Here is a 70,861-nt window from a genome sequence, read left to right as displayed (position 1 = left end):
AGGCAGCCCATTGATGTTTCTCTCTCTCTAAAAAAGCAATAAAAGCATTTTAAATTTAAAAAATTAATTAATTAATTAACATGAACAAGATAATTCCAGGGGCTGTGATGGCAACGTGTTAGAGAGACAGAATGGAAGAGAGCACTCATTCAGACTGGTGGTCAAGGAGGGCCTCTTGGAGGAGGTGCCCTGAGCTGAGAACTAAGTAGTAAGAGGAGAGAATCTTGAGGAAATTGGGCAGATCTACGGACAGTTTCCTGAGCACGATTTTTGAAGTCTACACATACAGAACAACTTATGAAACATTCGAAGAAGAGAAGAAAGGCCACGGAGGTCAGAGCGTTGTAAGCAAGGGGGCAGGAGCTGGAGCCCCGAGTCGGAAAGCTGGGTCACCAGCCTCGGTCCGGCCAGGCTCCGGCAGGCACGCGGAGAGGCGCTGCGGTGAACGGAATATTTGGGCCGTTTCGAATCTGCATTTGGAAACAGGCTTCCCAGGTGCTTTTGCTGCACTGGGCATTGCGAGAACCATCGTTCTAGAGTGTTCACTTTATCCACAAGGCGTGGCAGTGAAGGGGCAGAGGTGGTCAATGACCCAATTCAGCGTCTTGCTACTCAGAGTGTGGTCCACGAACCGGCATTACCAGGCTCATCTGAGAACTTATTAGAAATGCAGACCCCTAGGCCTCTCCCCAGAGACACCGAGTCAGAACCCGCATTTCAGCCCCATTCCGGCAACCCGGACACAGGGGCAGTGTGGGAAGACCTGACGTAAGCTCCTACATTCTGTGTCACAGTCGTGCTTCTAGAGAGAAGAAAGTGGAGACTGTGATCTTGTAATGATAACACATTAGATAGCAAGGAAATACCTGATTAGACTATCCTTTTTCTCTGGTATTAGGGAGGCCTAGGACCAAGCTGAGTAAACCCAGTTCTAGGTTATGCCCATGGTAAGCCTCCTTGGAGTGAACCACAGTGTCTGAACTTGAACTTGTTGGCTTTACAAAGGTTCACTTAACAGAGCATTAAGACTTTCTTTCTTTCTTTCTTTCTTTCTTTCTTTCTTTCTTTCTTTCTTTCTTTCTTTCTTCCTTCCTTCCTTCCTTCCTTCCTTCCTTCCTTCCTTCCTTCCTTCCTTCCTTCCTTCCTTCTTTCTTTCTTTCTTTCTTTCTTTCTTTCTTTCTTTCTTTCTTTTTCCTTTTTGGGTACATGCCCCTAGCAGGAACCGAACCCAGGACTCTCTGGTCCACAGGCCGATGCTCCAACCACTGAGCCAAACTGGCCAGGGCTAGACTTTTTTTTTTTTATCCTCATCCGAGAACATTTTTCCATTTTTTGTTCAGAGTGGGAGGGAGAGAGAAGAGAGAGAGAGAGAAACATTGACGTGAAAGGGACACATTGAGTGGCTGCCTCCTGCACGACCCAACCAGGGCCGGGGACAAACTGCAGCTGTGGTACGTGCCCTTAGCGGGAGCCGAACCCGGGCCTCTCTGGCCTGCAGGCCGACGCTCTAACCGCTGAGCCAAACCGGCCAGGGCAGGGCTAGACTTTTTAAGGGGAGAAAACTTCTTCATTAAAGCAACTAAGCATAAATGTCTATTATGCTACACGACTATTTTATATTTCAAACACGTGCAAGACTTAAAAAAACACAAACTCGATCTTGTCAACAGAAACATCTGGCATTGACCCCTAACAACCGTGAATCGCAGGCACGGTCCCTCTTTCTCTTACCCAGGATGCTCTGCAGGACATCACACAGCTCACTGCTCCGCTAGCCCCCAGACCTTCCTCTACCCTGGACGTCTCTCTCCTCCAACGAGAGCGCGTTTGCTGCTACAGCGTTTGCTGGTTCTAACCCGGGTCTTGCTTCTTTTCCTTCGCTGGTCCTGTCTGAACCCACGGATCCTGAGCGAGTCCTGAAATGGTTCATGCCGTGGAGAACCTTCTTTGCTAGCTCCTCCGCTTTACCTTGATGGTGTCTGCTCTCTGTCGATCCACCCAACTTTCCTTCGCCGAATTAAGGGGAGGGGAGGTGGTCGCATCGCTCACAGACCCAGGCTCTCTGCCTCTCTCCTTCCCTTCCTCGGGTGCAGATGAGCCGATTGGACCACATCTGGGGAGAAACGTCAGACGTGAGCCGCGGCCAGCAGGCTGGTCGACGATGAGGTGGTTTGGGTGGGAGCTCAAGGGGACAAGGGGTCCGCTCCCTCCGAAGGGGACAGTCGCGCTTTGTGCCAGCCAACGGCTGACATGTGGGAAGGTGAGAACACTAGACCATCTGACATTCAAAAAAAAAAAAAAACAACCTGGAAATTTGAACTTTTATATGAGATCTCCTGACTTTCAAATGTTGGCAACACTTTCCAATTTGCTAAATGTGCCTTGTGAGCCAAATAAAACACGCCTGCCGGCCGGACTCAGCCTGCGAGTCTCGCCGTTGTGACCTGAGGCCTCTGGGCATCTTTTCAGCAGCGAGAGCCACGCTTTTCTGGGCTATGAGACCTGCTCGGGACACCCAAAGTCCTTCCACCCTTTCTTTTCCTCTCCGGTCCGCGTGTCTCACCTGCGTGACTGTGACAGCCTCCTCCCAACGCTCGCTTCTGCACATGTGACCTTATTGGGAAACAGGGTCTTTGAAAATATAATTGAGTTAAGATAAGGTCACTCAGTATGATGAGTGTCCTTGTAAGAAGAGACAGACATACAGAGGGCAGGTGACTTGAAGACACAAGGAACTCACCGTGTGACGACAGGCAGGGATCGGAGGGACCGTCCACCAGCCAAGGACTGCCGGCCACATCGGAAGCGAAGAGAAGGGCATGGGACAGACTCTCCCCCGGGGCCGCCAGAGGGGCCAGGGCTCTGCCAACACCTTGACTCGCGTCTTTAAGAGGATATGTTTCTGTCGTTTTATGTGTTACTGCAACCAGTATGCCGGCCAGATCAGAAACCCCGATCTTCCTCGTCCTTCTCTCCTGCCCTAGGGTACGTCCAGACCATGCAAGCCTGACCCTCTGCTCATATGTCCTCAACTTTTAAAAACTTCTCTGAACATTTCCTTGAGTTCCCAGGGATTTCCCAGCCTGGCTTTGGGTGCACAAGGGCATGTGAATCTCAGCGACCTGTTTGCTGGGAGACAGAAACGCACCAGCGGCTCAGGTCTGCAAACGACGTCTTCCCCGTGACCGTCCAGGTGCCTTCCTTCCTGTGGAGGACAGCGTGGCTTGCAGTCAGGGGAGAGGACAGGGGAAGCCAGATGATTCGTTTTTGTGTGAGAGAGGGAAGAGAGCGGGATAAAGCCCCCCCACTGCGGGGTGGACGGATCGTTCCCACTGTGGAAAAGATATAAAAATAATTTGATCTCCCAGCATTAACAAGGCCTTTGCGGGGCAGATAACAATGACCACGGGCAGGACGCGTCCATTCTCGCTGAAGGAAGGTGCTGGCCTGAGGGTGTGGATTCACAGTGCGTGTGGGTTGCTGCTACTTCTGTCTACACTGCATGCTGAGCACGAGGGACCCTGCTCAGGAGGGTTCTCCTGTCGGAGGGAGGTGGTTCGAGAGATCACTTGCCTGTGAATCCTGGAGGATTCTGCTCCTCTGGAGACCTATCAATAGAGTGGGGAAAGGGGAAGGGGCTGAGCTTCAGGAGTTCAGTACGGAGAACCTGGCTCCCCAGTCTTCCCAAGGTCAGGAAGAGCTGAGGACGGATGCTCCGGAGCCTGGGTACCAGGTATGTGTCCTTAGACATTTCACTTAACCTCTCTGTACCTTAGTTTCCTTATCCATAAAATGGGTGCAATGTCAGTACCCACCCCATGGGGCTCTTTCAGGGATTAACGAGTTCATTCTAGTGGAGCATCTGACACTTTGTAATTGCTGAATGCATCTTTCTGAAATGGTTGACTGTGGCCTCAGCGATGCTCAGTGAGGAATCACCTGCGAACTTAATGCCCTAAAGCAACACCCATCTGTTTCCCTCGGTCTGTGGGTCGGCTCTCCGTGCGGCTCGGACGGCTCCACTGGCCCGGGCTCGGCGGGTCTCAGTTGGCCGTGGCTGTGGTGGCCCTGCTCCTCGTGGCTTGTTTCTCCCCCAAGACCAGTGGCATGTTCTTCTCACGGTGATGGCCGAAGTCAAGGGCACCAGTAGACACACAGGCCTCTCGAGGCCAGGGCTTGGGACTGGCACATCATGGAACCTGTCTCCCTGTGTTTGGCCAAAGTCAGTCCTGTGTTCACACCCAAAAGGGCAGGAAGTACCCCCTGCCATGGGGGCGGCCGCAAGTTGCCAGGCAAAGACGACGAGGCTGAAGGACTGATTTCAATAACGGGAGCTACCAGAGCCGCTCTTGTGAAAACGTGCACACGAAGTCCTGGACCGTGAATCCAGGGGAGATGCGATGTCCTGATCCTCACCTGGCCAGCTGGCCTGGGGGCACCCAGATGGACAGGATACGTCCAAACGACTCGGACACCGCTCTCACACTAGCTTCTGTACTTCCCAAGAAGCTCCTTCCTGGCCGTCTGAGCTCTGGAGACCCAGGAGAGAGTGCGCGTGTGTGCGTGTGCATGTGCGTGTGCATGTTGGAATCTGACCTTGTTAAAGTCTGCAGACAACCTCTCTACCTGAGCTGCGTTTTTAGCAGGACGCTTCTAGGTGCGAGTACTCAGGAGGACCTACGATGAGGCCATGGTAAGCCCCAGAGTTAGCACGGTGAGTAAGGATGCTTAGAGAGGGCAGGATTTGGCAGGGATGTTATCTTACTTACCCAAGAGCCGGGGCCCAGTTACCCATGGGGAAGGGATCTTAAAGGGACAGTGCAGCTTGTTGCGGTAATTACACTTTCCTATTCAGTTTTTGTTTCCTCTTTGCACTCATGTGTGTGTTTCAGGAGAAGTCCCCTTTATGGCAAAATGCTATGGAACTCCCCTCTGTGGAATCAGCCGAAGGCAGAAGAGCTCGAGCCAGCGGCCGAGGCAGCCACTCGAAAACCTGCATAATGGATGAGTGACTGCAGAGGGCTGGGAAGCCGTGGGGGCCACCAGCCCCGTCTCCACTCTGCCCAGACCTGACTGCCAGCCCCGTCGGAGACCACGGGTTTCCTGAGGCCACCGAGAACCAGCAGGGAGCACCCTAGGTTTCAGGGCCTTTGTCCGTGGCTTTCAAACTTTGGGGGGTACCTCGTACTAAGAAGTGCATTTGTCACAGTGGCCTCGTGTACACGCGCGTGCACACACACAACCGTCACAAGCACCTCCTAAGACACCGCCAAGTCTTACTGAAGTGTGATGCACTCCGACAGTCTTTGTTCTGCTCCGTTTAAAAAACACCGGTGGCGCTGATCTACGAGACGGGTTTCACAGGCACCAGTGGGTCCTGACCCAGTTTGAAACACTTGGGGCGAGTTCCAAGGTGTTAGTTGACAAGCGGAGGAGCGGGGAAGGGATCAGGAAACAAAGCTCTGTGAGTCCCACAGACGTCACCCTTGTCTAAAGGCTGTGGCTCCGTGAAGCGGCAGGATGTGTTGGTGTTACTTTGACTTGGGCACAGCCCTGAACAGACGTAACTGTGAGGTGTCCCCCGCACAGGCACCCAGGGCCAGAAGGACTCCCAGAGAGAACCGAGCCAGCGTTTCCGATTCCTTCTAAAGTAAATACACTGCGTTTTCAAAAGGGAGCCACGGAGGTGAAATGAACTAATGAGTACAGGGTCTTGCCATCCAAAAGGAGAGAGTTCCTACGAGAGCTTTGATAAGCTGGAAGGCCCTAAATCGAAGAAGCAATTACTGTAGGATGCCTCTTGCTAACAGAGGCATAAAATAACTCGAGGTAAAGCGAGGTTGCTCACAGACACAGTTCCAAGGAAGGGGCTTGATGCCGGGGTGCTGAGTTTGGTTCCTGGGGAAGGAGCTTGGTGGGGCCACTCTCTGCTCAGGGAGCCGCTGCCTCTATCAGGGCAAAACAAAGGGTGGATGACATCTTTGCTTTTTGCTTTTTTTTGTAAAATAGCGAAAATCCTCTCCGGGCGTCTTCCCGTTCAGGCACTAACGGAGGCGTCTTGTGAAGTGGTGTAAAGCCAACTCCGGGAGGCGGGGGAGATCTGTCGTAGCGCAGGTGCTACTCCGAACCGTGGACATGGGAAGACTCTGATGGAAGCTACTAGCAAATGATGGACATCGGTCCTTTTGTGGTCCACATGGGGACATCGGCCCATGGACCAGGCAAGTTAGGATTCAGCCACACTGGGGGAGCTGGGCGGGGTTCCACCCTGGAGCTAACCAGGAGGGGTCGACTTGTGTGGCCTCCCGCACGGTGTCACTGTCCTCGAAGCCCCTGGAGGAATGTAAGTGAAGAGCTGGTCCTGGGACTGCCCTGTGAGGGGTGAGCAGCCCAGGGCCCCGCACAGAAGATGGCCTGTCCCTGGAGGTGTTTACAAAGGCTCGGCCGTGCATTCCCCACCCCCGCCGTCCGGCTTTGCAGAGGGCCAGAGCCGCAGGGACAGGCGGTCCCCGAGGCTTTGTTAAACCTGAGCTCAGATGGACGCGGAGACCCACGCCGAGCCAACTCGCATGTTTAAACAGTTAGGAGGAAGCCAGGCGGCGAGAAACGACGCCCTTGGATTTCGCCGGGGTGAACTTTCCTTCTCTGGGATTTCCTGTCCCTTCTCTGGATGTTTCTATCTATCAAATGTTCCCTGGCAGTTGGTGTAAGGCCCTCAACCCTTCGGTGAAAGAAAGCCTTGAACAGCCCTTTGGCTTAGCTGCTAAAATATCACGGCTGCCGAATGGTGGTGACCCACAGCCAGGCTTATACGACACCAACTCCCGCCTCCCCTCTGCCTATCAGTTCTTAGTGGAAAGAGCCCAGACCCCAAGACTGGGCTTAGGAACATCCACAACCATAGTGGCCAGCACACTACCCCAGCAACGGCCTGGGGGGCGGGGCAGCAGGACTGGGGGTGGCTCCTTGAGGGATGTAAAGTAAGTGAACCCAAAAGTCGACCTCCTGCAATGTTCTTAGACGGCAGTTAAAATTTAACAATTTTTTTTATGTAAATCATCTGGTATGCTCAATTGCATGGGGGTGGGGGGGTGCGCAGGAGGAGGAACAATAGGCTGGGATTAGATAATTTACTTAGTGCTAAAATTCCAGGAAGTTTGTGTTGATCTGGGCCTGGATCTTGTTACTTTTTAGCTCAAATCTAAATCTTTATCTTCCTAGTCTAGTTGAGAGAACATTTTTTCACTTAGTCATTTTTACAGTTGTAATTTTTACCCTCTTTCATCAAATAGAGCCGGTTAGATTAGTAGCTCTTAGCACAGAGATGAAAATATTGGGAGAGCCCAATGGGCCCTGTTTTGTTTATCCTAATGGAGCAGGCTTTGATCTAAACAGATTTCCTGGGGTCTGGAGGAGATGACCTAATTCCTGTCTTATCCGTCTCCACTTTCTGTGAATCTCAGATTGCGCTTTACTGTGGAGCCCTTTGAAATTCACTTTACATTTTTTCCCACTTTGTTACCCCTCTGACATTTGTTTCATTTGGGGTAGAGCATGTAACTCCTGGTAAAGACTCCAATGCTTTATTTTTCTAACAGGACTGCAAAGTTTTAACAGAGTGGGAGCTTTTTTCTTTTTTTTTTTTAAAGTTCTCTCGTTCTTGACATTCACAACACGCCAAAAACAATAAGCAAATAATCTACTGCTAGAAATTGATGTCAACTGAAAATCATTTAGGATTTTCTGTATGGACACTATTTTTTTTTCTAATTAAAAAAAACCAAAAACCCAAAACTGTCCCCTCCACCCTCATCAAAGTCAGGGGACTAAACCCAGCCCATGAAGATTGAGGTGTGAAATCTCAAAGCTCAGTTAGCTTCAGGGACCTCCAATGGGTCTGCAGGAACCTGCCCGGGCGGCTCTACCCCCACCCTCCCTGCCGCTGGCTTGGGGGGTCTTGGGCTTCATTGGTCTCTCCCTTTTTTTTTTCCCTCCCTAGGTCCCCATCATTCACCAAACTCCTCTTCCAAGTGTATTTTCTAGAAAGAAGAAAGCCCTCGTGTGTGTGTGTGTGTGTGTGTGTGTGTGTGTGTGTAGGGGGTAAGGCGCAGAGGAGATGGAGGGGTTGAAAGAAAAGCCACAGAGAATGTAGGGGAGGAAAGACACAGGAAGAGAGACCGAGCAGGAGAGAAGGGGACCGCCACAGCGGGGCGGAGAACAAGAAAGAAAAGCCGCTAAAAACCCAGGAAGGGCCCTGGGGAGCTGCTAACGTTTGCAAATGTCTTGTGATGGGCACAAAGGGGTTTGTTACAGGATTCGCTGTCCTTCCCTGTATTTTTACAATTCATATTTTTAAAAAAAGGAACTGGGGGGAAATGTCACTAAAATGAGTATTTTTAGTTCAACAATTTTGTGAACTCAGCGATCATCATTCCAGGCGGCCAGAACCCAGGACACTCGGTTCTCGGTGGTTTCCAAACTACTTTGATGCACCTGAAGTTTCAGGAGAAGAGAAAGGGAGGTGAGGCCTGGGGGGAGCACGAGGAAGAGGAAGGGGGTGGTGCGTGAGCCTCAGCTGCCTGAAAAAACCCCTGTTGCTTTAGGAGAATAAACCCGTCCTCGAGCGGCTGAGCGAAAGGCCCGTGGCGGGGCGGGAGGCCGCAAGGCCCGGAGACTTTGCCGCTTGGGATGTGCACGGGGAGGGGAACTGGCAGGTGCCATCGATGGATCAGTAGAAGTCCGCTGGTCCTGGCTCCGCAGGGACAGAGGGCGAGAAGGAGCGGCGGGACAGACAGACCCTCACGCCCCTCCGACCTTTTCTAAGGGCTCCGGTGCCTCTGAGAGTCGTCTGAGCGCCCAGCTGCTTCGGCTCCTCGTAGCTCACGTTCAGAAAACACTAGAAGGAGGAGGTTGGTGGTCAGAGTGAAGAGAAGCCGGCCCGGCCCCTGTGCGGGACCGCCCGCCTCGCGGAAATGGTCCGCAGCCCTGGGTGGTGCGGGGCCGCGACCCAGCGCCCGCCAGCCTGCGGGAGCCCCGGAGGTGGGGACCGCGAGGCAGCCCCGGGAGGGGCGGGGCCGGGCGGCGGGGTCCAGCTGCTGGCCGTGCACTCGGGGTTGGCCGGCTGGGCCCCTGGAAAGGCAGCCGAGGAGCAGGGTGCACGGTGTCAGCTTGTTCCTGCAGCCCCCCTACCACCAGCAGGCCCCACGCAGGCCGGGGCACCCAGTCCACGTTGCGCCCGGCTACGGGAAGGGGCTGAATGCTTACTTCAAAACGAACATGCCCCCCGTAGGCCAGCTTAGAACAAGAGCTCCTGGCCAGAATTCCGGCCTCCTCTCCTGCTGTCCACACTTGAGGCAAGGGGCATATGGCCAGGCTGGAGCCCGAGTAGAGAGCAGTAGTCACCCCTTAAATGTTGGCGTGCTGCCCCGTCCTGGCGCACACCCCCGTCCCTGCCCTCTCCTGGTGTAAGGGCTCCAGCCCCAGTACTGCCCAGTGTCGACGCCCAAATTCCAGAAGGCCGGGCCTCGCCCCCTGTGGCCTGCCCCCATGGAAACTTCGACTGGAAGGGGGCCCAATGTTTCTCCCTTAAGTGGGCGCAGGGCCAGGGGCTGCCAGTGACTCCCCACCTTCCTGAAAGAAAAAGCTCGCGGACCCTTCTGGACAGCAACTTCCACCCGATCCGTGTGCTCACCCCCAATAAGTGCCCATAAAGCAGAAGGGGGAGAGGAGTCAGCTGGAATTTGAATGTTGAAATATTCAAGTCGACTCTACAGATCCTTCGTAATGGACTTTTCCTTTCGAAAATGCATGTTTCAATGCCTGAAAGACTAATTAAATAAAGCACATGTTGTTGACCTCTCTGGGCTGCAGCCGTTCCGAGTCAGATTATATAACCCGCTGCATCGGGATTCTGGAGCAACGCCGTCTCCGCGGCCTGAAAAAAAGCCACTGTGTCCAGGGCAGTGAATCCGGAACAGCTGAAATGGAGCTGGTCTGAATGGGTACAACGTCCTGTAGGGAGCCTGACCTGGCGGGCCAGACCTCCAGGAACAGCTCTGCATTCCCCACCACACCCCCCTTTTCCTTGGGTGGGGACCTGTGGGAAGAGTGGCCAAACAAGTAATAGTTATTGGGAAAAGATCAAGATCCTCGAAATAAAAAATAGAAAGAAAAGCCACAGGCCCATGCAAACCTGTTTCTGCCTTTTACAATTCCTCGCTCAGAGTGAGATACACACTCACATATACAATTTACTGGTGTCTGGGGAAAGGTTAAAATACGTTTCAGGGCCTGGCTAAATAGAAAATGCACTCTAAAAACACAGACACAGTATTTTGTTTTATCTGTTGCAAAAAAAAAATGTATTTGATTACTTGAGTAAAATTACAGTATCTCTGTTGTTAGTAAGTATTAAATGTTAAAGAAATTGGACCCCCCCCTTTCCTTTCAACTTTCCAAGAAAGTGCATGTAACAGTCCAATTTTTTTTCTTTCATACCTAATACAAAATAAACCAACACTATACCTGCTCTCTTGATCAAGAAGAAGCATTTGCTCTTGTAAGGAACATATGTACATTTTAATGAAAGTGATTTCTTACTGTATATACAAGAGCATCTACATTTTCTCCACCGAAGGTTGTTCAAGATGCTATACTTAGCAGCATTGTGAAATTCCAGCACACATTGCTATTGTGAATATACCTACAAGGCAAAATGTTACGTCTCAGTTTCCACTACCAAAACAACACTTGTATTTTCTCTAAAGAATTCTGCGTGCTTATTACTGTACAGAAACCTATGGACACGGAGGACGACTCAAGTAAAAAGCACAATACAAATAGCAGTTCAGAACGGAAATGGTTAAATCTACCAAAAAAGCAGGTTGAATTTTAGAACAAAAATTAAAAAAACAACAAAAACAGAACCAAACAAAAAAAACCAAAAAAAAAAAAAAAAAAACCAAGAAAACAAAAAACAAAAAAACCCAAACCTTTCAAAGAACCACACTGTTCAGTCTATACTTTTTAGTCCTTTCCTTAATTCTGTTTCGGAAGATTAGCCATTGTGTTTGCTGAGAAAAGGTTCCAGCAGGATCGAAGTGTACATTTATATACAGACTTTATTAGAGATCTAATGCATCACGGAGGCATTGCATCAACACCAGATTCATATTAAACTGGATATAGAAAATAAGTTAATGCCAGATTAAGACCGCCTAGCAGGGCAACTTGCAATCGCCATAAATGTTACAGCAAGTTTACAGCACTCTAGTCAATTAGTATTTAGTCCCAAATACAGAAGACCAAAGTTAACGCTTGCATTCGGTTTGCAAAGCAAGGTTATATCACTAATAAATAAGCTTTCTTAGAACTCTAGAAGTCGAACCAAGTACAAAAGAAAGTCTTCAGGATGTGGTAGTTCAGCGATCCGGGGAAAGCAGGAGGGACGAGGCGAGGGGGAGGAGACACCTGTGAGCCTCCAGCTGAACAGAATGCTGGGTCTCCAGCCAGAGCTGCCTTAACTGGTGACGACCTCCTTGCTGTCCTCCACGAAGCGGGTGAAACGGAAGCTGGTGGTGTTCTCGCTGCTGGCCATTTTCTCCAGCCCGGCCAGGGGCGCGCTCGGCTCCGAGTTCGGGAGCTTCTCCAGATTGCCCGTGAGCCCCCCGACGGGGGAGCTGCTCCCGCTGCCCAGGCTCCCGGGGATGGGAGGGATGCCACCGTTCTGAATGACAGAGATCTCGTTGGCCTTCATGGCCAGCCCGTTGGAGAGCGCCGCAGCGTACTGATTCCAGAAACTGGAAGGATCCCCGCTTCCTGACCTGGCCGCCAAATCCTTCTGGAACATTTCTGGGAACTTGACGGGATTGCCTCCTAGAAATGTCATGGGGCCGTCTACGGAGAGCCGCCGGCCCCGCCGCGCGGGGGTGCTGTTCCACATGTGGGTCCCCATGTGTACCTGGGGGGGCGGGGAGGAGAGAGGAAGGGAGAGGCTTAATAGTTGAATGTTTCAGCTCATACCCCAACAACACTCAGCAACGCAAGTGGCCTGAATGTCTATTCTCATTACGTGCCAGACAGTGGAAACAGTAACGGGCCGTCCACTCGGAAGACTGGCCATAACCTGTTTGCTCCCTGCAGCCTCGGCTGTCTTATTTACTCCTGTTTTTATTACCCCATTTAGCGTATAATGGCCTCAGGTGAGCCTGACGGTCACAGATAGCGCCTCTCAGGGTTAAATCGCTGTGTCCGCTCTCACTGCAATAGTAAGGATTGCATCTGACACCCTGTACCCTGTAAACGCCCCTTTCGGCTAGGAAGAAAGTGCCCCTTGCCGACTGCCCGTCCGAGGGCCCGCATACGGACAGAAAGCCAGCGATTATTCATCTGCATTACTGGCAGCAATCTCTAGAGAAATGCTCTGTCAACAGAAAAATGTACACAGTAAGAGCGCTCAACTGTTGCTCTAGAACTTAAGCATATTTGCTTTATTTCCAACACATATCAGTAGGAAGTGTTGTCTGATCAATTATCATAATACCCATTAGCAGAGGAGTGACGTTCTTGTTTTTAGAAAAACAAACCACGCTGGCCTGCATAGTTATGGAAGGAGATGCAGAGGCCGGGGAGAGCTGTAATTATTAAGTGATCCGGGCAGCACACAGGCCACATGGAGGCTTTATTCAATACCCATGGCAACGCCGGGCTGTCTTCCCTGGAAGGTGAAGCAATTCATTTGGTGCACTTAGCAAGGCAACAGACACAGGCCGCTGTTTCACTTAGGTACCAAATCACTCGATGCACGCTGACCTTCAGCCAGCTGCAGCCTGGTCAAGTCCCTGCCATGAGCACAACCCACACAGGCGTGGATTCACCAGTCTGCCAAGTGCAGGGGGTTCCCCGGAGAGCACGGTCTCCCGGGGTCTCTGGGCTGCTGACTCTGGGACCATGCATTACAGACACTGAAGGGCCACCAGAGAGAGGGCTGATGGGTGGCTGGGGAGGTACAGACGGGCCAGGTACCTTAAGATTGCCTTTTGTCGTGAAAGCTCGTCCGCAGATGGTGCAAGCAAAGGGCTTCTCTCCAGTGTGCGTCCGCTCGTGGATCTGCAGGGCACTGGAGGAGGAGAAGGTTTTGCCGCAGGTGTTGCAGTAGTGCTGTTTGGGGGTTCTCCTGGGCAGAGCCGGCAGCAGCACCGGGGACGTGGCGGACGCCGACAGAGGCCCAGGAGGAATGTGGCCGGTGGAGGTGTCCTTACTGTCCTGAGGAGTGACATGCACGAAGCCGTTGACCTCTGTTTTGATGAGAGATGACAAGGAGTTGGCGGGAGTCGCCGCCGAGTTCTGATTGGGGCCGAGGTTGGAACTGGGCTCGAAGAGCTGGGACGGGAGGTCCCGCATCTGATGTGTCAACATGTGCTGCTTCAAGTTGCCCTTTGTGGAAAAGCCACGGCTGCAGACTGTGCAAATAAACGGTCTCTCTTTGGTATGACTTCTGTAGTGAATGTCCAAGGCACTCTGACAAGCAAATGTTTTGCCACAAATGTCACAAGCAGTGTTTTTAAATTTACCCCGGTCTCTGAAAGGGAAGAGGATCCCCAAAGAATCTTCTTTGATGATCTTCTCTGTGTGGCCGGACGTCAAATCCAAAGCCCCACCGTTCACCGGGGTGGGAGACAGACCGTTGGCAAACTCGCCCGGGACCACCCTCTGTGGCTTCTCCTCCACGCTGGGGGACTTGTGGAATTCCTGGGTGCTGTTGGACGGGGACAGAGCCTGCATGGAGGAGGTGGACTCTGAGACGGCCGGGCTGCCAGCACTCTGGCTCTCCATGTCACCGCCCACCGAGGACGAGTCGTTGGTCAGGACGTCCCCCTCGACGGACCCGTTCTCCACCGACTTCAGGCTGGCCTGCAGCTGCTCTGCCAGGCCAGCGCTGATCATCTTCATCTGATTCTCCAAAGCAGCGATGCTGGACACCTCTAGGGGCAGCGGCGAAGAGGACAGGCTGTCCTGGGACGCGTCCGCGGACCTGGGCGTGTCGGGGATGCTGCCCTCAGGACAGTCTTCCATGTTCTCGTCGGAGAAGTTGTCTAGGTCATCGAAATTCTTCTCGTCGAAGGAGCCCGTGTCCGACTCCATGGACTCCGGGTAGCCGTCGGGCAGCGGCGTGTTGGGGATCTGGCCGCCCATGTGCATGCGGATGTGCTGCTGCAGGACCACGGCGTTGGTGAACTTCTTCTGGCAGATGGGGCAGGAGTGCTGCACGCGCAGTGGGGGCATGGCGCGGTGCACGCTGTAGTGGGTCTTCAGGTTGCCCTTCGTGGTGAAGGCCCGGCCGCAGGTCTTACACTTGAAGGGCCGCTCCCCCGTGTGTGTGCGGTAGTGCATCTTCAGGGCGCTCTGGCAGCTGAGGACCCGGTGGCAGATGATGCACTCGTTGGGGTCGGCGGCCTTCTTGTCAATGTTCTCTACCAGCTGCTGAAGCTTGGACGTCTCTGACGCCTGAGCCGAGTCCAACAGGCCCCCGAAGGGAAACTTCGCTTTGAACTGCTCGGACATGAGCGGCAGCAAAGGGTTGGTGAAGGCGGTGGCACTGGCCGGGCCACAGTCCGTGGCCGGGGAGCTCAGGGCGCTGCTGCCCGCGGCCGGGGCGGGACCGGCAGCCACCAGGCTCTCTTCACTTCTGCCACCAGTGGGTGGCACCGCGGACCCCTCGGCATCCTCTGGGAGCCCACCCGGGTTTCTTGCGATGGGCTCGGGGGCCCCAGAGTCACTCTTGACAGAGCCCGGGGGGCTGGCGGTGGAAAGGCTGATGGGGATGGGGGCTGGCTCTTCGGTCTTGATGAAGGGCGTGAGGCTCGGGAGGGTGGGGGGCAGCGGCAGGCCGACCGAGGTGGTGAGAGTGGGCAGGACCGGTTTGGTGTCCAGCCAGCTGGTGACTGGCTTTTCGGGGGGGATAGACATGCCGTAGGGGATGCCGGTACTGGTGGGGATGTTGTCCAGATGCTCGGGCACCGGGTAGGGGTTCATCTGGATGTGAGGGTACTTCTCTTTGTGGCGCTGGAAGTGGACTTTGAGGTTGCCCTTGGTGGAGAACCTGTTCCCGCAGATGTTGCACTTGAAGGGCCTCTCCCCGGTGTGGGAGCGCAGGTGGATCTGCAAGGCACTGTCGCTCCCGAAGACCTTCGCGCAGAACCTGCACTTGTGTTTGAAGAACGCCTCGTCCGAGGCGCTCTTCGCCTCGAAGGCAGTGACATTTGGTGGCTTGCTTTTCCTTTGCTGGGCCAAGGCAGACAAGGAGTTTAAGTCCTCCGCGGTGGTTCCGATGTTAGGCAGAGGGCCGGGGAACACCGCGCTAGCAGGGGCCGGCTGAGGTAGAAGTGGGTTAGACGCAGGACTCAGTAAGCTGCTTATTGCGAAAGCTGGTGAGGACGATGCCGAGACCCCCGGGCTGCTGGCGTGGGAGGCGCCGGCGCTCGGGGCCGCCTTCTCCGAGGATGGGGTGGTGACTGCGGTGGCCAAGATGCTGCCGTGGGGAGAGGAGCCGCTGCTGGGCGGGGCGGCGGTGCTGCCAGCGCTGCCCTGAGGTAGCTGGACCGGGGGGAGCTGCTTCCCGCCGCCGATGCTGGCAGACTGGCTGGCCAGGCTCTGTGCTAATCCTGCGGCGGCTGCCAGCTGCTGAGACAAATGGGAACTCAGTGTGGACAAGGGGTTGGCAGATGTTCGTGAAGTCCCTTGAGAAGGACTAGAAGATGCTGGCAAGTCTGCGCTCTGAGAGGCCAACAGCAATATTTGGTGACGAATCTGCTCGATCAGTTGCAGCTGGTGGATCTGCTGCTGCTGCAGGGCCAGGAGCTGCTCCATGAGGGCGGGCACGGCCAGCTTGCCCCCCGCCGCCCCGCCGCCCCGCGCCTCCTGGGAGAACTGGGCCACCGCCACCTTGGTGCTCTGCAGGTTCTCGATGATCACGTTGCTGTTGATCACGGAGAAGTTGCCCAGTGTCGTCAGGTCCCCGAGCTGAGGTAGAGAGGTTGTGAGCGATGAGGTACCTGTGGAGGGGCCGCCCGTGCAGCTGGGGGTGGCGGCGGCCTGGCTGCCACTCAGGGTGCCGCCGCTGCCCTTGGTGGCCCCCGGGGCCTCCACCTCCATGGACTCGCCCCTGTCAAGCCCGTGGTGTTCGGGAAGCTCGCCGCAGTCTCCTCGATCTGTCTTGTCAACCGTGTCATTCATTTGTTCATCGGGGTTCTCCGGAGGGGGGCTGGGGGAGAAGGTTTCGGGTGGGGAGGCTGGGCTTTCATTGATGATTAAAACTAATTGATTTTTAGTACAGTTCTTCTTGTGGAGCAGGAGATCTGACAACTCAAAGAACTCGGCACAGCACCGGCCACAGACATGGGCATCCTTGCTCTTAGTGGTGCGACTGGGTTGTCCCTTCTCTGTGTTTCCTGCGAACATGAAAAGGTGCGGCGTTAGGTCAGACACCAGGACACAGTCACCTCGGACTTCACAAGCAAGACAGAGGTTGATCCATTGCTTTCTACCTGTGAAACTCAAAACCGTCGCCCCGGGAAACCAGTCAATATCACCTAAGGATGTTCATAATTACATTTTAAGGATGTTGGAGGAATTCCTATCCATCTGATATCTCAGAGCCATGGCCTTCAGATAACCCATCAAAACATAAAATACTATGAACTGAAGATATGGGTGCATAATGAAATTCCATAGCTAAATATTGATTTCCAATACTTTATTCACCTTATTGTCTCCTCATCCAGAGAGGGTCCAGCAACCATTCTGAGGACTCATTAGGCCCCCGAGTTTCTGTCAACCTTATTCATTTTCAACCGATTCAAAGATATCTGTGACAGTTTGTTCTGTCACTAAACTAATTTGCAGTCATTCAGGTTCCAATCAGTTGTTGACAAGGGGGGAAGAAAATGCGTATCACCAAGCTGAAGACTGACAACTTGGAAATCACCTCCCGCCCCTACCTAGAACCCGAGCTAAGTCAGATCTGTGACAAACACACTTCAGTGACATCATTAACAAATCCTCCACACGGATTCTCAAGACTCAGTTGAATACAAAAGAAAAAGCAACACACACACACACACACACACACACACACAACAAAGAGAAGCACAATAATCATAGCCCATTACAAGGCCCGCCTGGCATCTATATATCACCCTGTGGCATGTTTATTTTTAAAATTAAAGAATGCAACCCTGGCTACTACTCCACTAATCAAGGAATATATATCACAAGGCTCTAAATGGCAACATTACGCCTCTAAATATTTCATCAAAAGTGCTCTTTCTATCTATAAAGCTGGCATGAGATGTACATTTCTGATTAAACATCAGCTTAAAGAAAGATGTGCAGTTAAGGGGAAGTGAAGAAATCATTCTTGGTTTAGAGTTTGGAAATGCTTTGCCTTTCTCCTTGTCTGAATGCCTTTAAAAACAGTTTGCTCTTAACTGTTACCAATTGTTTAACAGATTGTCCTGGACCTTTCATTATAAAAAATCCCTTTATTTCATGTTTGTTTCCACTGGTTGCTCAGATTTCTTCTCACTAAGATCCATTTGTAAATTCAACATAAAAATCTCCAACTCCAAGCTCACATCCTATTCAAAGACAGGCTGGCGTCCCATTGTTTCCCAGCATGGGGAACACCAACTTCTGTTGTACGAATGGTGTGTGGTCATCTCCGAAGGCTGTGAAAAAAAAAAAAACTGTTTAATTCAAGGATTACCTCCCTGCATGCTTTTCTGCAGAACTGAGTCAGATAATAGTTAGTTTCCATGACTTCCAAATTGAATCTCCCAGAAAACTTGCGGGGGGGGGGGGGGAGGGGGGTGAGGGGGGGCAGACCTAATGGTGAATCTGAATAAATGCAAAATCAAAATGTTGCTTTTTTGCTAAACTTAGAGTCAAATCAAAAGAGCCAACCGTTTGCCTTTTTGTAGTGAGCATCAAAAAAATTAAAAATAAATAAATAAAAAAGGCTTGAATTGCTTGGCATTCCGGAAAATATAATTAATACCTAAATACTAACTTCTGAAAATTCCTCAAGTCTATTTGCCTTAAGTGATGCGAAGTTGATTAGAAGCCCTGGTCAAGTATACCAAATGTATGCACACTTTATTCACTGCGAGTGTTATTTGAGTAGCTAAGTTGTACTTAACAAGCTTGCTTTCCTAATACCCATCTTTTAATCTCCATGAGGGTAGGATGCAAAATGCATTAACAATACCAAACAAATCTTAGTGGTAGCAGAGAATACCAATAATAGTTCTGTTTTAATTTAATGTCTAATCATTCTAATTGGCACAGGATTCCTGTGCACATCCGAGGTGCTGTTTGAAGCAGTTTCTGTCTCTCTCCCTGCCTTAAAATAATATAAACAAAATATTAAACGAAATTTGCTAAAGTTATGTTGCTTCACTTGGGACAAAAATAATGTGACAAAAATTCTGTTTAAAGCTTCGTATTTTGACAACCAATTTTAAATGATGCATCCATTTCGGATGCTTATTTTAAACGAGGAAAAGCAATTCCTAATATATTCAACAGAAATGTTATTTCTTTCTCTTTGCACATTTCCATATGTAATGGTTATGTTTCCATCTACTTTTACAGCCAATTATGAAGGAACAAAAGCTATTCTGTTTGTTCACACATTTTCAACAAAATGCATTAAAACTATTATGTCAGCATGTTCTATTAAGCTCTGCATTCAGTGGAAAATACTTTTCAACCAGCTCACATTTATCAAAACATAAAGCCACTTTAAAACACAGTTTTGCTTGGTCAGCTGGGCTTAGACAAATAATGACAGATTCAGAACTAAATAACTAGCAAGGGAAATCAGAAAACTGACTTCATCAATTGTACACATTACAATGTAGTTGCTTCAAATATTTAGCACATCTGTGCTCACGATTAAAGGGCATTTTAATTCTTTGTAACTTGCAAACATCTGATATTCTCATAATATAGAGAGAAAATAAAAAAAAGGTTACTTTACAGGATTTAGCTGATTATTACTTACTTTCCTGTGCTCGAGTTCTACATTTGTGTGGCTTCGAGACTCACTCGAGAATGTGAAGTTTTCAATCTGAACGTTTTTCTATCTAGGATAGTGCTAACTGGACGGAAACATCGATGCTTAGAATAAAGGCCTGCTTGCTCCTCCAAGGAAGAGGCTGTTCAGGAGCTGCCCATACTTTAGCTTAGATTTTCACAACATTTTAATAAGCTGACATCTGATCTCACTGTGGAGTCAACTAATTTAATTTTCTGATGTTTGTGAACACTGAAAAAAAAAATTCCTGGTATCTATTTTGATTTATTTCAAAAGCAGGTGTCGCTACATTGTAATAGTTCTTAACTTTCAATCTATCTGCATTCTGAACAGAATTCCAATGAAACAGCTTTAAAAAAAAAGATAAAACATGAGGACTAGTTTGAATCTTTAACTACTAAAGGGAATATTTTAAGCCGCAATAAAATACACACACACACACACACACACACACAAACTAACATGTTCTAATTCATTTTTCTGACTGTCTGCTACCTTGTATCTCTCTGAATAATCTGTTACACAGGGTTGCAACTGGTGACCCCATTATAGTAAATACAGTTGCCTTATTCCTTGTGCTATGGTGAAAATAACATGCCAGTTCCTTTTCTGTGGAATTTGCATGCAAATTAATGTAATTTTGTAATCCTGGTCAGATAAGAAGATTTAAGAAGTAGTGGTTTTTTAAAAGTATGGACACACAAAAAGATATTTAGAATTTTCTGGGTTTTTTGGAGGAGTGTGAGGGGGAGATGATATTACAGCTTCATCCAATTTATACTAAACTCCCAAATGTTTTAGTTCTTGTTATACTATTTAGGTACTTGATGCCCAATTCAAATGAGTCAGTTTTTTCAGCATCTGAACCAAACATTGCAGTATAGGAGGCAGAAATTGAAGTGTTCCAGAATATCTGTCTACTGAGAAAACAAAAATAAAACTGTGCCCCACACAGAAAGGTTTAGCCAGCCAGGGGGGAAAAAAAGCCAACCAAAACAAAACAACACTCCACATTTGGTTTTCCTTTCTGGACCCCTCAGAAAGAGCCCCCCTCCACTTCCCCTCGCCCTAAGATCACATTCACAGTTTGAAAAGAACTTCTCGTGACTGTGATTTTGGAGCCTGTAATTTTAACAGGCTCTTCCTTTTTCGTGGGCCAATGGAGAAAGGCTTCACAAACATTTTTGACTGATTGATCTTTTTTTTTTCTATTATTATTATTTTTTGTTTATTTTTGGCACAGTCCCGGGAAAAGCCTGAACCTGAGTGTCCAGCTTACAATTCCCAAGAAATTTTAAACACGACCACATATGCTGTGTATATTTTTGGTCCCTCTTCAGTTTCCTCTATGTGATATGCAACCAAATGACAAATTTCCTGACACTTTCCAAGTTTCCTCCGTGTTCTGACCGAACCACTGCCTTCTCGCGTGGAAAATACAAGTGAAATCTTTGGGGAAAAGAAACAACAAGACGCCACTTTTAAAACAGGAATTCAAGCCCACCTAATATACACAAGGGATGAAAAGGGAAAAATGTCTTCCCTTTGGATGAAGCAAACTGAACACTAGATGGGGTTCCACATGCAAGGGTTTGTTCAAAAACTTCTTTGTGGCTTTGCTATCCCAGTGACGCGTAAAAGAGAGACTCCTTAAGGCGAGATCTAAACTTGGACTACGTAAACATTGGCAAAGGCACAAGAAACTAAATCCCTGTTGTTTGAGGGTAAAACTGAGCTATGGGAACTACCTGTCAATCTTCCCCTCTGGGGGTCTGGCATCTGAGGGTGATGGGGAATAAGGTTAGGAAAAGAAGCCAAGCTGATAAGGTGAAACGAAAATAAACGACTAACTTCCTGCTAAGTGACTAGCGAGGCTCAATTTGGGGGTCACTGGGAAGATACTGAAGGACATATTATGATCTGGACCTCGTCACCTTTGCATGGGAGGGGGCTAGCAAAGGTTAAAACAGCCTGACACATCTAGGTTTTCTAAAAGCCCACAGACTTTGTTCTTTTGTGGGGGAGGGGTACTGGTGTTTAGGATAATTTACCATCTCCTCCACCAAATCACTCCAGTTTGGGTAATCTAAGAATATTTCAGAAAACATGGCTAGCTACATCAGGACATGGCTTAGAAAAAACAAATTAGCACTGCAGGAAGAATTTGGTTCTGGTTACCACAGAGAGCTTGGCTTCTACCAATTTCAAAAAACTTCTACCAATTTCTTCCCCAGGTTCCCAGGAAGATTTCCACATTAAGAAACAAAACAAACAAACACCCTCCCCACCACCGTAGGTTTCTGCCCTTCAGAGGACTGTTGATAGAGACAACCGTGTACCTGCAAACACAGAAAGAAATGAAGTCAAGTTCCCCCAAGAATGACCTATAAACTGGCCTATAAACTATAAGAGGAACTTGATATAAAATAAAGCCCCAAACATTCAGTATCACAAATTTGCTTTCACACACACTCTCCTTTGCGGGTGTGGTTGTCTTTAAAATTTTAGGGAGTCTCTGCAGGCCCCCCAGAAGCAAATCTCCCCAAACTGTTTGCATTTTCTCATCCAGAATCTCCCATTGTGCCCCAAACTTAAAAAAAGGCCTGATTACATATAAATTCTTTGCAACTGCCTTATCTCGCAGGTGTCGGTTTTTCAAAAAACAAACAAACAACCCCCCCCCCAAAAAAAACCCACACCAATTCATTATAGTTCTTTCTAATCTTTTGGGCCCAGAAATCAATGTGTAACCATTAAGCTGCTCACGGTGAGGAAATTACTTTGGTAAATAATAGAATTTCATTATGAATATAAATAAGTGGAATTTTTATGATACTTTACATGACAGTCAATGTTTTATCTGCAGTTTATCATGGTTTTATCTTTCTCCCAATGTTATCTTTTCCTTGAAAAAGAAAACACATGCAAAAAAACGCCCCCAAAACTAAGCACCAAAATTCTTTCTTAATAAATGAATGGCGAGTGAATGGCCCATCCACATAGTAACAGGAATCTTAAAAACACCACCCAAGGAAGAATAACCCAACACACACGACATCTAAATTTCTAGTGAGAACCCACACACAAAATCCTTAGATTCGAATATTCCCTTTCCTCAGACCTATGTATCTCGGTAAACACTTTTTCCAATGCAGTTGGTTGTCTTTCTACAAGTAATTTAAGACTTGTTGAATATCACTTAAGAGGCAAGTCATATTTGCCATAATCTTGGTTTCATAAGAAACAGAAAAATTCCCAGGTTTATCTCAGGGTGTTTCTGGTATTTCAGCCTCACTAAAGTAGAATTAAAATGTGAACACTGTAAGACTGACCAAATAATCTTGTTTTCTTGAACTTGTTCCAATGAAGTTATCGGTGCGGCTGTCCAGCATGGCTTGGGGTTTCTTTGTACGCGCGCACACGCAAACACACACACGCGTGGCACACACAGCAGCAGCCCTGGCTGCCCACAGCCCGGGGAATTGCTTGTTACTGTAAGTGGGCTCCACCAACTTTTCTGGGTTCCACTCTGGGCAGAAGTCATCCAGTCTGAGGCACCAGCGTATGGCCAGAGCACAGAGTAGCTTGAGCTTGGTATGTTCCATATTTCATTTGCCACAGTTTAAGACCATTTCAAGGTAGAAGAAAAAGGAACCACGTTATTTGAGTAAGGGTTTGTCTTCTGAAAATGTAACAGCCTTGTATGTATGTGAAAAACTAGAACCCCTACCCAGAAAAACCACCACTGCTTGGAGCGCATGTTGTGTGTGCGGATAAAAACCGAGGTGGCCAAATCCACTGCAGGGAAGGTGGGGACTTTTTACAGGTAACTTTCAAATATGTCACAAACTCTCCGTTCCATTTATCTCACCACTGTTCCCAAATAAAAAGAGCTGGAGTGTGTAAGGCCCTCCTGTAAGTCAGACCTTGAGGAGGATTAGTTGTGTACTAATATTATTACCACATACTAAATCCTGTAACCCTATTACAAAATCTACCCTCTGGGCAGCTTCTCCCAAACTTATTGTTCAACCATGTGAAAACAGTCATAACCTAAAACCATTTACTACCCAAGAAAAAGAGGGGGTGGGGAGAGGTGAGAAAGGGACTGGGAGGGGGGGAATGTTTCCTACCGGGCCCCTCAGTTTACTGCTTCTCAGGACAATGAACCAGCTTTTGGGAAGAGGGGGAAAAAAAAGAAAGAGAAAGGAAGGAAGGAAGAAAAAGAAAGAGAAATAAGAAAGGAAACTTGATTCAGTTCCTTAGCTTACCTCAAAGCTCAAATAAACTAAACAAAAGTCCTAATAAATAATAATGGGAAGAGGCGGTGAAGCCCTTTCCGCCATCGCTTCATGGGAGCCCTAACTATTAAAAATGCAGGGTTCCGAAGGCGCAGGAGAAAGGCGGCGGTCAGGCCGGCATCCCTGCTCCGCGAGGCCAGAGTGCCATTTTTTTTTGGAAAATGTATAAAACCTGCACAAATTTACAAACAAGCCTAAACGCTCTTTCTTGTCCGCCGGTTTGCTAGGTGTTCCCCGCACACGCCGTTGACTTGAGCAGCAGTGCCGGTGCGGAGGGTCTCACCAGAAACTTCACGCAAGAGGAGTGTCGGGGCTGAGACAGAGAAACCAGCTGAGAAAACCCGAAAAAATGTTCGCAGCTGCTGCAGCGGCCTGGGGTCATTTCACCTCGATTTACCTCGGGGAGTCGGCTTCACCGGGGGTGGAAAGGGGTTCAGGGACTCTTCTCGGGGGACTGAGAAACCCCAGAAACTGTGTAAGACTTGACGCTTGAAAAAGTACTGGGGTAAAGGGACAAATATAATAAATAATTTTCTTGATCGGTCTCGGTGCTCCCAGTTTCTTCAGGGGTCCCCACGCCAGGGGTTCTCTCTCCCGACTGCCTGCGGGGGTGAAGGGAGCGGGAGTCCCCTGGCTTCTCGGCGCGCGGGTCCCTGCGCCCCAGCTCTAAGAAGCAGGCCTCTGGGGAAGGACCCGGGAGCATGGGGCCGGGCGGCCCAGAGTTTGGTGGGCAGAGGTGCCGATCTAAGGGCAGCTTCTGAGCCCTGTCGGGGTCAAGCTCCCTCCTGCATACCACAAAATGCCGCCAGGACGTGAGCATCCTGAGACACCCGGAGCCCCGGAGCCCGCCCAGGGCTGCCCCTAGTCCACAACGTGCCGGGAGCTGAGCCCGGGCGCCGCTCCACAGCCTCCGGCGCGCGGCCTGGGAGCTCGGAGGCCCCTAAAGTGAAACACCTTCAGGGACAAGAAGCGACTCGAGGTGTCTTCTGTCCGTACCCCCAATTACCTGCCCGATCTTTCTCACTCTGGGCCGTGGCTCCCTTACTCAAACTTTGTCCTGGACTTGTTCATTCCCTCCGGGACCCCGCAGCTGTCGCCTCCATTGGAGAAGGTAAATGCCTCAGTTTCAGGGAGACTGTCCTCTGGCTAGAGAGCCCTCCCCCCCGCCCTGGAAAACAACCACTGAGTCTCCTGGAAGAACGGGGTACTACGATCCTTGGGGGGCACACACCGAATCGAAAGATTTCTTGGGGCGGGAGTGATGTGTTGGGAGAAAAGACGCGAGAATAAACTTGTGCAGGCGAACCCTCTCCCTGTCCGCCTGCACTATCTCGGGAGCGACCGGCAGCAAAGAGCCCTCTTCACCCGGCCGCGACCCCAGCGAGTCCGGCACGGGCGCCCCGACACGGGTCCCCATCTTCTTGCAGCTCTGAACCCCCAAAGGAACCCCATTAGGTGGCGCAGGCCCAGGTGGAGTGTGAGGGGTGGCGCGGGAAGCTCCCCAGCTCGGAGTTCAGCGCGGAGCACGGAGTCAACTTTCTTCCCGCCGGCAGCAGGGCCGGGCGGCGGAGGCCTGGCCGGGGGCCCCGGGCGCCGCGCGGGAAGCACAGAGCCCCGCACGAACGGTACGGAGGGCCTCTGCCCATCCCCGCGCCCCGCCGGAGCTCCGGACCCCGGCCGCCACTGCGCGGGTCCGGGTTCCGCGCCCCGGAAAAGCCGGGACGGAGGAGCAAGGCCGGCGTGCCCTCTCCTCCCCCAGGAGGACCCAACACTCCGGAAAGACCGTGCCGGAGAAGTGTTTGCTCTCCCCGGGGCGGCGGGAAGCCCAGTGAAGGCAAATTGAAAATTAAAAAGAAAAAAAGAGAAGCTCCGAGTGGCCCAGGCAAGGGAGCCGCGGCGGCAGTGGCGGTGGCGGGGCGATGGGCGCGGGGCCCGCCGCGTGTGCGTGGATCCTGGTGTGCGTGAGTGTGAGTGCGTGTGTGCGCGTGTGTGTGTCCACGGCGCGGGCCGGAGCACTCACCATCTCGCCGGGGGAGCGAGGCCACTTCGGGGTCGGATTGGAAATGTTGAGGCTTCGCTTGCTTCCTCCGCGACATGCTGGCTCAAACATCAGCTGGGGCAGAATAAAAAATTACTAAAAAAAAATCTTCTCAAAATTACGGAAATCGAGCCGCGGCGGCGGCGGCGGCTCCCCCCGCCCGCCGGCCCGCCCGCCCCCTCCCCGGCTCCCCGGCCCCGGGCGCAGCGCGCATGTGTCCTGCTATAATTATGATTATCAATAATGCATTGCGATTAATCATAGAAGGGCTCTTTGAAAGGCGATTGGCACCGGGCCAGCGCTATTCAAACCCGCTCGCCTTAATCAATTAGTTCGTGATTTGCTGCAGACCCCTGTCTCTCCGCGCGCTGGCCCAATAAGCCGGCCGCAGGGCTGGCTCTGCGCGCCGCGCCGCCCGACACTCGGTTAACCCTCTTCGCGACCGCCGGGGACTCCGCGGCCGGGCCACCGGGGGCCGGCCTCCTCGCCTCGCCTCTGCGCCCTGGGCGCCCTGGCCCGCGCCCCCTCCCTCCAGCCCCCCCATCCCAGGCTGGGCCGACCCAAATTAGCATGCCCTCCCCGGAACGAAGCCTCCCGGGCTGGGGGTGGGGCCGGGCGGCGGGGGCTGGGGACCCGGGCTGCAGGCGCGCGGAGAACTTCCCAACTCCGGCGCTAGGCGCGCCGGCTCGCGGGGGGAGGGAGTCCCGTGGCGGGATTGGGGGGTGGGGGGAGGAAGTCCCGTTTCGTGAGTGTTTCTTCGTTTCTTTAAGAGCTACCAGAAAGCAGCCCACCCCCACCCCCATAAAAAAAAAATAAGCGAGTGGGGAAGAGCCAGCCCCACGCCGGTCCGCCTCCCGCCCGCGGCCCGGCCTCCCGCCCGCTCGCCGCCTGGCTCGGCGCTCCTTCGCCCCGAGTTCTCCAGCCCCTGGATCCCGGGCTCGCGGGGGTGCGGAGAAGAGGACCGAGGAAAGGTTTGGGAACGTGATGGGCTTGGGGCTTGGGGGGAGGGGCAGCTCTCCCGGCACCCAGAGTCTCCTCAAAGGGCCCCGATCCTCCAGGCTCTCGCTTGCTCCCTCGATCCCTTTCTCTACCTCGGACATTCCCAGGACAATTAGGGCTGAAGTTTTCGGGAGAAGAAGCCCCGAGCCCGTGGGATAAGGGGCGGCCCGGCTCCGCCCAGGAACCCTCCCGACCTTACCCCCCCGGCTGCCCCGGTTGGCTACAGGGCGCGTCACTCCGCGGGGAGGCGGCGGCGGCGGTGGCGCCGCGGAGCCCGGGGCGGGCGGAGATCAGGGACCGGCCTGGGATCCGAGTTCAGCTCCAGCCGGGGGGAGGGGAGGGGCCGCCGCTTACCCTGCACGCTGCTACCCGCCCCATGCCGAAGGAGGCGCGGCCCAGCCCGGCGGGCCCTGGGCAAAACCAGTCCCCAGGACCCCTGGGCTCCCCGCCCTGGGAGAGGGGGCCGCGCCCCAGGCTCCTAGCGACGAGGTGGCCGCGCTGAGTCGGGAGTGAGTGAGGTGGAGGGGAGGGGACCCTGTCCGCAACTGTCTGGCCCCGCGGAAGCTCGCCTGCTCCTCGGACACTTGCCGAGCGTGGCACCCAAACTTTTCGAACGAGTTCCGTCTCCCCAGGCGGGGAGACAGCCTCCCTACCCACGCCCCAGGGCCTGGAGTCGGAAGCCCGGGCCCCGCACTCCCTCCGCGGGGCTCGGGTGCTCGCGAACCTGACGCTCAGTGCTCCGCTCAGCCCAGTTCTTCCCCCTCGCGCCTCAGGGTCTCCTCGCTCCAGGGTTCCCGAAGTCCTGCGCCGAAGGACAAACTAAACTTCGGTTGAGTGATGGGGAGGAGGGGGGGTGGTGGTGCAGATACACAATCCCTACCCTATCTCGAGATCGGGAAAGGAGAGGGCTCGTAAGGACGCCCCAATTCTTGAGCGCCTTTGAGTCTGGGTAGCGCCACAGTCGCTTCGCGCGAAGTGGGCACCAATCTTCCGAGTAGAGTTTCGGGTACACCGGACCCTTACCGCGCTCCCCCAAATGAATCTTAGCTTTTTTGGTCTTTTTATTCATTTGCTTTTTAATATAAATCTTTTGTGTAAGGTGAATAATATTTGTATTCCTCCTGCCGACACCCCCCCCCCCTTTTCTTGCTATAACTTCTCTCTTTCTCCTTGTTCGCCCTTTCTTTACCCTTTTCTCTTGTCCTTCTTATTTTTCCTCTCTTGTCCTCGCTCGGTCCCTAACTCTCACACACACACACACACACACACACACACACACACACACTTCATCCTCCTCCTCCTCGCTCTCCCTTTCTCCCCAGGTCCTGTTGGTTACTGTAGATTTTGATAAAAAGATAAACGAAGCTATCACTGGGGCTGATGTTGAAGAATGAAGATAATAATGTTTCCATAGGTGGTGCTTCAAATGCCATTATTTCTCACTGAATATTTAAAGAGATCCCTCAGCCAAGATGGATCTACGTGCTCCTGGGATGCGAGCCGCTGACTTAGCCCAGACCCCCGGGAAAGTGCACAGGAGCACGTGTAAATTCCGCACCCACCCCAGCCTGCAAACGGTGGTCTTCCTGAACACACCAGCCCGAACATTCCCAGGTACACCAACGCGTCCTTATGTATTTGCACACTCGTTTCTCAGAATGAGCCCTCGTTTGGAGCCGCCGCACCCCCTCTAACAATCTTGGCGTCTTGAGAGTCCGGGCCTCGGGGCACCGCGTGCTGCCAGGAACCCAGCGGAGCTGGCGATCCCGCAAACCCTTCTGCCCGGGACGAGCCGCGTGCGCAGCGGGAAGCTCCCGGGAATAGCTTCACACGTGTTCGTTACTTGCTCTATGTGTGATGGAGGGGGGGCCGGGGGGGCGTACTTTCCCTGCCCCAAAACAAACAACCAAACGAATGCGCACGCAAACTCAACTTCTCGAAGTTTGATTTAAAATGGGCGAGCAGCGAGGAACTAATTGGGGTGATCCAAACTTTAGTAACTTTTTTCGTTCTTTCGCGTCTTCGACGGCGTAGAGGCGGGCGTCTGGCTCTGTGCGCGGCATCCCCCGCTAATTTCTTGTTTGTTTTCTTTCTCTCTGTGGCCCGGAGAGGGGAGAGGGGAGGTGGAGGAGGGGGGGGGGATGGGAGGAGGGGGGATGGGAGGAATGGCGGGGAGAGAAGAATTGGTCTTTATTGTTGATGGCAATACATCAATTACGGGCCATTGTCTCGGGCCCAAGTTCCATGGTTCGCCGACGTGGACGCCGCAATGCTGGGCTCGGGTGAGGCTTCGCGTGCCGCGAGGCAAAGAAATAATTAAATTAATAAAAACAGACAGAGTGGGGGCTGAGTTTTACTTTAGAGCGGGTCGAAAGACGGTGACCAGTGCCAGTGAGGTGCCACAGCTGGAGCCCAAGCCCGCGACTAGCTGACCCGAGAGACTAGCGCGTTCCATAGGGGTCGCTGGGTGCCAGCTTGGGTGGGGCAGCTGCTGGGGCCGTCGGGGTGGCGGGGTTTGGACTTGCGGTTGCCATCAGAGGGCCCAACACTTAAGGGCTGATCCTCACTAGGAAATGAGGGTGGCCCGAAGTGAGGCAGGGTCGTGACCTCGTGGGCCGACAAGGATCGCACACTCAGGGGAGGTGCCCGACGAGTTGTGCAAACTCACATCAGGGAGGCCTGATCGCCTGCGTTCTGTCGGGACGTCCCCTCAGGTTTCCCAAGACCCACGGCGCCCTTGTCAGCGTGGCGGGGCTGAAGGACTGTGCCCCGAGACCGCGGGCTACAACTGAGTTCCCAGCGAAGGGGTTTCCGAGTCTCTTGACTTCCTCCGGGATCCTGGAGAGGGGAGAGGATGTTGTTGACTCTCCCCTTTCGGAGGCCTGGTTCTTCCACCAGCAAAAATATCTATTCTGGCCCAGTCTGACCCCGGGGTCTGGGATGGAGCCTGGGATGAGGCCTGGCCTGGGCTCCGGGTCCTCCTCTTTTCACCGGCGCTGGTTGGGCACCCGCAAACTGAAGGACGCCCCCACGCGCTCTGCCCGCGCCCCCGAGCCTCTGCTTCCTCAGCCCCAGCCCCAGGCCCCGCTGGGCCCCGGCCGAGGCTAGGGAGGCTTAGAGGAGGTTTCGTTTTCTCATGCCCAGCAAAAAGCGGCGAAAAGGCGGCCGTGAAACCCCGGGGGCGGGGTGGAGGCACCTCGATGGTATCAACGTTATTGATGGGGAAACGTTCGAGGCTGGAGCCCGGAGATCAGGTTCCCAGTCCCTCCCCTCCCCGGAGGTGGGAGGGGCAGAGTGGGTGGTGGTGGCGGCGGTGGAGTGTGTGTTGGGATGGGGGTGCCTGAATGCACCCGCTCTAACCACTCGGGGTTTAGGGGGGAAAGGGAGGACGGATTGGGTGGTTAGTACCCTAACCCTTAGTACTCTTTTCTAGGGGATGGGCAGGGGAAAGAGGTGTAGGAAAAAGGACAGAGAGCGAAGACTAAGATTGGAAAGACCTCACTAGGCTGGGTTATTTACCAAGCCCCGGGACTTCGCTTTCCCGGGAGTTTCAGAAACTCCTTCCTTAACGCAACTGCTGTCGCTCAAATCCTAGCCTCTCCTGAGCCGCTAGAGAGGCTTCGAACCCGAGGCCTGGAGGAGCAGGCTGGGTGGGTACCCGGGCCCCGGCCCGGGCAGAGTCTACCCTGTGCGCTCTTGGCGCGCTCGCTCTCCAGCGGCCAAGTCCCGGCGGCGCAAAGGCGCCCTTTCTGGGGACTCCGCCGCCCAGAGCCAAGGGCTATCTCCAGCCCGGCGCCGGTGCAGGGCTGGGACCAGGAGCCCAGGCGCCGGCTCTGGGCGGGAAATTCAGCCCTGGTGAGCAGAGGGCGGCCTTGGTGACAACTGCTCGCCTTCTAGCCGAGGGTCCCACACCGCCTGCCCGCGCCGCAAACTTCGTGGGTCTTCTCTTGCAGGGCCATCCCCACGCGGGCATGTAGAACCTGACGACGCTGGCGCCTGCGATTTTTACTTTCCGTCCACCTTGAGCGTTCTGCACTTAAATTCACTGCTCCCCGCATGCAACAGTGCCTCGCTAAGGGGTGTCTGGGTATAAAATTCCTCCCAAAGGAAATGTCTCGAGGTAGAGAAAGTGGAAAAGACTAATCGAATTTATAAAAAAGAAAACCTTTGCTTCCTTTTGGTTAAAATCCCTTTGAGGTTTTCTGAGCGTGAAAAAAAAAAAAATCACCACCGTGCAAAAGACTGCAGCTAATTTCTAGAGGGTTGTGTTAAGTGGGATGTCCAGACCCCTCCCCCACCGCCGTGGGGGAGGGTGGAGTGGCTCCCAGGTTCCCATTTTCAAGCTCAAGGATAGGGCTTGATCCAGTTAATAGTGCTGAGCTCTTATATACCATTTGTTGGGAAGAAGTGTAAGATCTGTGGGGCTCTGGACACTGTGTGCATTTGGGGGCGTGCCTCGGGGTCTGCCAGGAAGCTCATTTTCATTCATAAAGGAGGTCCGCTCAAATGACCTCCCAATGGGATGCCTAGGTGGACTAATTTAGCATATTTCTTGCAATAAACTTTAAAAAATTACACTCTGCCATTTTCTCTATCAAAACATCTCCTTTTTATAGAACAGATCAAAATATCTCAAAGAGATGTGTACCTTGGTTGCATAAAAAGCTTGTGTGCAGTGAGACCTGGCCCGGGAGGGACAGCTCCTTGGTCCACGTTCATGGGGGAAAGCACCTTTTGGGTTCTGTTTGCTAGAATTCAAATGTTCAGGTCTGATTTCAGAACCACCCTGGGGTCCTTGCTGTTGTCTGCTGGCCAGCCTGGGAGTGAGGCCTGCCTGTCACTCACATGGTTGGTAATTTACAGCCCTGTGACTTTCACAGGGACTATTTCTCTGGGGCTCTGTCTCCTGAGAAGGTCCTTGCCCCGAGGGAGGGATGTTTCTTCGTGGGGCTGCTGTTGGAGTGGGAGCTGTACCTTTACCCTGTCCCCACAATGGGAGCTGTACCTTTACCCTGTCCCCACAACAAACTTCAGCTCATCAATCCTGCGCCTTTCAAACCTGCATCCTTTTTAACTCCTGGGTGAGGAATGCAAAACTGGGGTGCCTCCCCCACCTCTTCTCCTTTCTCCTTCTACAGCTCCACGGTTTTCTTCAGTATCACTGTCGTTCTTGCTCTCGGCTTTCGCTGGCCAGCCACAGGGACTGTTCCATTCTCTCCAACGTACTATCCAGTTTAACATGGACTTTTACATTGACGAAGCGAACATTTCCCAGTTCCAAACCTGTGTCTCCCTGCTTTCTCGTGCCTTCTCGAAACAGAAGCAATTCTCCTTTAAGTCATAATCCTGACACCGTCAACATCCACACACGAATATCAGGGACTCACTCCCACTTTTTTTCTTCCCGTTTATAATTCTCACTCTGTCCTGGCCTCCGTTCTTTCATCCTGGGTCCCAAAATACTGGCATGTGTTGTAGTAAAATCCAGTCTCTGAGAAGCCTGGCTCAGGATTGAGCTCAGGCTGGAATGGGCATACCGTTTGCCTAGCACTTGGCTCAGGACTCGCTGTGGCCTTTACCCTAGGACTCAACCCGGAAAGATGCCAGCGAACCTCCCCTCCAACCAAAACAAAATGATTTTAGGAGAGGTTGGGGTTTAGGGAAGAGCCCCCCACCCCCGGTTGATTCTTATTTTCTCTTTCTTTCCTGGACGCCCTAGAACCTCCAGTTTGGGGATCATAGTCCTGAGAAAACTGGCCTCTTAGCTCAGACCTCCACCCCCAACACTCTCTCTTTTACTGTCTCAAGTGTCTGCCTTGGACCAGCTTGACTCCACATTTCCTACGTGGGCGTTGGAGTCAGGCTACTGGGGTTCATATCCTGGCTCTGTCATTTAACAGTGTGCTGGGACACAGGCCTAGCTGTGCAACCACATGGGGGGTGGCCGTGACCAAATCAACGTCGCTGTCCTGTTTCCTGTGCCGTGAAGTGTAGCGGGTGGAGAGGAGGCGGAGTCCTTGCTGTGCCGTCCCCACCGCGTGACCTCCCTTCGCCTCCGAGAGTTTCTACGTGGGGTAAATGGAGATAATGATAGTGCTGACTCCATGGAGCTCTTGAAGGTTAAGAGAGCTAATGTGTATGCAGAATTTGGAACAGTGGCTGGCATGTAATTAGCACAATCTAAGTGTTAACTATTATCGTTATTACTTCAAAGGGTTGTTGTGAGGATGAAATGATATAATAAGGTTGAAATGTGATCTGTCTGTCCGTCCGTCAGTCCATCCATGCATCCATCCATCCATCCATCCATGCATCCATCCATCCCTTTACTCATTCACGCTCCAGAATCATGTGTAAGTATGGGGAGACAACTGTGAACCAGACCCTATGGCTCCTTCCCTTGTTGGCAGGCAGTGAGGCAGCCCGATGACCCCTGGGTGTGTGTGATGGCCTGTAGCGTGGGGCTGAGGACAGCGCAGGAGAAGGGTGACCGCAGTGCTGACCCCAGGGAATCGCCGGCGTCCTCGCAGGAAGTCCCAGCTACGGAAGACAATTGAAAATAGGGCAGGTGGTACAGGAACCCAGCCCAGCTGAGCAGATGGGTCACTGGAGCCAGGGACAGGCCGTCCTCCTGCTTCTGGACGGTCACGAGCACTAATAGACGGGGCAGGGCCTGTTGCGCAGGCGCCAGCCTGCATTCACCTGCTTGTTTTCGGCCGCTCAGGCCGTTGTGTGTGTTTTTTTTTTTTTAATTGTGTGGACTCTTCTGAGTTGTGCAGAGAACAAAACAATAAAACAGGTGCTGTTTTTCTTGGGGCCCTCGAAAGGCCTAAACTGCGTACAGCATGAGCTTAGGCCTTCCTGTGCGGGCCTGTTGCCTTCCTTCCATCTTTGTCGGATTCGAAAGATGAACCATCGTCACGACAGCAGAGGCCCTGCAGCCAGTGTGCCGGGACGGAGAAGCCTCCCGCAGCCTGTCCTGCTCTCCCAGGTGTGTGTCTATTTTGGATTCAGACTCTGATGGCTGCTGCAGGGACCGAGGTGATTAGTACTATAACCACATTGTGACCAAATGTAATTTAACATTTGCTGGTAGATGGCAAAGTGCTCTCGCGAACAGCCCCCCTTGTGCTTCGAGATTAAAACACTTTTTATGGTCAGAATCTGGGAGAAGAATGTAGGTCTGAGCACAAATACCGTTCGCAGTGGAGCTGAGCAAAGTGGGGAGACGATAGCAGGGGTGCTCGGCTTTCGAGGCAGTAACAGCTTCCCGGGCGCCTCTGACGGCACACGGGGTCCGGGACTTGCTCTTTACTGCTGAGGGATACTGAACTGTGTGCACATACCCGAGTCGGACTCTCCTTTCGCCTACTGGTGGACGTGTGTATTGTTTCCAGTTTCTGGTTGTTATAAATAAAGTTGCTCTCAACACTCTCATTAAAAAAAAAAAAAAAAAGACGTTCGCAGATGTCAGCGAGTGGAGGGTGAGGTTCCCTTCCCCACGTGTTGAGGGAGCAGACTCGAGTTAATCTGTCACTTGATGTCCTTCTCCTCAAAAATAGTGCCCAGGGGCTTCCAGGGCTTCATCTAGAGGCTCTTAGGAGCTTGGCAGTATGTAAATTATGCATGAGTGTCCTCCCTGTTCCCGGTGGTCACAATCAGAGGGGTTTAAACATGATGTAGCATTTCACATGATTTGTAGGAGCTCAGGAGCAGCCACGGCGGCGGCGAGAGCCCCGTCTGATTTCTCACTGTGGCATTAAATAGGTTTCTGTGTGTGGGTTTCTCTGTCCCTTCTCCTCCTGGCTTCTGAGTTGATCTATGAGTTGCCCCCCGGTGTTGGTGGCTGGCCTCCCAAACGCCTTTACTAGATCAGGGAGCTCTGAGATTTTCCCAAAGCAAAGGTTTTATAACTTTAAAAAATGCAGTTCAATCTTTAGTGACCCTTCACCTTCTCATTAATTCATTCACGTATACATTTATCGAGCACCTCCTGTATGCCACTTCATATTTTCGGCATGAGGGATATAAGAGTGAACAAGACAAATAGGGTCCGTGCTCTTCTGATGAAAGGGAAATATATAATAAAGAACATCGGTAAATTCAGGGAATGGCAGGTCTTTCGGGGAAGTTAAAACGGTGTGACTTGATGGAGAGTGACTTGGGTGGAGGCACGGGGAGGGATATTAGGGGTGAGGGAAGTCCTCTGAGGACGTGACCTCTGAGATGTGAATGATGAGAAGGTGTCAGCCAGGCCAGCACTTGGGGACATGAGCATCCTGGGCTGAGGAAAGCACACATGCAAAGGTCCTGAGGAGGAACAGGCTGGAAGAAGTTTGCTTTGTTTTTGCTTCTGTCCCTCCACCCTGCCTTGTTCTCATACTTTCGGGGGGATGAGGGAAATTTGTTTTTCTATTTTAAAAACTGGTTTTCACCCTGGCCGGTTTGGCTCAGAGGTTAGAGTGTCAGCCTGTGGACCAAAGGGCTGCGAGTTCGAGTCTCAGTCGAGGGCACGTACCTGGGTTGCAGGTTTGATCCCTGGCTGCAGTCATGCGGGAGGCAACCAATCGATATGTCTCCCTCACGTTAATGTTTCTCTCTCTCCCCCTCCCTCCTCTCTCTCTTTCTCTTCCACTCTGTCTAAAAATTAATGGAAAAAGATCCTCAGGTGAGGATTAACAAGTTTTTTAAAAAATAAAATAAATAGATAAATAAAAACTGGTTTGTCCAGTTGAATGGATAAAACACCTTGTGGACTATCCTTGCAATGGAATATTACTCAGCTATAAAGAGGAACAGACTACTCGGCTGGTGTGGCTCAGTGGATTGAGCATCGTCTCGTGGACTGAGAGGTCCCGGTTCGATTCCCTGTCAGGGCTCATGCCCGTGCTGTGGGCTCAGTCCCCAGTAGGGGGCGTGCGGAAGGCAGTGGATTAATGTTTCTTTCTCTCCTTTCCTCTCTCTCTAAAACATCAATAAAAACATATGTTTTTAAAAAAGGAACGAACTATTGATGCTTACAGTGATGTGGATGAATCTGAAGGTACTGTGCAGAGTGAAAGCAGCCAGAACAAAAGAGTATACTCAGCTCTCATTCCATGTATACCACTGAGAGTGCTCAGAACACCGTTTATTCTTGTATTATTATTTATCAATTGCTGTATTGTTCGCCATACGAACAACCATAAACCTGCTTTTGCCCCACCTTTTATAAAATCCTGGAAAGTGCCAACTATTCTAAAGTGACAGAAAGCAGCTTTGAGATTTAATGATTGTCTGTGGACGGAGGGAAGGGAAGGAGAGATGGTTAAGGGACACAGGAAACCTTTGGGGGTAATAGAAATGTTTGTTATTTTGACTGTGATGATGGTTCCACAATTATAGATACATATTTCAAAACACTACATTGAACACTGCACATATATGTGATTCAGTATACTTCAATTCCATCTCAATAAAGTTGAAAAAGTAGGCTTCTCATTTTTAAAAATGCTAGAAATAGGTGTCATACATATGGAATTTAAAGAGAAAATGGAAATTGCTACTGTTATATTTAAACATCTGGACCTAAAAGTTCTCTGAGGCTCGGTCACATTTGATCTGGGGACAGGTATTGGGTGAGGGTGGGGTTGGGGTTGGCATGGAGCCACCTACACTGACCCTGGAAAACATAGGGTTTTCCTGCTGTTTCTGAGGATTCCTTTGTGCTTCCAAGATTTTCCTTGTGCTTCCGTTATTTTACCCAGACACAAAGAGTCCTCTGAATGCCAGCTACTAATCTAGTTTCAGAACTTGAGGCCCTGTAGGTGGCGAGAGAGACGGGCACAGCCCCCCAGTGCCAGGCGCATGCAGATGGGAGTTCAGGGTCTTCAGCTGGACCGACAAGATTCAGAATCCCAAAACCAACTCATTGTTTAACAACTGGGTGATTGCCCAGTCTGTCATGGTCCAATCATTTTGTAGAATACAATAAAAATATATTAATAGAAAACAAATGGAATAGAAAACCAAGTCACACAACATAGAAACCCCAGATTGTACTGCGGAGTCAGCAAACTTCCCAGGTAGCTTCGAAATGCTGCCTCGATTTCTCACTATGGCGTTGCAGACTGATAGCAGTTCACGGATGGGCTCAGTCCCAGACCACCATTCGCACCCCCCTGGAACAGTGCAGAGCCTCTCAGCCAGTGTGTCACAAGTGGGACAGTGTTGTGTGAGCTATCAGTCCCCCTGGTGCTTCGGACAGCTGGTGGGACCCGGGGCAGTCAGAGCCGCCCAGGGCCTCTGGCCTCTGAGACACAGATGTTACAGTTGCCCATGAGGAAGAACCATGGCTTAGTGGTTCTCCCGCTTCAGTGAGTGTAACAGTTGGGGACGCTGCTAAATGCATCTTTCTGAACCTCAGCTCCAGGATCTGCAGAGGGTGGGCCAGGAATCCGCATGTTCATCAACACCCTGGTGACATGGTAGTTGACTGACACGTGTTCCAAGAACCTCATCCCGAGAAGCACTCATGCAGACAGAGTCCAGGTGGCCAGTGGCGGTGTTTGTCCATCCATAGGTGCTTACTTGTCTCTACAAGCCAAGTGTAAGACCAGGCATTAAACAGAGGAGTGTTTCTATCAGGATTCTTCGCTTCAACAAAAGACCCTGTTCAAGTTTGACAGACAAATGGCCTATTAAAGGACTTGGAGTCTCACAGATCCTTGAGGAGGCCGAGAATCAGACTCAGCCTGTCAAGATTCAATTTTAAGAGGAGCTCTTGAGGGGACGTCATTATTGCCATTGGAAGCAGTGCCACAGCTGACGCCACAGAAGCTGGGCACCATGGCAATAGTCCCACTCCCATGACACCCTCAGCAAGGTGGATTCTTTGCAGGCCTGGCCCCTGAGTCGAAGTCTCTCTGAAGGAGCTTTGGAGGCTGCTTCATAGCTGCAAGGGAGGCTGGGGAAGTGGATGTCTGGCATTTTCAGCTTTTATCTCGGGGTGACCTAGGCTCATGCAGTAGGGAGTTTCCTGAACTGGGTGATGAGAAGAATGTCCCTCTAGACGCTCACAGCCCCATGTCCCATCAGAGATTTTCACAGGTGCTTTTTCTTTCCCTGAGCACTACAGAAGGCCCATGGAACACACTGCGAAGACGTCAGGAAAGACACTTTCAGGAGCCTCGGGCGGCAGCCCTTCTGCTGGGCTCCGCCCTCTGCCTTTGAATGGGGGCTTTTCCTCCCTGTGCTCCCAGCAGCTCAAGTCTTCAGTGTGCTGGAGAACCCCCAAGGAGACTCAGCAGCCCCCTAGAATGTTCCAGGCCAAAAGGGAGAAGGTAGCTGCCAATTTTTGCACACTTGCCAGAGCTGGGGCTTGGGACTGAGCACAATATTAGCTCCAAGAACTCCCCCAGGAACTCGGTGAATTTATTTCAGTGTTGCCATTTTACAGATGAGAAAACAGGCTCTCGAGTCATTTCCCGGCATCGCCGAGCTTTGGAGCTGCTGAGTGCCTAGGTCTCACAACATCTTTCCGAGAAAACACAGCTAATCTAAAAGCAACTAAATGACAACAAAAATGTTTTCAAGTTTTAGAAAGTCCGGGTGAGGAATAGAGTTGGGGTAGGCCTTTGGACATAGTCTGGAACTCTCTTTTGATTTAAAATGATATGAACATGTAGTCAAAAGTGGAGATTCATTAAAATCGTGGGGGCTGTGTTTGCGTTGGCTTTTTGTTATGGGTGGTCTTTGAATGCCTTTGATTTGGAGTTGAGGACACTGATGGACAGTTTTGAGCAAAGTGCACCCACCCCAGTGAGTGATACTGACTCTGGTTCTGGATGAGGTCATAACTGAAGCCGGCCGTCAGTCTGACTGACCACCCCGCCCCTGCCCTTCAATCCTGCCTTCAGTGGGACTCAGTGGTTCAGACAGACGCCCAGATGATTGTAGTTGAAAAGTGAAACAGTGTGACACATTGGAAAGAGCCAGGATTTAGGAAAAGGGTGTCTGAGTTAAAACCCTCCCTCTAGTTATTGGGAGGAAGAGGATTTCCCCCAAGTCTGTTAAGCTGCAGGGCTTCATCTTTCTTCATCTGTGGAGTCACCTGTCCAGCGAGTGGGGAGGGGCCACCAGACTGTCCCCTCCACGGGGGCAGGATGCACAGCAGCCTTCAGTACACATCTGCTGAGTGAAGGAGTCCCTCAGATGAGGCTGTGGCCGTGCTGACGCGCCAGCAGCCTTGACCTGTTGTCACGGAGCAGTGTCTTAAACGTTGGTGCACTCAGGAATCACCTGGGATCTGGCTGGAATGCAGATTCTGAATCGGAAGGGCAGGGCTGGGGTCCAAGATTCCAAATTTCTAACAAGCGTCTTGGTGATACGAACGCTACTGGTCATGGGCCACTCTGTACAGTGAGTGGCCACCAGCCAATGTTTCAGTTTTGCCAGGTGGGAGTGGGGTGGGGTTGCCTAGGCCAGTGTTCTTTAAATAGGAGCATGGCCCAATTCTACAGCTCCTCTTGTGTCCAGGAATGCCCTGTTGTTCTGACATGATACCTGTGAAGGGACACGCTCTTTGCTCTCAAGCAGCGGCTTGCTCTGCCTGGCCGTGGCAGGTCATGTTTGCCATCTTTGGTGGAAATAATGGCTCTGGCTGCCCGCTACTGAGTCACCAGCATGTAGCACCAGCTTTAATAAGCACTGCCACTGGTCAGATGTGTGCGCTGAGCACTTGTCACAAGTTAAGCATGTGATAATCACTCCAGAAGAGGTAGCTGATGGTGATACTAGTGATGACAATGATGATGACAACGATGATGATGATGATAACAACCTGATGATGATAATAATGATGCTCATGATAATGATGATGACGACAACCACGATGATGATGATGTTGATGACAATGATGACGATGATGATGACGATGATGATGATGACAACGATGATGATATTGATGACAATGACGACCTGATGATGTTCATGATGATGATGACAATGATGACCATGATGATGACGATGATGACGACGATGATGATATTGATGACGATGATGACCATGAGGATGATGATGATGATATTAATGATGACAATGATGATGATATTGATGAAGATGATGACCATGATGATGACGATGATGATACTAATGATGACGATGATGATGACGACGATGATGATATTGATGACGATGATGACCATGAGGATGATGATGATGATACTAATGATGACAATGATGATGATATTGATGAAGATGATGACCATGATGATGACGATGATGATACTAATGATGACGATGATGATACTAATGATGATGATATTGATGACGATGATGACCATGAGGATGATGATGATACTAATGATGACAATGATGACGACGACAACGATGATGATATTGATGAAGATGATGACCATGATGATGATGATGATGATACTAATGATGATGATGATGATGACCATGATGATGATGATGATGATTGTTTTATGAAATCCTTTCACATCTCTTCTAGTTCACTTGGCAACTCAATGATGTGGGTTTTGATTGTTGGGGCTCTGGATTGTCTGTCTTCAGATCCTGGATGTACTAGGCTCATTTTGGCCTCCTCACCTTTGTTTGGGACAGTAAGTTCCTCCTTGGGGCAATTTTCAGCCCCAGGACATTTGGCAACCTCTAGAGACGTTTTTGATTGTCATGACTGGGAGCTGCTGGTTTCTCATGGGTAGAGATCATAGGTCTCTAAACATCCTACCAGACACAGGCCAGCCTCCCACAACAGTTCCAGGGCCCAAAGTGTCATCGTCATCTCAGCTGAGGCTGAGGAACCCTGGCTTATGTGGTTTCTACTCCAGAGATGCCTTCCCCGATTTTACCTGTGAATGTTCCACCAGTCTCTGACCTGACCTTGGAGTGGGAGAACCTCACTAGGTTATCTTCTTAACTTAGGTTCATCGCCTCTCAGTGCAGTGGGTTCAAACTGAGGCCAGCACGGGCTTCCCTGCCTTTCCCACTCCCTGCCCCTCTGCCTTCTACAGGGAGGGTGGCCAGGGAGGGCAGGTTTCGTTTGCCCATTTGTGTAAGGAGGGAGTGGGACAGGGACCCAGTGGTGTGTGCCTGTGTCCTCTGCTTCAGAACTAGACCCTAGAGCTCGTGGCCACTGCTCACTGGCTCTGACCAAGGTGAGGACCCCGCCCTGGAGGAGGAGCCGATGCTCAGCCCCACCTTCGCAGCATCCTCCAAACTTGTTTGTTTTGTTTCGTTTCTTTCAAAGGCAGAAGAAGAAAGAATGTTAGGCAACTAGTTTGGCAGAATAATGGCTTTTCCACTCCCCAGCATGAGGAAGGTAAGTGAGGGGTGGCCTCGCAGGAGGAACTTAATTGGACAGCAGGTGGGTGCCACCCCTGCCCTGGCCAGGAGCCACCACACCCTCTCCAGCAGCTCTCTGTGACGCCTGCCTCTCAACACCCAGGGACCAAATGCAGGGGTCCTGGGGGATGGCCTGGCCAGCAGCAGTGAGCGGGGGAAATCTTTGAACAACAAGGAGATGTTGATGGGAAGTGGGCAGGCAGGGGCAGGCAGGGGCCTCCTGGACATGGTTTCTTTGCTGCACGCGTGTGCGGGGACATTTATCAGAGGGGCGGGCAGCAGACAGGCCTGCCGTGGGATGAGCCCCATTCCGTCTCTGGCTGCCTTTTACTGCCCGAGACAGGGGCCACCCGCGTCCCGCCTGAGGGATGCCCCGCTGCGGGCACCCCCCACGCGCCTTATTGATCCTGTCCACGCGCCTTATTGATGGTGTGCGCCCGCCTCCCCGGAACGAGGGGAGGGAATAAAGAAGTCAGGGCTGCAGGGCAACCCCAGCGGTGTGATACTGAGGCTCCCGCCACCCCGGGGTGACTGAGTACATAACAGTCCTCGCGGCCGCTACCCTTCGGCATTCTGTGCCCACACAGACAACCCACGCTCGTCCAGTGACCCTTCAGAAAGACATGCGCCTCTCCTGAGGTTCTAGCCTTATGGCAGTGCCGAGGCTGTGATTCTTTTTTTCCACCATTGACACCTGGGACCTCTGTTAAATAGGACTGAAAGCAATTGATCAGGGCCGAACGCCTGAGAACCCCATTCATAAAGAAGCCTTTCCTTACCCGCCCCCCAGCACTGGGGGGTGAGGGGATTTACAAGCCCAGAGCCTGCAGGCCAAACTCACAGAAAAGGGTGTGTATCCAACGCCCTGACTGCGTGTGGGATTAAATGGCCGGGATCAATATATTTCCATAAGCACCGAAGGGACATTTTTATGGCATGTACATTACAGTTTATAATGGAGAAGAGGCGGGATCCGCCACCAGCCGCCGCCGGGAAATAAAACTCATCTTCCAAATAAAAACACAAAGGACTTTAGCTGAAATTTCTGCTCTGTGGCTGGGAATAAGGCAGGCAGGGGTTCGAGTCGGGAGGTGAACGTGTTTCCAGCTGCGTGGCGAGGCGCCCGGCCAAGCCTGTCGGGAATCGGCGGATCCATCGCTTGTTCCCGTCACGACCTCGGACACGTCACTCAGCTCGAAGCGTCGGTTTATTAAAGATAGCAGCAGTACCTGGTCCAAGGAGGTGGTAAGGACGACATGGACTAATGTGTGCGAAGTCCCCAGGGTTTAATAATAACTCAATAAATGTTAGGGAGAAGAAGAAGATGCTGTTGAGGATGCGGTTGATGACAATGGTCACTTTGAGGCCTGGAATATACAAAGTACAGCCCACACACCTTACTGACTTAGCCGTCGGAGGGAGCGGGTTCAGCCACTTCAAGGTGAGCTCGGGTGGGGAGGCCAGGCCGCGCTGGCGGGGTGTGTCCCGGGGATGGCTGCGTGACCTCCAGAGCTGGTCTCCTGCTGGTCCCTTCAAGGCTGTCTTCCTCATGTGTCTCGAGACGTACAGTGACCTTCACGTTGGGTCTAGCAAACCACGCCTAAGAAGAAGAATTTCTCCAGGACCACCAGTCCACATTCGTGTGTGTTTGGCGTGACGTTGGCATGGCCTGTGCCATCGATCCGTGTGTTTGTCCAGGAACGCCAGGTCACGGTGGGTATGGCAAGGGGCACACCCCGAGCTGCCAGCATCTGAGCACAGAGGGGAGGTGCCAGTTCAGCAACTGGGAGTCTGTGTCCCCTTTTTGGTCAATTAAAACCTTGTGTTGAACTCACATCAGCCGCTCTGGGCGCCATCTGCGTCTGCAGTCATCTCGAGAGCTGACATGCACCGAGCCAGGCGACCAGGCAGGCCGTACAAGGGCGCCTTCAGTGAAGCCTCGCGGCCGCCCACAAAGGAGGCCCTTTCATCGGCTGCCCGGCCGGCTGCGGGTGACCGAGGCCATCGTGCCGTCCGGGGGGCGGCGTGTGGGAAGACACCGAGGGCTCCCGATACGGCCGATGACTGTCGCAGCTCAGAAGGCCAGCTGGCCTCATGGTGATGGTCAGAGGCCTGGAGCGCAAGGCTGTGGACCCCAGAGGGCCAGGCGACAGGTGTTCTTTGGGCCGCCTCTGCTGTTCCAGGCAGCAACGTGTCCAGGTCTCCCCACGCCCGGGGCTCACTCGATCGGGGTTTGCTGAGTCACATCAAGGCCCGCCATGTGGCAGAAAAACGATCTTGTCTGTGAAGCATCAGTCATGCCAGTAGGCTCCATCTCCCAAGAGTACACACCACTGGGGGATCCCCAAAAGGAGTTTCGAACGGGGGACGGCTGGATTCTAGGTAGCCTAAATGGGCAAATAGCCACCACAGTGACGTGCGTGACCCCACTGCACAGACCACTGATGCTCAGAGGGTCGGATGCGCTCCCAAGGTCCTCCCAGGCGTCCACAGGCAGAGCTGGGTGCGCTCAGTATCCTGCTCCCAACACAAGCTCCTGCCCGCCAAGGGGCTCTGCCTCCATCCGAGGCCGCAGCGGTCAGGGACTGTCGCATAGCAGCTGCTGAGCTAGTGAATCAATTCAGTGAAGGAAAAACAGTAAACCCTCAAGTTTGGGGTAGCATACAGGCTCCCCAAGAAAACCTCCGAGGCCCTGCCTGGGTGCCTGCCCACTCTTCTCCAAACTCCTCTCGCCCCCTGCTCCTGGCTGCTCGGCCTCAGCCGGGCCACCCCGTCCTGGTTTCCAATGCTGCCTCTCTGCTCTTGAGCTCGGCCCTGTCGCGCGCCCCTGCCGTGTTGGGCTGCGCCGGGGAGGTGGTCCTGCCCAAGGCCCTCCCGCCGCTCTGGAGGGCCGGCCCCACGCCGTCCGCAGAGCCTCCCTGTGCAGCCGGCCTCCGCGGTCTGCCTGGTGCGTCTGGGCCCTGCCGTCTGCCGCCTCCAGCGAGTAGAAGCTGCAGTGAGCAAGCCCGGCACGTCGGGTCCTCAGCACACGTGTGGCGAAGGGAAGGATGAATGAACGAGTGACTCTCACCCAGACATAGTGCCTGGGACACATTGTGATCACCCGAGGAGGGTGTCCAGCCCGCCAAGCCCGGCTCCCGCCTCAGACCTTTCTCCAGTGAGAAATCCCGCCCCATTTTGGAGGGAGACCGGGACTCCCCTCCCCGGCGGTCCCCCGCTCAGTCATCCACCATTCTGCACGTGTGATATTTCAGGCAGGGACATGTACACTAAATGGCACCAGACTCAGTCAGGGCCCCTGGGTTCAAGGGCCTGTGCATCCTGGCCCTTTGCCCTGAGGCCAGCCCACTAGTGCTCTTGGCTCAGTGCAGTCAGGGTCATACCCCTGTTCAGGTGCCTTATAGAGTTGCCCAGGGTCACACAGGAGAGTACGCGTGGGCACCCATGTACTGCAGGGGGTTCACTCACAGAACAGCGCAGGTAGTGACTCATACGCCACACTTGTAACATACGGGCACAACCCTCCCAAGGAAACCTCGTGGGCGTGGAGTCCCGGGTGGGAGCAAACATGGGACTATGTCTCAGGCCCCGGGGCTCCGGTGGTTTGCAGAACGATCTGCATAAGCTTTGCAAGTCATTTGAAGCAGGTGGGAATGTACAGGCATCCATACACCCCTCCTCCAATGTCCTTGGCCTCGACCTTCCCACCCTCCCTGCTAGAACAGTGGTGGGTGGGCTTCCGGGAGGTCCCCCTGCCCTTCTCTCCTTCCAGAGCGCGTGGGCGAGCCCTGGCCCGAGGGGGCTGGGGGCCATCCCTGACGGACGGCAGGCCTTTAGCCCGACTGAGATTTCACAGTTGAAACCATTAAGGGCTATTCTCCTTTTAATTCTTTGTGGTCGTTCTCACTGGCTCCTGGGAGAAACCTCTGATTTTCACTCGTGAGCTGCGTGGCTGCGCTTGTCACACCCGCAAGGCGACTTCAGTTCTCTGGTGTCAGGGAGCCTTTCCCGCTGATCAAAACACAGCTGCGAGGCCCCGAGATGCGCTCGTGCGCACCCGGCGCGGGGTGCGTCTGTCTGTACCTGGGAAATAGATATAATTAGGAGAGAGCTCACGTGTCTATGCAAATGCAGCAGGTACCAGTGACTGCAGAGAGACAGGGCTCGGCTTTGCCAAGTCCCATCAGACCGGCCGTGCGGCTTCACCAGAGCCTATCCCCTCTCCAGACCGGCCGGGCGGCTTAGCCAGAGCCTACCCCCTCTCCAGACCGGCCGTGTGGCTTAGCCAGAGCCTACCCCCTCTCCAGACCGGCCATGTGGCTTCACCAGAGCCTACCCCTCTCCAGACCAGCCGTGTGGCTTAGCCAGAGCCTACCCCCTCTCCAGACCGGCCGTGTGGCTTAGCCAGAGCCTACCCCCTCTCCAGACCGGCCATGTGGCTTCACCAGAGCCTACCCCTCTCCAGACCGGCCGTGCGGCTTAGCCAGGGCCTACCCCCTCTCCAGACCAGCCGTGTGGCTTAGCCAGAGCCTACCCCCTCTCCAGACCAGCCGTGTGGCTTAGCCAGAGCCTACCCCCTCTCCAGACCAGCCGTGTGGCTTAGCCAGAGCCTACCCCCTCTCCAGACCGGCCGTGTGGCTTAGCCAGAGCCTACCCCCTCTCCAGACCGGCCATGTGGCTTCACCAGAGCCTACCCCTCTCCAGACCGGCCGTGCGGCTTAGCCAGGGCCTACCCCCTCTCCAGACCAGCCGTGTGGCTTAGCCAGAGCCTACCCCCTCTCCAGACCAGCCGTGTGGCTTAGCCAGAGCCTACCCCCTCTCCAGACCAGCCGTGTGGCTTAGCCAGAGCCTACCCCCTCTCCAGACCGGCCGGGTGGCTTCACCAGAGCCTACCCCTCTCCAGACCAGCCGGGCGGCTTAGAGCCTACCCCCTCTCCAGACCAGCCATGCAGCTTAGAGCCTACCCCCTCTCCAGACCGGCCGGGTGGCTTCACCAGAGCCTACCCCCTCTCCAGACCAGCGCCCATGCCCTCCTCATCCCCTCTTCTTCTCATGCAAATTATTTTCCTTTGAAAAATAAAAATAGACCCCGTCCTTTTCTGTAAAGGCTCTTCCAATAGCCCCAGGTCTTACGAGGCTGCAGGGGTCCCAGCTTCGAGAGAATGGATGCTATCAGTGTCCCCGAGTGACAGCACCCTGACCACAGAGGACCTGACAAGTCATTATTAGGACCAAGCCCCCTCCCCCCTTCCCAAAGAGAACCCCCTGTAAGGAGGGCCCGGAAGTTTAAAGTCAGTTGCCTATTACGGGTGGTGTGAGCTTGGGCAAGTCACCTGCCTCTGTGCCTGGGTCCCTCGCCCTAAACCGGGCACCATGCAGCCCCGTCTCAAAGCGCCTGGCAAGCTGTAAGCTGGGAGATGTTTGCCTTTGCAACGGGCTCTGGGGAGGGAGGGGTGAAGGGAGTCAAGGGTCAGGCCTCGTGTCCTGACTTTACCATACGACTCCTGTGCAGTCTCAGGTAACTCTCTTTACCTCTCTGAACCTCAGCTTCCTCATCTGTGAAATGGGGAAGTAATGCCCACTCTCCGGGGCCGTTAGGGGGATCAGACACACAGTGGGCGAATGTCATGGCATTGTGTACCCATAAATAGCAGATGCCGGTTTTGTACATGGAGTAACAATCTCTTCATTTTGGGGAGCCCAAGCCTGAAGTGACGGGTCTGATGGGGGAGAGGTCCTTGATCCCATGCCATCTATCAGGAGGGCTACACACCTGTGCAGGCAGCAACACCAGCCCTGACTTTGACCAAGCTGTGCAGGCATCCATGTGGGCGTCCAACTCCACCGAACTGTCCCGGTCCCCACAGGGGCGTCTGGCTTCATTGTTGCCGTTGGGACCTGGCCTTCTTCATTTCTGTGTGCCCTGTGCCCAGCACAGTGCCTGGGGCAGTGGAGACGCTCAGGAAACATTTATCGGTTGCCTGAGTCGGCGGCTGAATAGATGCTGAATTACACTGTAAACTTATTCGTCAGTCTGGTGGGTGGAGGAGCAACAGCTGTCCAGCCCTGGTCTCTCTGTGAACCGTGAGGACCACACTCGCGGTACCTGCGTAGAGCCGGTGACCTTCGGCACCAGAACCACATTCAAATCTCGGCTCCGCCCTGTCCCAGCAGTGACCTAATTTGAACTTCAGTTTAAGAAAATGCGTTGAACTTCAGTTGGCCTCCTCTGTAAGGTGGGGACACAAAGAAGACCTCCTTTCTAAGGTTAGCGTGCAGGCTACTTGAGCTTGCACATGCCGGGGGCTGACACGTGTAAAGGAGGGTGGTAGGTGTTCTTGTCCTTCCCGGCTCACCGCACCGAACCCGGGGCTGCTGCACACCCGGTGCCCTCCCCGCCCCACAGTGAGCCTGACCCTCGATCCGGCCGCACCATTGCAGGTTGCTGTTCTGCTGGAGGCACCGATGGTCGTTCGATAGCTAAGCCTTAAATAAGCATCTCAACGACGTATTGCAGACGATGAAAGTCATTTCCAGGCAGATTATCTCACGCGATCATGTTTCCGTCGTTATCTGGGGCCTCTGCGGTTGGCAAATCTCCACAGCTACTTAAATGATAACATTAGTCCTAATACCGGGTAAAATGACTGGTTCCTCGGGGTAGGTTTAGTTTTAATAGTGTGTGTCAGCAGCAAATAGCTGGGAAGACCCCAGAGGAGAAAGCCAGGCCGCGCTCACGATGATGATATGGAGATATTTAATATCTGTGTTCAAGCCGGTTAGGCGCCGCGACAACACCGACCTGGACAGACGTGCGCAGGCGGAACCCCGGGCTGTTTACGGGCACGGCACGGCGTGCGTTCCAGAAACCTTTAGGGGTTGCTCAAGTCAAATTTGGGCTTCAGAAATCTTTAACAGACTTTTGACCTCAGCAGTAAAATGCTCCCAAACAAGCACCGCGCAGGGAGAGTCCGACTGTTTCCCTTTTTTGGTAAGTCGGCTGATAAGTGTGCTGCGCTATTAAAACGATTAATCACTTGCCTCCAGCAAGAGCGACCTTCCCTCCGAAGTTGCAATTCATTAGAGCGCCCAGAACATACCTGTAATTTACCCGAAAGACGGCCAGAGGTGCTCGAGGGGAACAAAGCAGAGTTTGCAGTCACACCGTCACGGCGGAAGGGACTGGAAGCTAGAACTGTTCTGAGGTTGATGTCAGGGGAGGGCACGTCCAAGCTGCATCCGTGTCCTATCCCGAAGACCCAGGGCTACATCGGGGTGGCCTCAGGCCCGAGCTGAGAGGGGTGCAGGCCTGCTTCAGGGCGGACAGGAAGGGCAGCAGGGGCCAGGGCTGGGGACACACCTTCCAGAGGGGCAGCCCTCTCCGCTCCGGGATGCGGTCAGAGCAGCCCAGACCAGCAGCTAATGAGCAGAGCCGACGCCCGCAGACGGCTACACTGGGCTCCGCCTTCGGCCCGCACAGGTGGACCCTCACTCTCGCCTTTGTTACTTTACCAAAGAAGGGACCGTCTGGGAGGCAGAGAGCACTGTTCGATGGAACCGGCCGGCGTCTTGGGCTGTGGTCATTGCCACACGCCGTGGACTCCCCGTCGGAGGAAGGGGCAAGGGGGTACCTGGATATACTGAGTCCACCCAGACTCTCAGGTCACAATTCTCTAAACACTGATGATGACAGGCAGGGAATTTTATGCAGGGTGAGGCAAAAGTAGGTTTACAGTGGTGAGTGTGTGAACCACTTTGTTCTTGTGTGATTTATGAGTTATTGTGTTATTTTTCCAGATGAACAACTGTAAACCTGCTTTTGCCCAACCCTGTATGTGATCTGAAGTCCTTGGCTATACACAGAGCTAACATTAAAAAATATTGATTTGTTTTTTTAATCCTCACCGAGGACATTTGTTGCATTTATCTTCAGATAGAGCAGGAGGGAGAGAGGGAGGAAGAGAGAGAGAGAAACATCGATGTGAGAGAGAGACATCGACTGGCTGCCACCCACACGACCCCAACTGGGGCCGCGGATGAATCAAAACCGAGGTACGTGCCCTTAGTGGGGATCAAACCCAGGACTCTCTGGTCTGCAGGCCGACACTCTAACCATTGAGCTAAACCAGCCAGGGCTAAAAATTATTGTTTTTGAAAAGTCCGTTTCAGACTGGTTGAGAGGACTAGTAACAGGAATTCTGATGGGAAAGGGGACATAGGTCCATATGGCAAGTCCGTCCTGAAGAGTCCGGTGACATACGCATGGTTCTGACATGTCCTGACAGAAAGCTAGCCAACAAAGCAGGTTCCCCCGTCCACCCCGGCATCCCCAACTCCTTGGCTGTGAGCTCCTTTCTTTGAAGAAAGTACCGTCATCTCACCCCTGAGAAAGGCTCACCCTGCGGCAGGTGGAAGTCTAGAAACGCCCCCCTCTCCCCAAGACTCCCTTCTGGTCATTGACTCGAGCCCCAGCGTGGACACTGCTGTGGAGGGACTTTGCAGATGGGAAGCTGAGTGACCGACCCTGGGGTACCGAGGTTACTCAGGTGAGCCCACCCGACCCATTGAACTTGAGAAGGATTGAGCCTCTCTCCCTGCCTTTGGAGGTGGGGGGACCACAGGAGAAGGAAGTGGGTCACCTGGAGAAGCAGAGAGCAGATGGGGATGTCCACCTGCGAGAAAGCATCCTGAAGGAACCCGGAGGCAGATTCTGCCCGGAGCCCCCGGGTAGGGACCCGGCTGGCCACCACATTGAGTTTGGCCTTGTGAGTCCGCCTAGAGAACCAGGTGAGCCAGCCGGCTTCGGACCCACAGAATGGGAGGTAACGAACGGGTGTTGCTTTCAGCCACCGAGTTTGTGGTCATTCGTTGAACAGCAATAAAAACAAATCCGTGCTGGATTCACTGTGGTGCCCTCTTCCCAGCCCCACTCCATTTCTAAGGTGTTTTACATGTAACAAAACCCGTCCGTCCAGGGGGCGCCCAGCAGCGCAGGTAGGCAGGGCGGGGCTCCATTTCCCAGGTAGGAAGTAAGCTGGGAGCTGAGGGGCGTGGCCAAGACGCTCAGCCAGTGAAAATGGGGGCAAGGTGACTGGAACGGGGCTCGTTTCGTGACTTGGTCCGGGAGGGGGTTGGTCTTTACTCTTCGGAAACATTGCAAGGGGGGGCTTCGAAGGAGGCTGAGAAAAATTCAGAGAAAGACAGTTCAGGCAAAGGGTCCAAGTGCTTCATCAGAGGGTCCGAGTCCTTTCACCTCTGGTCTCAGCCCGGAAGAGCTCGTTAAGAAAGGGACCCAGAGCTGTGAGCCGTGACCCTGAGGCCCGGGTGCAGGGCAGCTGAGGCAGGGGTGGCTAGGAAGCTTGGCCTGCGAAGGCAAGAGACAGTATCTGCAGGCTGACCTCCAGGTGGGTGGTGGGCAGAGGTGGGTGGTGCAGTGATCAGCTCCCTTGGCCGCAGTTAGCACCCCCACTGCGTGCGCTGCCCGCACCCCCTAAAGGGGCCCTGACTGAGCATCAGGGGGAGGAACACCATCCAGGACCACCCCCCCTGGACACAAAGGGAGACTGAGGTTCACGAAATGGACAGGTCACAGGTGCCCTGACTTTCCATTCAAAGGTTCCCCAAAACAACACACACACACACACACACACACACACAACACGCTGGGTTACCATGGCAATTCTCCGTGATGGTTAAGTGATCACTTCCTGAGGAACCAGTGTTCCTCAGCGAGCACACTCAGTGTGTGTGTGTGTGTGTGTATCCCCATGAGTCAGACTGAGTTTACTACTGTCCTAATAATAATAGGGTCCAGGCTGACAGAAGGCAGACCCCGTGCCGGACACTGTCCTGGACGTGCCCGACGGTGAGCCCAGGCGGTGGTGGCGAAGTCCTCGGGGCTCTAACGCGCGTTTTCGGCAGAGATGGTCCAGGCTGTGTAGGGCATGAAGCTTATATGATTTGGGGACCTTGTTACTGGAAAGAAATACAAAGCTACAAATATGAAACTAGGCAAGGGCCTTGGCCAGACGGCACCTAAGAAAGAGAAGGGCTCTGAAGCCTTACGGCAAGCTGCCTCAGTTTCCCTCTTTCTCCTCAGCACACATTAGGGTGGCATGTTCCCGTCCTCTGTGAAGTTAGGCAAGACCAGGTGACATGTGCTGGTCACTGGGATGTGAATAAATTTCATGTGTGACCCTCTGAGCAGAAGTTTCAAGAGTTAGTGTGTGCCTGCTTCCCACACCCCGCCCCTCGACATTCACCGTCCCTGGGCTGACAGCTGGGGTACCCTATGCCCCGAGACTCAGAGTCATTGTACTGATTAGAGACCCCCTGCCCTGTGCCCACCCACAGTTAACATGACACATGTTGTCCTGTTTATTCACTGCGATCTTGGATATTAATTATTATTATTATTTATTTATTTATTTATTTATTTTTTTTATTCTCACCCGAGGACATTTTTTGTTCAGATAGAGTGGGAGGGAGAGAGAGGAACAGAGAGAGAGAGAGAAACATTGATGTGAAAGGGACACATTGAGTGGCTGCCACCCGCACAACCAACCAGGGCCGGGGACAAACTGCAACCGAGGTACATGCCCTTAGCGGGAACCGAACCCGGGTCTCTCAGGACCGCGGGCCGACGCTCTAACCGCTGAGCCAAATCGGCCAGGGCGGAGATTAATTATTTTTAACCACAGAGAACCTAGCGTAACCTAGCTGACACAGGTAGGGTGCTGTTATTGTTCCCATTTTCCAGAAGACAAGTCGAGGCACAGAGAGGTTTAGAAACTCACCAAGGATCACGCAGCTCGTTCATGAGGGGCCAGGGCCACGTGGCTGCGTGTCCCAGTTTCTGGGTGACATTGCAGAACGGTGGGGAGTGTAGAAACCAGAGATTTGTCCCAGCCACAGGCAGCCAGTCAGCTGATGGTTGTAAAAGAGGAATGTGGGCCAATCGTGGCCAGATCGTCGGATTTTTAAAAAGGGAGGCCATAAATCCAGAGTTTCAATGTAAAATCCCAATTAGGACACATAGGCAACGGATTGAAGTCTTTTTCTTTTGAACGCTTCGAGGCCAAGATATCAGGGAGCTAGATTTGGTTCACTAGTCTGAGGCCTGGCAACAGCAACATTTCGTTAAACAAACCAACCAACCAACCCCTGAGAATTCTAGGTGGTACCGGGTGCCGAGGTCAGGGCAATAAGATGGCCAGAGACGAGCCGGGGTGGGGCGTAGCTGCCGTGGTCTAGGACACTCCGTGGGGCGGGTGGACCTGCGTGAAGGCCTGCGGCCAGCTGTCCAGTGCCCACAGAGGTCCGTGCAGTAAGACGATGGGGTGGGGGGCCGCCGGGGGTAGGGAGTCACAGGCTTTTCATGGACTCAGTCTCATAGAAGAGGTTTTGCCAGGACTGTTGGAATTATTAGGGGAGGGCGTCATCCTTACACACAAGGACCGCTGCACCTTGAACGACGCGGCGTCGCCCGTGTGGTACACACTGAGGGGAGACTTCGTTCGGCACATACGGTTGGTCCTTTGTGTCCGCGGGATCCCCTCCACCACTCAACCACCCGCGAATGTGCGCTCGGCGGAGGCAAAGGGCCAACCACAGACTTACCAGTTACCTGTGGATTTGCGACTGTGCAGGGGTCGGTGCCCCACCTTGTTCAAGGGTCAACCGTACTCTTCCGGGAAACACTCATCATTCCGGGTGCTGCGGGTCTGGAAGCTTTACCAGCCGCGGGAGTGTGCGGGGTCGAGCAGGATGTGGCTGGTGCTACTGAGCCAGAGAAAAGGGGCTGTCACAGGGCAGGGCTTCCTGGACACTGGAGTCTACTGGAGCCTCTGACGAGGCCAAGGCATTTCCCTGGCCGGGTCTCAGGCTGTCTGCGAGGCTCAGCTCCTCCTAGGAGAGGGAGACAATGAGCAGTTAAGGTCATGTCTACGTGACTCTTAGCACTGAGGTTCTGACAAAGAAAGTCACAGATGAGACTAGTTGGTGTCTAGAATAGCTGACCTCACGCATTAACCCAGAAATTCCCAAAGCATAAAGGGGGATACGGATGGCCCAAGTAGACATAGGCTGTCCGTGAACACAGAATCCTGTAGGCAAAAGCATTGGGAAAATCAAGTTACACAATGCACCGAGGCCCTTTGCTGCAGGACTTCTCAGAACCTTTAATAGACCACGGCCACTGAACATCTGGTTGTGGAAACTCTCAGACTCTCTTGGGGACGAATGAGACATATGCTGTCGCACTTGCAGCTTCTGCCACCTCTCAACATCGCGGTCTCTTTCTTTCCAGCTTCCCTTCAGAACTGTTGCTTCCTCTTTTCAGGAAATGTCATTTCTACTTACGCTAAAAAATCAGGAGGTTGGAGGATGGCACTGCCTGTCTGTCCCTGTGACCACATGTCCTTGGACTCCCAGGGCGGGGGGCACTGGCTCTCCCTCTGTTCTCCACCCAGGGGTGGCTTTCATGGCTGGAATCCCAGCGCAGGGCTGGCACTTTAAGGGCAGGGATGAAGGCCCTGGGAGGTGGCAGCCTTCCCCGGGAAACACTCCCTCTGCCCGGGGACATGGACTGGGGAGGAAGGAGAGGAAGGGGCGGAGAGAGAAGTCCCTGAGTGGCTGACCAAAAGGGGCCCCTTTTATGGCCTTCCTGTTTATGGTTGAGAAGTAAACAGCTGGGGAGCCGGGTTGTCTCCTGCGGCAGCTGCGCCAGGGGCTCAAGCTGGCTGGGGACCCTCTCTTTCTGGGTGGCAGTGGGCGGGGAACCTGCCAGTCACGCTATCTCAGGAGGCATTTTTTTAAAAAACAGCATCTTGGGGTGCTTTTCCTTCACCTCACGCCCTCTGCTTTGCCCACATCCCTGGTCCTGCTCCTTCCGGGGGCAAGTGAGGGCCTGTGGGCTCGGGTGCCAGATTCGCAGCTGGGTGAGCCTGTGCCTCTCTGAGCTCATGGGTAGTGATGAGTAGGAGGGGTCCGAGAGGATGTGGAGACGGTGCCTGTCAACCTGCCTGCATGCGGTCAGTCTCAACACGTGTTCAGCACACTGATCATTATTCCCACTGTCCCCTGGACCAAGCCGCGGGCCCGGCCGCTGGGCCTGTGGTAGGGGAGGAGGTCGGGCCCACCGCGGAGACTCCCTGGCCTCGGCCCAGCCAGCAGCTCCCTCTCTGGACAGGAGCCCGGAGCCCTTTGCAGGCTGCGATGGACGAGAAGGTGCCGGAATAAGATGAAGAGCACAGGCCGGGGCAGCAAACACCAGGAGATCAATAAACTATGATTATCGAGCACGGAGTCTGCGGGAGGGAAGGGGTCCTGCAGACAGAGAGACGGAGGAGGGGGCGAAAGACCCCGGAGCAGAGAGGCAGCAAGAGCGACTCACACACACACACGCATGCGCATTGCACGTGCACACACATGCACACACACATGTGCATGCACACACATACATGCATGCACACACTGGTAGATGCAGACAAAGTGTGCACCCCAGGAAGCACATGCTATAAGTGTGCGTGCGTGGGCCCTGCTGTCCCCACGGGTGGGCCTGCCTTCGTAGGAACCTCACGGTAGAGTACGCGCGGGCGCTGCTCACCTGTTCTATTTGGCACTGATGCTGGGTCTCTGTCCATGAGAGTCAGCTTTTTAAATTCCTCGAGTCTTCGCCCACATGGCCCTTGAGTTACTAATGAGACCGCAGGAGCCCAGATACAATGTCTGCCAAGACCACGCGTGAGCTCCGGAGCAGAGGAAGTACTCTGATGTCCGCTTCACCCTCCTCCGCTCACGCAGCGAGGCGAGTATGGAGACAGCAGAGATCGCACCATGTCGTTCAGAACCACTCCTTCGACATCGCCAAGGTCTTCATCGCCCCTGGATGATGCTCCTCCCCAGGTCCTTGATTTGGAAATCTGTGTGTGATGCTGTCACCAGGACTTCGAGAGCCTGCTGGCTGTTCATGAGCCCCAGGATGCTGCTGCCTTACCCCCGATACCCAACGCGGGCAATTTTGAGATCTCGCCCCCCGAAAGGATGGCTAACCCTGTGCGCCTGTTCTTGGCCCTCCGCCCCCTCCTTCTTGACCTGGTAACCTTTACAGACAGACAACTGGCACTAATTGAAGGGGTGACATGTGTCCTGATTGCATTAGAGAGACCCTTACAGGAGAAATGCTTCTGTGACACTCAAAGAAGTTGAGACCCCCCCACTCCCCGTCTTTTAAAGATACTATTTTTGAAAACAAAAGCACATGCAAACTTGCTTTACATTGGGCTGTATTGTGTGCGTGGCATTGGGCCACGGTTTTTTTTTTTTTTAAATCTTCACCCGAGGATATGTTTTTATTGATTTTGAGAGTTGGGGGGGGGGCGGGAGAAGAACATCAATGTGAGGGAGAAACATCAATCGGATGCCTCCTGTATGTACCCAGACCAGGCATCAAACCAGCAACCTAGGTATATGCCCTGATCGGGAATTGAACCTGCAACCTTTTGGTGCATGAGACGATGCTCCAACCAAATGAGCCTCCTGGCCAGGGCTTGTCTTACAAGAATGATCTCCATCAGGTTGCCTGACCTCAGTGGTACCAATAGGAACCATTTGTTCCTTCATTTGTGGGTAGAAGGACTGGGCAGAGGCATCACCTCTCTGTCACTGAGCTCACAGGTGGCCAAGGGAGGCCATCAAAGTCGCATTGGGAAGCACAGGGCCACCACTGCCTTTCCCAGTGAGGAAACTGAGAGTATGTTAGATCTGATCTCCTGGTCCCCAAAAGAAGTCGAGGAGGAGAAGATGGAGGAAGCAGAGTGAAACCCACCCTGCATGGGTAGGCTGGGGGTTCTCCGGGGTCTGGCTCACACATTGCCCTGCCTCCTGCCCATGTTTGCTACCTGGCAGTATGCACACCGCTCCTCCAGCTCTAGGTGACACGTTTTACAAGCAGGTCAGCCTCCTGCCCCTGCTGGGGGAATCAGTGGCCGCCCAGGTTCCCTGGGAGACCAAGGGCAGGGCACGGGGTCTGATGGGGACCCACTGGGCCGCTGTCTCCACCTGCGCTCGCTCTCTTGCTTCTGTCTCTTCTCTCTGGGCGGCACCATTCAGAAAGGTCCCTGTCCATCGGAAGCAGAAGGGAAGGCGCTGTGTGTACCCGCTTGGCTGGGTCAGGAAGGGGACCTGGGTGCAAAGACTGCTCCTGGCTGTGGGGTGGTTGGTTCTGCACACAGGTGGGCAGATGCCCCCAAACCTTGTCCTGCGTGGGAAAGTGACGGGGGAGGGGGGGCCTCACTCAGCAAGGGGTTGAGTTTTCTCCGATAGCTGAGCACAGCCTCACCTTTTGGGAGAATGTGATTACTTTGTTTCTTCTCTCTCTCTCTCTCTCTCTCTCTCTCTCTCTCTCTCACTCACTCTCTCTCTCTCTCAGGTGTTTCAAATTGACATTGTAACCTGGGGCCAAGTACCACAGGGAGGGTCTTTATCTTTATCTTTTTGTTTTGTTTTGTGCTCATTTAAACTGTTTAACATGTTGAAGAGTTTAATTTGGATACAATGAAGCCAGATAGAAGAAACGAATTAAGAAACATAAATTACCTCTACACTGAGCTTTAAAAATTTCTGCCCTGGCTGGTTTGGCTCAGCAAAGTGTCGGCCCACGGACCAGAGAGACCGGCTAAGGGCATGTACCTCGGTTGCAGTTTGACCCGCAGTTTGTCCCTGGTCGTGTGGGTGGCAACCACTTGGTATGTCTCTCTCACATCGATGTTTCTCTCTCTCTCTTCCCCCCTCTCTCCCTCCCTCCCTATCTGAAGATAAATACAAAAATGTCCTCGAGTGAGGATTAAAAAAAAAAAAAAATTCTGGGCTTCTTCCCCTTTCTAAACATTTTTTATTTGGGAACTTATTTTTCTACCTTGATAAGCTATCGCTAGAGAAAGGGTGCTTAAAAAGAAGTGGTGTGTGTGTGTCCAACTTTAATTAAAAGGGAAAGGAGAACAGCTCGTCTGTTAAGACACGGGTGTCCCAGGCGGCGAAGGCGTCCCACGTGTGACGTGCGGGCCCCAGGCTGGTTTTCTGTTTCCCCAGCTTCAGACCCAAACCACGCTCGCTCTTGGGTGGCATTCAGGAACACGAGTGTGACACGTTACGAAAGCCTTCCACCTGGTCAGGATTGGAAGCAGTTTTATTTTCCTAATGGAAAGACACTTCTGTTGCATTAAGTGGAATAAACTTTTCCTGCAAGTTCAGCCTGCGGTTTCTGGGTTGCGAGGGGGACCTGTGCAAGCAGAGAGGTCGTTCTCACCAGACCTTCTGCTCCAAGGGACTCAAACTTCGGCGAAAACAGTGCAATTTGTTCATTCTCTCTGTAGTTTCTCCGACCTAGAGGGTTCTTTTTCTTTCTAGGCAGCACCTCACCAGGCGTGTTGGACCTCACCCCACGCTCCCCATCCTGATGCCCCCGTGAGCAAGGCCCTATGGACGTGGACTCCCAGGTTTATGGGGTCGGCGAGGGAGCGATGGAAGTGGGGTGCAGAACAGTTTCCATAGCAGAATCGAGAGCCGTCGAGCCAGAGGCCAGAGCCCAGGGGATGATGGGCTTGGAGGTAAGAGCTGCTGCTTCCTCTCACGCTGAGCTCCACATCCCGAGGCCAGCGAAACCTCCCATTTGGGACGCTTCATGAAATGATTATATAAATTATAATGAGTGGCGCTGTGAGTTTTTAAAAAGTCTTCACAGGCCTTGCTTTCTTTTAAAAAAGGTTAATTTGATGTAAGCTTTTCATAGAGGCAGGCGGGGAAGACACCTGAGGGATACTATTGTAGCTAAAGTTGTTGCAAAGTGTGGTTTTCTGCTTATTCCCCCCTCTCGCTGCACCGTGTTCTCTCTTTCACAATTAAACCCTGTATCAGAGGGACTTTGCTTTCTCATGTGTCCGTCTTCCTCCCAAGCGCTCTGCTCAGGTGCTCAGAACTATAAACAGATGTCCCTCACTGGTGACCACATTTTCCTTGGTGGCTTTCCCTGCAGCCTCCGCTGTGCTCTGTCCCCCTTGGAGTTCACATCCTGGTGGCCCTGATACAAGCTGATGGTTTCCAGCTTTTCCCAAGTTCCAAGATGTGTCCATCCCCACGCCCCCGACATCCTCACTGTCTCTTAGCATGGACCAAACACCCTTGTGGGCTGATTTATGGTTGCCTCGGGGAAAACCTCACGGAGGGTATAAAATACAGTGTCCTGTGCCTGGGCCTGATCGCACATGTTATCGGTGATGGCGAGTGCATTTTATAACCCCGGTACCAAATCGAAATCAAGGTGATTTGCACATCAATCTCCCGGATAAAATCAGGGCATGCTCTATTGCCGTGTGAGGGTCTGACCTTCATGGTGCCTTTGGCTGGTCGGACTTGTTAAGTCTTTTGGACAATTGCCCAGGGACCATTTGGGAAATGCATAATGGCCAGAGCTGGGATTACCGGCTGTATCAAAAGGCTTAGCCGAGAGAGAGAGAGAGAGAGAGAGAGAGAGAGAGAGAGAGAGAGACTCCTGAGCAGCAGAGAAAAAGCCAGAGGAGGAGGCAGGGTGGTCTCTAAGCTCTAAGGAACCCAGTTGCTGGCCAAGTGGGGAGCACTGGGGTCTGGTTTCCCGGGCTCTTTATCTGCACCCCTGAGTCTAGAACGGTTAGAAAGCAGAACATTGACTCTTACACGAAGCTGGCCCAGGCAGCCCCTGCGGCCCCTCGCTCTGTGTGCAGACCCGGGCACTGAGCACTGTGGTCAGGGTGGTAGTTCGGTCTCACAGTGGCTGGAAGAGCGCACAGGGCTGACATCCGCGGGCTCGTCTCGTCCCGGCCCAGACTGGGTCCCTCGGTGATGGCCACAGAAAATGTTCGGAGGTTCCTGAAAACTCTGTCTCCTTCGGTCAGGGTCAGACCCCAGCCCCAAGCACCCGTGGCTCACAGGAGCCTAGCCGGGTGAAAGATATTTTGAACAGATTCATGGAAATTATAGATTTTTAGAACCTGAAGGCTCTTGAGTGATGGTCAGAGGGTGTATTTAGAATAAATATTTTCAAGTGAGGGTTTTATGCCTATAATCTGAGCTTCTCAACTTATATTTAGCCCAAACGTCTTTTGAAAGTAATTCCCTCCCCTTTGACTCTGCACCCTTTCATAGACTGGGGGGCCTCGCAGGCCTCTCGGGCGTACACATCCCTGTAAGATATGCTAATGGACATGGGCTGATTATTAAGATAAATACCTTGTGTTGGAAACTGGAGTTAATTATAATATATATAATTAGTCGCTGGTCAGCCTAGAAGTTATAATTTATTGTTCCCTAATTTGCATTTATTATCAAAGATATTTAATTTAAAGGAATTACAAAAAATAACCTGATTTGAGTGGTTATGGAGATGGTGGGCATTTAGCAAACTTCAAAACTCTCTTTTCAAACTGTTCTAGACCCATTATATACAATTTCAGGAAATAACACACCAACATTAGGAGTGCCTGTTGATTAAAAATGGGAAGGCCATTTTTGTAAGAAGAAATGATGCAGTTTTTGCTTCCAGGTTCCCTGACTTTCGGAAGACGAGGTGAGCTTGCGGGTGAGAGGGTCCGGTCCGAGGAGGACGCTGGCGCTGGGCTGATGGGGACATCTTTTGTGTCCTGTGGGGGGAGGAAATAAAGGAAAATATGAGGTGTGTTTCCTTCCAGATACTAACTTCCCCTGGACGACGAGAAAGAGACCAGCAGCCTGAGGCAAAGCAGATCCTTGCGCCTTTTCTGAATAGCTCCACTGGCTTTTCAAACCTGTTTCCGTGTCCCTGGATCTGACCCTGTTACCACTCTGGGCTCTCCGGCCCCACAAGAGCGGCTTCTGGTATTTAATTTACATAACTAATTGGGGCCCTCAGCCCTCCTGCCTCCTCGGAACCTCTTTTTAATAAAATGCAGCCGTGGCTGGACTTGCAGTGAGTTAGTCTGAAATGTGTCCGCAGGGCAGGTGACTTCACTGGGACACCAGAGTTCTCCCTGAGGCGCAGGGATCGGCTGTCTGTCCCCCTGGGCTCGTCTGGAAGGAGACACCACTCAGGTTTCTGTGCTTCTGACGGAGATGGTCCTGGAGCCGCTGGGACACCGTTTCAGACCTGCTGGGCGCGGGCGTCAGGATGCTGCTCTCGGCTCCCGTGTCTCCGGCGGTCAGGGATGGGGTGAAACTTGTTCGCCCTCCCGGCCCTCATGGGAGTGGGGCACACGGATTAATGACCCCAGCCATTCTTCCTGTGAACAGAAACTCTGCTCTCTTGTTGAAGGAGAGCTTGGGGAAAGCTTCTTTGAGGACAAGACCTCACACCACGCTTGTGGGTTCCCAGGGGGGCTCCCGAGCAGCACGATACACTGTGGGACACCTCCTGCTCATTGCTGCAAAGGGTCCCCGGCTCCCCCTCTGCTCAGGACGCCCCGGTGCAGTGCTGTACTGAGGGTGGTGTGCATGCGTCCAGGGGTGTGCTGACCACAGAGCACGTCAAAACAAACACCAACTACCGGTGGTCTCCTTAGGATCACCGTAAGCCAGCATTCTGACCTAAGCAGTAACGTTCCCTGGACGGTTCTGCTCACCCTTCCCCAGCAGCCCACGGCTAGCGGACAGCCAGCTCCATCAGGAGACAGCCCGAAGGGACAGCTCGCCGCTCAGTCTGTGCCCGCACAGCCAAGCCTGGACCTGGCTCCAGACCACACCCGGCTCAGCCCCTTCCTATCTCTGCTCCTTCCCTCCCTGGAGCGTTCCCTCAGCAAAGCCCTGCATTCAGACTCCGGCTCAGGCTGGGCTCGCGGCGAACCCTCTTTAAGTCCTTTGGCTCCCGGCCGGCGTGCTCCGCATGGAGGTAACATGGCCTCTCTTTCCCCATGTCCGCCTTCCATCCGCCCTCGATCCCAAAGCAGCCAGAGGTCGAACTGCTTCTTTGCGTACAGATCAAATGTGCACCCAGTGCTGCTCGGTGCCACGCCCAGGTCTGTGGAGCGCAGGACGCGCCCCTGGGCATCCTGGAATACCCTCCGCAGGCGCTCTGTTGGAGGCCAGCACCAGCCTCCGGGAGGCAGGGTGACTTGAGCTTTGCGGCCACACAGACCTGGGTCTGTCAGCCTGCGGCTTACTTCCTGTGCAGCGTCGGGAGAGGAACACAGAGTCCCTGCCGAACCCGGGGGCTGCACCCCAGTGTCCCTGCTTTTGGCCACTGTCCTGGTTAAGGGTGAGGAGGACCTCAGCACAGTCCTTGGCTGCTCATAAAATGGTATGAAGATGATTATCCTGTTGATGAGATGATGAAGACGATAATGATGGCAACAGGTTGAGGGAGCAAGATCCAACATCGAGATAACAGGCAGCAGCGGACCAATCGAAATTCCACAGATTCTTCTCCAAAGGTTCCTCCTGATGGGAAAAAAGACAAGAAACTTTAGTTTCTTGGGTTCCTGGAATGAGCACTGGTCTTGGAGTCAGAAGGCCTCACCCTTGTGAGATGCCGACTTCGGCTGAGTTCGTTTATCTAAGCCTCGGTTTACTCATCTGTAAAATGGGCAGAAATGTCAGGGTTACATGAACATGTCCTGGGTACAAATGCTCAGCACCATGCCTGGCGTGGTGGGGCCCAGCGGATGTCTGATGGGTGGAAGAAGGTCATGTCTTGGGAGAGGACAGAGGATGACTCTGGGGAGCAGCAGGGCAGCTCTAACGGGAGGGCCTCCAAGGAGTAGGTCAAGGTAACTTGCAAGAATTCCTGGGACCCCAGTAGACATGGCCACGTGGTCTCTTGTGACCCGGATTTGCTGGTTCCTTGAGTTCGTTGTAGCGGTTTCTCTGCTTTCCAGGGTTCTCCGCTGTTTCCAGGCCTCATGACCCTGAGAGGAAGCTCCCACTCAGTGCCCGGGGCTGAGACTTCACTCTGTATTGTTCACGCTGCATAGAACAGTGCCGACCGAGCACCTACGACATTCAAGAAATATTGTTGAAAAACTGGACATGATCGAGAGCAAGGGCTGACTGTGGCAGGGACAAACACTCATTAGTTGCTCTGGGGCCTTGAAGTCTGTCCTTTCTCTGCTCTGTGGCCTGGGGACAACCACCTACCCCCCATGGACGCCATCCACCTCGCCTGTCAGTCAAACCAGCCCTGCTTTACAGGGTTGGGACAACGCCAATGGACTCCTACTGAATCTTTGCAATTTAAGAGCTATGACATTGATTTGAAAAGAACAATTCAAGGAAATTCAGCTAGTCCTAGAATTTATAGTAGAAAACATTTCTAGAAAATATGCTGCCAGTGTTTTTCTCTTAGAAATTTAGAAACACCTTTCCAAACAAACTCTTGGATCAAGAAGTCGACACTGACATAATAAACATTTATAAATTAATGGCACTGTCTACCGGAACCTATGGGATGTGGCTGAGTTAGTACTCAACACTGACAGAATAAACTATTTACAAATTAATGGCACTGTGCACCAGAACCTATGGGATGTGGCTGAGTTAGTACTCAGAGAACAACTTACAGCTGCAATGGATTTATGAAAACATAAGACTGAAAATATACATTCTGAACATTCAACTCAAGAAGCTGAGAACAAACACCACCACCAACACCAACATTCACATGTGCACACGCGTGCGCACACACACACACACACACACACACACACACACAGGAACCAAAGAATGTTCAATCAAATTTTTTTATGGAAACGTCTTATGAGAGTGAGGTATATCTGTACCAAGAGATTTTCTTTTCTTTTCTTTCTTTTCTTTTTTTTTGTGGTACATGCTCCTAGCAGGAACCAAACCCGGGGCTCTCTGGTCCGCAGGCTGATGCTCAACCGCTGAGCCAAACTGGCCAGAGCCCAAGAGATTTTCTTTCTTTTTTTTTTTTTATCCTCACCCGAGGATATTTTTCCATTTTTTGTACAAATAGAGTGGGAGGGAGAGAGAGGAAGAGAGAGAGAGAGAGAGAGAGAGAGAGAGAGAGAGAGAGAGAGAGAAACATTGATGTGAAAGGAACACATCGAGTGGCTGCCACCCGCACGACCAACCAGGGCCGGGGACAAACTGCAACCAAAGTACGTACCCTTAGCGGGAACCGAACCCGGGTCTCTCCGGACCGCAGGCCGACGCTCTAACCGCTGAGCCAAACTGGCCAGGGCCCAAGAGATTTTCTAAAAGTGATAATCAATTCATACATTTTTCACTAATCAATAACTTGTAATTACATATTGCCCTGTGCAGAGTATGGAGCTTTCCAAAGAATATAGTCCTTCTATAATAGCCAGTCACGCTTTATTTTATCCAGACCATGTTTGAAAAATGCCAGTTGAAGATGAAGGGGATTGTGGGGAGTGTGGAGGGCTCAGCCTTGACCACATGAGGAAGCACTTTGTACCATGTGGCTCCTGTACCGCGGAGGACATGGAGCCTGTGGGAAGAAGGACCTCAGCCAGCAGCCGGGATTTCCAGGGACACAGGGGAGGCACTGGGGGACAGAGTGCTGGCTTCCTTGTCTAGTTCTACTTGACAGTTAGTCTGGTGACTCAGAGGAGACCAGACTCTCAGCTCCCTGAGGACATCATCTCAACAGGAAGTTCCTGATCGAAGACCAGTGGAAAATCCTGCCTGGTTACAGTGAGGAAGGTCCCAAACACTACTTCTTTCAGTGGGACCTGCCTCTGGCTCCTGCTCACGACACCCACGTGGAGAAGGGGCTCCAGCAGCCTCTGACGTTGTCACTGTTCTCTGTCGGTGCCTGTGTCCCTCCTGCCACGAGGAAGGAATCCGGAAATGAGAAGCGCCCTAGGCAGGCTTCAACCCATCCGTGTGGCCGCTGGACCGCATGCCATTGCGTATCAGGGGCCCTGGGGGTCTGGGAGTCTCTCCTTGAAGGAGACACACCTCCGGGTGTTGGCATGTTTGAACTTATATGTCCAACAAGGTCTCCACCAATTTATTCAACCTCTTGAAGCTTTGTTTGTTGTTTGTGTTTTTGATCCATTAAATGGGTAAAATGATAATGCTTACCTGTCTTAGTCTGTTCAGGTTGCCATAACAAAATAGCCCAGACTTGGTGGCCTATAAATAATAGACATTTAATTGGCTGATGGCCCCATCTGTACCAGATTTCTTGATGTACCCTTACGTGGTGAAAGGGGGTGGCAGAACGGAAGGGATTTCTCTGGGGTCTCTGTTCGAAGGGCACTAACCCATTCACGAGGGCTCCACCCTCAGGACCTAATCACCTCCCAGTGGCCCCGCCCACCTCCTGATAGCATCATCTTGGGGTTTAGGATTTCAACAGGTGAATTTGGAAGAACACAAGCATTCAGACCATAGCACGACCTCCGTGGTAAGTTTTCCATGAGGAAATGTGTGAAGCATTCAGATTCTTGCCTGGTTTTTGCCCAAACTGAAACGGAATGGCAGCTCTACGTTACTCACCCCTTTCATGCCAGTTTTCCCATTTGCAAAGCAAGATAAACAATACCCATCGCATCCTCCTTGGGAAGGGGGTTTGAATATATAAGGCCGAGCCATATGAAATAGCCTCTATTTGATTACTTTTGACCTACACAAACGGCAATTTCATGTGGGCCAATATAATGAAATGTGGTATGTCAATTCATATCTACAGACCTACCACTAATTGTAAATAGGAATTGTTGCTTTATTCCCTCTCTGCTCTCTAGTTCCCCAGTGGGGGTACACCTCAGAGAAGAGACAAGTTGGAATCATGGCTTATTCTTTCTCTCTTTGTTTCATTTCATACTCTTCTCCCCTTCCCCCCCAACTTGCCCATAATCATATTTCACAGAGCTCAGGAGGGGCAAGCTCTGTTAATCAGAAATAGCCCATAGAAGAGAGTAGGTGTGCGATTTTCTGTGTTCAGTTGTTAATTGATTTGATAATTGCCTTGGAGACACACAGACACACACACACACACAAAACCAATGTCAGGCCACACACTTTCTCCTGACAGAGAGATGAAGATGTTTTAGTTATTGGAACTCAGATGTCACTTGCAAGGATAAGAGGAGGGACCGGGAATGGGGAGTGGAGCAGTGTGTATGTGGGCGGCGCGGGGGGAGGCATGCCATCCTTCTTGGTTATCAAGCGAAATGACTCCCCAAATATGACAATAAATCACCTCGGGAATCAATCAGACGGGAGGCCACTGCTCCACACTGATAATGCATCAATCAATATTTAATGTTTACACTTTAATTAATCCACACACCGGAAGCATTCTTTCAGTGACAAAAACAAAGAGATGAGAAATAAAACACCTTTTATATCAAGGAGCGGTGCATGCACTGGCTCCCTGGGCGGCTTTGATGGGACCTGCCATTGATCACCTTGGCCTCCACATCCTCCCACACACATTCGGACATAGAGCTCGTGTGGAGGAGGGGCCCCAAGGTGTCGCAATCCAGCAGGGAAAATTGCGGCTTCCTCAGAACTGCTGCGGAGTATGGATTTCAGAGAAGGCAGAACAAAGCCAGTGTAAATACTGGATGCTCAGTGTGGGTGACATCTCCGCCCCAGAAAAGATCTTTGTCTGCAGAGCATGATCTGCCACTATGGGGGAGGCAGCGGCAGCAGGGAAGACATCACCCCTCTTTTGAAGAGTCCAAATGTTGTCTTGGACACACGATCCCAGGACTGGTTTCTGACATCCCTAGGCCATGAGCATTCTTTCTGCACTCTGCCCTACCCTCTCACCAAGCACCGGAAAATACCCCATAGAAGACAAACAGCCCACCCCACATTAACTCTGATCTGTACAAAGTTGCACGTGAATCTCGGAGCTGTGCTTGACCAGTTGGCCTTCTATCACATTCTGTAGACATTTAATCAAACACATTACATTGGGTTTTGAGGATTTCTTTGGATGTTTTCAAGCCAATGCCATTTTTCTGGGGCCCCCAACATTTTGCAGGCCTTGAACAGCTCATAGGCTGTAAAGGAACATAGCTAGGGTTTCTAGTTGAAAAAACAGCTCCGTGGGCCACGGGGGATTCTGACCCCCAAAACTTGCCTTCCTTTTGTGGAGTGTGGCAGGGGGGCAAGGAGAACAGAGGTCAAAACGCCAGGGGCTTGGTTTGCCTTCCCCCAGACGTAGGTCCTAAGATAAGAATTCGAGAGGAAGTGGGTTATAAGTGAGCCATGGAAGGAAAGGCAGCCCCCCAATGGGGAAGCTCTCACGGGGGAAATGGGGCTCAGGGAGAAGACTCAATTCAGAGTTCAATCTCCAGGAGGGCGCGGAGCCCTATCCACCCACCAAGCCGGCCACCAGTAGGAGAGGGCGCTCCCGGGCTTGGCTGACCCTGCGGAGGGTCAGGTCTCCCTGCAGCTCCCTACGGCTGGCACAGTTGACCGATGATCGGATGTGTGCACACACCACCGGGGGCTGCTCCGCCAGGACAAAGAGTAAGAAAGAAACGGCACTGATTCTGACTGTAGGTGTGAAAACATAAAATGACAAATAATAATGACATGATTTCAAACCGAAATATATTACTTAACTCTTGACCAAGTTCTCGGTAGGCCCAGCCCTGCTGGGATTTCCTCAAGTCGGCACGCTGCCAGTAGATGAAGTCATGGAGGGCCACGGGTGAAAGACAGTCATTGCCAGTGGGGACAGGCGGTCACACCGCCAGAGGCACCGAGAAACTGAGGGGCCAGCTGAAGCATGAATCCCACTTTACACTATTTTCGGGGGCAGTCTGTCCTATTTTTAAAAATAGGTTTTATTGGATGTTTAGAGAGAGAGGAAGGGAGAGAGGAACCATTGATCGGCTGCCTCCTGCATGCCCCCTACTGGGGATCAGAGCAGGCAACGTGGGCATGTGTCCCCAATGGGGAATCGAACCAGGACCTCTCAGTCCATGGGACATCTCTCAAACCACTGAGCCACACTGCCCAGGCTGGTCTGTCCTCTTCAGTTATCTTTCTCTTTCTCCATCTCTACCACGCGTGATTAGCTGGCTTTGAGCAAAGCCGTTTTTTGTATGGGGCAACTCTTCTGTGTCTATTTCCAAACACTTTGCCCTAACAGGAGCCCAGGGAGACACAAATCTAATGCTTCCTTGTGTAGAGTAAACGCCACAGTTGTCAAATGCTGACCATATCGATATAATTTTTTCCTCTTTTGCATTTAAACGACACACCTCCCTTCCCCCCGCTCTATGTTTCCTTGCTATGTACTAAATTTACTTCCACTGTATCTGTCATTGACCTTAACATAGTTCTAATTGGCTGAATAGGATTTAATTTCCAAACAGTCCTGTTACAGGAAGAGGGCCAACCTGTGTCACTCTTTGAGTTGTCAAGCCGTCACTTCCCCAAAGAAAAGGTGAACACTAGACCTAGCAGAAGGAGGGAAGAAACAGGAACATAACTAAGGCAAGAGAAGTCATGGTGCCCAACAAGTCCTGTTTTCGTACCATTTCAATATAAGAGCAGACTTTTATTGAACACACATGGCCCCTCCCCTTGTTCTGTTTTTAAATTTTTGTTCATTTATGTCTGTTCTGATATTGATAATTCCTTCCTGTTTACTTTGGGTTTTGTTTGTTCCTCTTTTTCTAGTTCCTTTTGGTGTCAGATTAAATTGCTTATTTGGGACTTTTCTATGCAGGACTATCGCCCTGCATAGCTATGAGCTTTCCTCTTATGACTGCTTTTGCTGCATCCAATACATCTTAAAGTTTTGTGTTTTTTCATTTGTTTCAAGTTTGTTTCTGATTTCTTGTTTGATTTCCTCTTCGATCCATTGATTGTTTAGTAGCAAGCTGTTTAGTCTCCATGTGTTTGTGATTTTTTCCAGTTTTCTTCCAGTAGTTGACTTCTAGTTTCATGCCACTATGGTTGGAAGAGATGCTTGATATGATTTCAATATTCTCCTTGAATATATTGAGGCTTGTTTTGCGGCCTAATCTGTGATCTGTCCTGGAGAGGCTTCTGTGTGCACTTGAAAAACATGTATTCTACAATTTTTAGATAAAATGTTCTAAAAATGTTTATTAAGTTGATCTCTAATGTGACATTTAGGGCCATTATTTCATTATTAATTTTTACTCTAGATGATCTCTCCATTGATGTGAATAGGGCATTAAAATACCCTATTATTATTGTATTACTGAGGATTTCTCCCTTATGACCATTAATAATTGTTTTATATATTTAGGTGCTTGTATGTTGGACGTGTAGGGATTTACAATTGTTCTATCCTCTTCTTGGATTGACCTCTTTATAAATATGTAATGTTCTTCTTTGTCTTTTAAAACATGTTTTGTTTCAATGTCTATCTTTTTTCTGATGTAAGTATTGCCACCCCTGTTTTCTTTCATGTCTGTTTGCAAAGAATATCGTTTTCCCTCCCTTCACTCTCCGTCTGTGTGTGCCTTTCGATTTGAAGTGAGTCTCTTGTAAACGGCATAGTTGGGCCATGCTTTTCAATCCATCCAGCCACCCTGTGTCTTCTGATTGGAGCATTTACTCTATTTACATTTAAAGTAATTATTGATAGGTATGTAGTTATTACCATTTCGTTAATTGTTTTTCGGTTGTTTTTCTAGTAGTCTTCTGTTCCTTTCTTCTTCTCTTGATCTCTCCCCTTGTGGTTGGCTGCTTTTCTCTAGTGTTTTATTTAGGTTCCTCTCTTTTTGTTCTTTGTATATCTTATGTAGGTTTTTGGTTTGTGGTTACCCTGAGGTTTATGTACATCATTTTTTTTTTTTTTTTTTTTTTGTCTATAGCAATCTATTTTAAGCTGAAAGGCATTTAAGTTTGAATATATTCTGCAAGGAACACGTTTTCCCTGTCTCCTCCATGCTTTATGTTATTGATGTCACACTTTACTCTTCTGCGCGGTGTATCTCCTAACTGCTCGTTGCCGTTTGAGTTGAGTTTGATACTTTTGCTTTTAACCTCGGTCGCAGCCTTTCTAGGTCTGATTAGCTATATTTATTGAACATTTGGCTTTACCTGTGAGGTTTTTCCTTTTCTCATATTTTCTTATTTCTGGTTATGACCTTTCCTTTTTTGCTTAAAGAAGACCCTTTAACGTTTCTTGTAAAACGGATTTAATGGCGCTGAAGTCCTTTGGAGGATGCTTGCCGGGAAACCCTCTCTCTCCTTGAGTTCTGAATGATAACCTTGCTGGGTCAATTATTTTAGGTTGTAGCTCCTCTGGCCTGTGACGTTGCTGCTGAGAAGTAAGCTGGTAGCCTTATGGGGTTTTCTTTGCATGTAACTCATTTCTCTTCTGCTTCCTTCGAGACTGTCTCTCTCTCTGACTTCTGCCATTTTAACGACAAGATGCTGGTGGGGGTCTCTTTGGGTCCCTCTTGCGTGGAACTCGGTGCCTCCTGGACCCAGATGTCGGTTTCCTTTCCCAGTTAGGAACGTTTTCAGCCACTGTTTCTTTAAGTAAACTTTCTGTCTTTCTTCTACTTCCGGGATCCTCGCCTTGCAAACGTTAGAGCCCTTGATGTTGTCCCAGAGGTCCCTTAAACCATCCTCGGTTTTTAAAATTATTATTCTTTTCCTTTCTGCTGTGCTGATTGGTCGATTTCCCTTGTCTGTCTTCCAGGTCCCTGGTCCGTGTTTCTGTGTCAGCGCATCTGCGGTTGGTTCCTTCTGCTGGGTTGTCATTTCACTGACTGTGTACTTCAGGGCCGCGTGTTCTTTCTTGTACTTTCTCCTGGTCGCAGTTCTCCCAGGTTCCTCTGTTTCACTCTCGAGTTGCTGAGCATCTTGATGACCGGTTCTTTGAATTCTTTATCCGATTGCATAGCGGTTTTTTTTTTTCTGGGAATTTTTCTTGCTTATTCATGTAAGAGATATTCTTCTTCTTTTCATTTTGTTTGGATTTCTGTATTTGTTTATATGACTTAGACTAAATAGCTGCCTCTTCCCGTCTTGGAAGAGCGGCCTTGTGTAGAAGCAGGCTCTGTGTGGACCGCGTGCCCGTGGCTTGGCAGGACCGTGGGGGCCGAGCGGGGGCCTCGGGCGCCGGGCACTGGCCTCCCAGCCGGAGCAGCTGTGTGTGGGGGCAGGTGTGTGTGCTCAGGTCCTGTTGATGCTGTTTGCTCCCTTGTTGGGGCTGAAGTGAGCTCAGGTGAGTGTGGGGATCACACTGCTGTGACCTTGCGGGCAGGCAGAGCCCTGGGCAGAGCCGCCCTGTGGAGGGGGAGGGGACTGCTGTGGTGCTCATGGCCCTGTGACCCGGAGAGTCCCCACGCGCGCCAGCCTTCTCTACATGGTCTCTGGCTTGTTGTTAGGACAGTGGTCCCGTGTGGAGCCGACCTCTGTGCGGATCCTCGTGCCATGTAGCCGCTTGGAGCGAAACAGGCACTTGGGCACCTGGGCACCCACAAGCCCTCAGGCCCCAGGAGCAGGGAGGCGGGTGTGTGGTGACAATCTCTCCTGCTCCCTCTGTCCGAGGCCACAACCCAGGCAATGCAGCCGTGAGCAGCTGCGGGGACCCTGCAGAGGCCGGAGCTGGGACAGCTGAGCCCTATGGGGTGGGGGGTCCTCAGCTGGGGTGCCCACGTGCTCCTCCATGGAGACTCCCCCGCGGAGACTCCCCTGCTCCCCAACAGCTCCTGTGGCTTCCCAGGCTTCTCCGCTCTGTCTCTTTCTCTTGTGTGCCGTCAGAGGCTGTTCATGCCGTGCGCAGTTGTCTCTCAGGAGTAATTGCTACCTGTACACAAGCAATTTTGACTTTGCTCATGGGAGGGGGGGTCAGTCTTCTACCCCCGCCCGCTTGGACCTCCCCCGCTCCTCTTTCTGCCAGGGTCTGGGATAAATGACGAGTCAAGAGCAAACATACTTTGTACCCAGCCTCAGGAGGGAACAGAACTGGTGGTCAGTCATCACACAGGTGAGGACAGTCACCACGGATGCAGTGTCCTGAAGGAGCTGTGGACGGAGCCTCCAGAGGGGACCAGAGGGGCCTGTGGGGGCGAGGGGCTCCTGCAGGGGACGGTGGGAGCCCTGACAGGAGAGTGGGCACAGGGTACTGGGCAA

General features: G+C 52.1%; 1 protein-coding gene across 1 annotated transcript; it reads right to left on the bottom strand.

The window, feature by feature from the left end:
* Positions 1-11,119: 11,119 nt before the first annotated feature.
* Positions 11,120-25,493, bottom strand: SALL1 (spalt like transcription factor 1). The gene is made up of 3 exons (XM_036275360.1): positions 25,418-25,493; positions 13,024-16,448; positions 11,120-11,959 (listed from the first exon to the last, which is right to left on the bottom strand). Exons 1-3 carry the CDS (start codon positions 25,491-25,493, stop codon positions 11,519-11,521), a joined length of 3,942 nt encoding a protein of 1,313 aa, XP_036131253.1. The 3' UTR covers positions 11,120-11,518.
* Positions 25,494-70,861: the final 45,368 nt, after the last annotated feature.

This window comes from Molossus molossus, unplaced genomic scaffold (genome assembly GCF_014108415.1).
Source record: "Molossus molossus isolate mMolMol1 unplaced genomic scaffold, mMolMol1.p scaffold_m16_p_21, whole genome shotgun sequence".
Lineage (NCBI taxonomy): Eukaryota > Metazoa > Chordata > Mammalia > Chiroptera > Molossidae > Molossus > Molossus molossus.
Note: the sequence above shows the minus strand (reverse complement) of the source record. Positions and strands in the feature narration are given on the sequence as shown.

What these genes read in the sequence shown, in the direction of transcription:
- SALL1 (XM_036275360.1), bottom strand. Translation starts at nt 25,493, where the DNA reads ATGTCGCGGAGGAAGCAAGCGAAGCCTCAACATTTCCAATCCGACCCC. An exon ending in CTCGCTCCCCCGGCGAGATG is followed by an intron (nt 16,449 to 25,417) that starts GTGAGTGCTCCG and finishes TCATGTTCGCAG; the next exon opens with GAAACACAGAGAAGGGACAA. An exon ending in CGACAAAAGGCAATCTTAAG is followed by an intron (nt 11,960 to 13,023) that starts GTACCTGGCCCG and finishes CCGCCCCCCCAG; the next exon opens with GTACACATGGGGACCCACAT.